Source organism: Salmo salar, chromosome ssa05 (genome assembly GCF_905237065.1).
Source record: "Salmo salar chromosome ssa05, Ssal_v3.1, whole genome shotgun sequence".
NCBI lineage: Eukaryota > Metazoa > Chordata > Actinopteri > Salmoniformes > Salmonidae > Salmo > Salmo salar.
The window spans coordinates 77,865,981-77,937,196 of NC_059446.1; the positions used below are offsets into that span (position 1 = coordinate 77,865,981).

Here is a 71,216-nt window from a genome sequence, read left to right on the forward strand (position 1 = left end):
GGAAGTAAGTAGGCCAGTGTCAGCTGTTGCAAACTGTCCGGACCCCTTGCAGCAGCCCACAACTGGCTCATCCGAGGCATTGGATCGGGTGATTGGCATGCTTGAACGGGTCTTGGCGCAGAGGCCACAGCATCCTGTAGGCGGCTATGATAACCGTTTCCAGGGGAGGCCCAGGAGAAGGGTGAACCCGTCTTTGCAATGCAAAGTGTGTGGTGATGCGAATCACAGCACAATGGATCATTGTTATTCTAACCACCTATGCTTCCTCTGTTATGCAGCTGGGCACACTCGTCTAGAATGCCCTCGCACTTCATCGGTAACTCCCGTCGCTCCATCAAACAACGACACAGCGGCAGGAAAACTAGCTGGCCCGCACGGGATGGGGGGAAGTGCTGGGCCTTGTGAGGTGCCCCAATCAGTTAGTGGTGTAGATCTAGAGTCAGTATATTCAAATGTTTGTGATGAAGTCAAGTCGAACGAAAAAGTCGTTATGCAAAATACACAGAGAGTGCTCCACAATGATGAACTCTTCTATACTAGTGTGTTACTGGGGGATGTTATAGAGGTGAGCGCTATGATTGACAGCGGTTCTATGGCATGCACATTGAGCTCAACAGTGGTGCCACGCTTTGAGAAAGCAGGTGTGCTCAAGAGTGGCTCCCTCAGTCCAACTGAAGTGGTGTTGGTTGGCTGCGGGGGGTTGAAGACCAAGCCCGTAGGTGTGTGTGAATTGAATCTGTCTGTGTATGGCAGCAGTGTCTCTGTCCCTGTTCTAGTAGTGGATGGCCAACGTGATGAGCTTATCCTAGGCAGCAACGTGATTAAACACCTCATCAGGGAGCTGAAGACGACTGGTGACTTCTGGGAGAAGATGTCATCATCTGAACACAATGGAGATGACAAACTGTTCCGTCTGCTGGCTAATGTAGAGAGATGGAAAGGGACTGAAGTGCCAGAAAGAGTGGGCACAGTAAGGCTGAAGCGGGCGGTCACATTGGAGCCTATGCAGGAACATTTAGTCTGGGGCCGGCTGTGTACGCCTCAAAATGTATCCGCGGGCAGTGCTGTCGTTATTGAGCCTACGAGGGCACGCTCAAGACCAAAAAACATTCTAGTGGGGGAGAACAGTAGCGACATTGTGGAGCGATGGCTGGGTCCCTGTCAAAGTTATCAATCCCTCTCCAAAGCCAGTAACGGTGAGACGGAATGCCAAGATAGCGGATGTTTTTCCTTGCATGGCATTAGAGGACTTTGACACTGACTATATGGATGGGCCCACTGTCAAACCGGTCCCCCTGGTGCAGCAGGTACACAAAATGGATGACAATCCAGACTTTGACAATGGTAGTGGAGATAGCTTGACCGTTGACAGTACCGTCAACCCGCACAGAGTGACAAGTGAGGTGTTGCACGAGTTAGGGTTAGGTGACATTGACATTGAGTCCACTCAGTTGTCGCAACAGTGTAAGGCCAGGCTAGTTCAGCTTATAGCCCGCTACGAGTCTATCTTCTCCCGGCACAAACTAGATTGCAGGAAGGCTACGGGATATGTCCATCGCATCAGACTCAGTGACACTAAGCCTTTTAGGCTACCTTACCGTAGGCTCTCCCCTAACCATTATGACAAGCTCAGGCAGGCCTTGGATGAGATGGAAGAGCGAGAGATAATCAGGAAATCCAGCAGTGAGTATGCCTCCCCACTCGTCCTGGTCTGGAAGAAGTCTGGTGATCTGAGACTGTACAGACTTCCGATGGCTCAATGCTCGCACCGTAAAGGATGCTCACCCTCTACCTCACCAAGCTGATGCTCTGGCGGCCCTGGGTGGCAATGCTTTCTTCTCTACAATGGATTTGACCTCCGGCTACTACAATGTGGAGGTGCATGAAGACGACAAGAAGTTTACAGCCTTCACTTCTCCTTTTGGGTTATATGAATATAACCGTCTTCCACAAGGACTGTGTAACAGCCCAGCTACATTCATGAGGATGATGTTGAGCATTTTTGGGGATCAACATTTTTCTAGCCTCTTATGCTACCTGGACGATGTGCTGGTTTTTGCCCCGACTGAAGAACTTGGATTGCAACGCTTGGAGTCAGTTTTTGAGCGTCTCAAAGCCCATAATCTGAAATTGTCTCCAAAGAAATGCCATTTCATGAAGAGGTCAGTGCGGTTCTTGGGGCATGTCATCAGTGAAGGAGGTGTGGCCACAGACCCAGAAAAAGTGACGGCTATTACAGGGATGACAGAGAAGGATCTCATGGAGGATAACACGGACGTGCCTTCCCAGGGGAAGATTCGGTCCTTTCTCGGAATGATAGTCTATTACCAGCAGTTCATTGAGGGGTGCTCCACCATCGCTAAGCCGCTGCATGGGCTGACAACGGGGACGAAGGCACCACGCCACGCGAAAGGCAAGAGGAAAAGAGGAATACATAGGAAACTCACAGCAGCAGACTGGACTGGTGAGTGCAAACAGGCCTTTAGTCAGTTGAAACAAGCTCTCCTCGATCAGGTCATGCTAGCCCACCCTGATTTTAGTAGACCTTTCTTGCTGTCTGTAGACGCATCTAGTAATGGATTAGGTGCTGTCCTTTCCCAGATGCCAGAGGATGGGTCTGCAGCCAGACCGGTAGCATTCGCTAGCAAATCACTTACTTATGCACAGTCAAAGTATCCTGCCCATAGGTTAGAGTTTTTTGCTTTACGGTGGGCTGTCTGTGAGAAATTTAGTCATTGGCTAAGGGGCAAGCCTTTTACTGTATGGACAGACAACAACCCATTAACCTGTTAGGGCTAGGGGGCAGTATTGACACGGCTGGATAAAAAACATACCCGATTTAATCTGGTTACCACTCCTACCCAGTAACTAGAATATGCATATACTTATTACATATGGATAGAAAACACCCTAAATTTTCTAAAACTGTTTGAATGGTGTCTGTGAGTATAACAGAACTCAAATGGCAGGTCAAAACCTGAGAGATTCCTTTACAGGAAGTGGCCTGTCTGACCATTTCTTGAACTTCTTTTCCATCTCTATCATTTACTAAGGATCTCTGCTCTAACGTGACACTTCCCACGTCGTCCATAGGCGCTCAGAGCCCGGGAAAAACAGAATGTCGTCATTCCAGCCCCAGGCTGAAACACATTATCGCCTTTCTCAAGTGGCCGATCAAGGGACACTGGGCTTATGCGCGTGACCCGACCGCCCCGCCTTTGGGATTTTTTTCCTCTGTTTGCCGAAAAGGAGATTCCCTGTCGGAATATTATCGCTTTTCTACGAGAAAAATGGCGTAAAAATTGATTTTAAACAGCGGTTGACATGCTTCGAAGTACGATAATGGAATATTTAGAATTTTATTGTCACGAATTGCGCCATGCGCGCGACACTTCTTTACTATTTCGGATAGTGTCTGGAACGCATCGAACAAAACGCCGCTATTCGGATATAACGATGGATTATTTTGGACCAAACCAACATTTGTTATTGAAGTAGCAGTCCTGGGTGTGCATTCTGACGAAGACAACAAAAGGTAATCAAACTTTTATAATAGTAAATATGATTATGGTGAGTGCTAAACTTGCCGGGTGTCTAAATAGCGAGCCCGTGATGCCTGGGCTATGTACTTAGAATATTGCAAAATGTGCTTTCACCAAAAAGCTATTTTAAAATCGGACATATCGAGTGCATAGAGGAGGTCTGTATCTATAATTCTTAAAATAATTGTTATGCTTTTTGTGAACGTTTATCGTGAGTAATTTAGTAAAATGTTAGCGAATTCCCCGGAAGTTTGCGGGGGTATGCTAGTTCTGAACGTCACATGCTAATGTAAAAAGCTGGTTTTTGATATAAATATGAACTTGATTGAACAAAACATGCATGTATTGTATAACATAATGTCCTAGGGTTGTCATCTGATGAAGATCATCAAAGGTGAGTGCTGCATTTAGCTGTCTTCTGGGTTTTGGTGACATTATATGCTGGCTTGAAAAATGGGTGTCTGATTATTTCTGGCTTGGTACTCTGCTGACATAATCTAATGTTTTGCTTTCGTTGTAAAGCCTTTTTGAAATCGGACAGTGTGGTTAGATTAACGAGAGTCTTGTCTTTAAATAGCTGTAAAATAGTCATATGTTTGAGAAATTGAAGTAATAGGATTTTTAAGGTTTTGAAAATCGCGCCACAGGCTGCCAGTGGCTGTTACGTAGGTGGGACGCAAGCGTCCCACCTAGCCCATAGAGGTTAACGTACATCCTGTCCAAGCCCAAATTGGACGCCTGTGAACAGAGATGGGTTGCTAAACTTGCTCCATTCGAGTTTGACATCAAGTACATTCCCGGTCCCAAAAATGTCATTGCTGATGCACTCAGTAGACAGCCATTTGTGCAGCCGAGCGCTCTCCACCGCATCACAAGGGTTCCATACAAGGCCTTGCTGGAAGAAGCTGCGGGAGTACGTGCTGAGAAGGTGCAAGATGTGTTCCGCTGGTCGACCCACCCATTCGACCTTGAAAGCTGCTCACCGTCAATTGAGGCAGATGCCTGTGAAATTGTCATGGACTGCCAGACTACCTCCTATCCTTCTCCTGGTTCTCTGTCAAAGGAAGCGGTGTCAGCAGTCCTGAGGTCGCAAGGGGAGGCTGGTTTACAGAACTGTGCGCTGCTACTGCCTCAGCTCACTCAGTCACTGGTGCCGTCTGAGATGTCAGATGTGAGAGTGCTAACCCGTGATGACCTGATATCAAAGCAGCGCCAGGATGACGCTCTCGCCAGAGTTGTCTTCTGCGTGCACAGGGGCCGTAGACCTTCTAGGAGGGAACGTGGCCATGAACCACTCGAGGCTCTGCGGATTCTGAAGACCTGGGAGAAGCTCACTCTGAAAATGGGTGTACTGTATCGCGTTACCAAAGGTTTGCTGTCAAAGAAGAAGACGTACCAGTATGTAGTACCCACCTCAATGAGGGCGACAGTTTTGAAGGGTGTCCACGATGAAGCCGGTCATCAGGGGCAACAGCGGACGTTGTACTTGACGAGACAGAGGTTCTTCTGGCATGGTCTGGAGTCGGATGTCAGAGAGTATGTCAAGACCTGCAAGAGGTGTGTGTTCAGTAAGGCCCCCGAGCCAGAGGCCAGAGCTCCACTGGAGAACATCATCACGACTGAGCCCCTCGAGTTGGTGTGCGTGGACTTCTGGTCTGCTGAAGACTCCAACAACAAGTCCTTGGATGTCCTGGTCGTCACTGATCATTTTACTAAGATGGCCCATGCCTTCTTGTGTCCGAACCAATCAGCTAAAGCAGTGGCCCTTCAGCTATGGAACAACATCTTCTGTGTGTATGGTTTTCCTCGTCGTATCCACTCTGACCAAGGGGCCAACTTTGAAAGTAAATTGATTGCTGAGTTGTTGAGTGCTGCAGGAGTCCAGAAGTCACACACAACTCCCTACCATCCGATGGGGAACGGGGGAGTCGAAAGGTTCAATAGAACGCTGGGAAACATGATCAGGGCTTTACCTACAAGAGCGAAGCACAGGTGGCCCCAGAAGCTGAAGTCGTTGACCTTCGCCTACAACTGTACGGTCCATGAAACCACGGGCTACGCCCCTTTCCAGTTGATGTTTGGGAGAACCCCACGTCTGCCTGTCGACATGATGTTTGGTACGGTGCTGCGAGACTCAGAGGTTGTAGACTATGACGAGTACATAAAGTCCCTGACGAGAGACCTGAGGGAGGCCATGGAGACGGTACAGGTGTCGGCAACCAAACAGCTGAAGAGGCATGCGGGCCTCTACAACAGGAAGATCAGAGGGGCTCCAGTGGAGGTCGGTGATCGGGTGCTGCTGGCGAATAAGGGTGAACGTGGAAAGAGGAAGCTGGCGGATCGTTGGGAGAACAACCTCTATATTGTTACGGAAAAGAATAGCGACATCCACATCTTCAATATACAGAACATGTCGACTGGCCAGGAGAAAACTGTCCACCGTAATCTGATAATGCCTGTAAACTTCTTGCCTCTACCTGACACTGCCTTGGAGACACCTAATATGGGAGACCGTGAGGATCCGAGTGAGGAGATGGAGGACTCATCCGTGAACGATATACCAGAAATGGACATTGGTGAGAGGACTAGTGTGTGGGTATCAGAACAGACCTCGGGGGAAGCACAGCCGGAGCACTCTGAAAAAGAAACCCCAGGTGTGCTGGAAGATGGGCCACTGGCGAGGGACCCTCAGAACTCACCACATTCTGAGGGTGCCGCTGGTGGCACAAGCGTGTCAGAGCTAACCTTTGGAGAAGAAATGTCCGAACCCTCTGAAGAAGAAAGGCATTCTGAAGATGCCGCTGGTAGCACAAGCTCCAGCAACAGTCACAGAACCCTTGACCTTGACTATCCACCGACTGTGGAAAGTGACCCACCAGTGGTGGTTGTAGGTGAACAGGTTAAACGTAATATCTCTGTTAGGCCTGTCAGCGGCTGGTCGGGTTAAGAAACGCCCGGTGAGACTCATAGAGACTATGCAGACACAGAGGGTTTTTCATACAGAATTCATTAGAATACCTGTGTGGGTGTAGGATTAGAATCCAAGTCTGTAGACCATTTTTTAATTTTTTCCTTTAAAAAAAAAAAAATTCTCATTCAAGAGACCCCATGGAGGTCATGGGTCAAAGGTCAAGTAGACCAAGGTCTTTCTGTGAGGTTCTTATTGTCACTGAGTGTGCTGAACATGTAACAGGCATGTTTTCCTACGGGGTCTTTGAATTCCCCTAATTCTCTTTGCAGAATAGTCTTTGCACTGAAATATTTGGTGACATATGTATTGCAAGGTATTGCATACCTCATTTTGTTTCTTTATAGTGTGCAAGTGTAATTCAGCAGGGGAGAATGTAACAGGGTTGGTTATGTTTCCACTTGCCTCTAAAGAAATGTGTACTTAATGTTCAAGCATTCGTATTGGTTGGTTCAACTGATGACAATAAGGTGTGTTGTGATTGGCCCCGCTTGCAGATAGGGGGAGATCGCGAACGTCAGGTCTTCCCAGTATGAAAATATGATGCAAGGGGTAGGTCACGTTCTGAATACTGTTTTATATTTTATATTTTACAATGTGTTCAAGTTTGCTGTATGTTACGGATTTATACATGTGTGAGTATATGGTACCTGTTAGGGATTGAGGGGCTTTCTGGAATGTGCTTTGGCATATGATTGCTGTAGATAAGTGTTAGGTAGCATACACCGTTGTAATGGTCACATAAGCCCACTGCTAACACAGTTGTCTTCATGCTACAGCTTTTGCCATCGACAGCCATCAGTATCATTAAGCCCTGCACAACTACCGTGCTGTTTCTCATTTAACAACAGGTATTTACACATGTTATATTTTGTATTGTATTTTTGTATTTTGTGACCCAGTATGAAAATGTGATGCAAGGGCTTTTGCCATCGACAGCCATCAGTATCATTAAGCCCTGCACAACTACCGTGCTGTTTCTCATTTAACAACAGGTATTTACACATGTTATATTTTGTATTGTATTTTTGTATTTTGTGACCCAGTATGAAAATGTGATGCAAGGGCTTTTGCCATCGACAGCCATCAGTATCATTAAGCCCTGCACAACTACCGTGCTGTTTCTCATTTAACAACAGGTATTTACACATGTTATATTTTGTATTGTATTTTTGTATTTTGTGACCCAGTATGAAAATGTGATGCAAGGGCTTTTGCCATCGACAGCCATCAGTATCATTAAGCCCTGCACAACTACCGTGCTGTTTCTCATTTAACAACAGGAATAAATGATGCTCAACTGGGACCACTGGCTGATGTGATTTATTAGGGAAAAAAAACACAACGCAAGGAGAGTACGATATACATCTGTTACACTACAATAGTTTAAAAAAAATTCTAAGTGTTTGTCAGTTGGGCATGCTCTCTACAAGGTTTTGTTACTTATCATATGAACATCATTTTCTGACTCAAATAAAGTTCCCTTAAGGTTTCAAATTTTAAATGATAGAGAATGCATTTTGTTAAAATAAAATACTAACAACCTTGGTGAAAATATTTCTCACCTCTCTTTGCTCTTGAGAAGAATAAAACAATATGTCAACTTATTATTATCACTGCTTCAGCGTCTCCTTGTATGTTTACCACTCAACCGTAAAATGAAGAAATGTTAGTTCAGAGGCCTGGGAGTTCGGTTTAGTCTAGTCGACAACCTTGTTAACAAAAACCCTTTAATCAAAGCAAAGAGACAAAAAAATACAGAAGGGGAAAAAAGTAACAATAGTTATGCTCTGTACATACCTACATGTGTGTGATTGAATTACAAATTAAAAAGGTTTTGAAAAGGCTTGTCAAATATAAAGTATGGAAGTGAATTCATCGTCTTTACTTGACTTAAAAATAGTCATTTATAGAAGAGCTAACAAAGAATGTGTGATAAAGTAAAGATTGTCCTTGCTGAAGATATCATATGATGAGATAAACTAAGCAAATAGTTTACTATACATTACAGTCTATGACTCAGTTGCACTGGCTTCCATTGATGAGGAGGAATGTTCTAGTAGCCACCCCCAGCAGCCCCTGAGTCAGGCCCACTCCAGAGAATACAGCAGGACTAGCACCGGACCCACTCAGTTTAGGTTCTGGAGGATAGGAGTAGGACACATTTCATCCATGTTTAATTTCACATGCTCAAATACTTCAGTATATTATTCATTTATAAATTAATGGAAATCAGATAGCCTGAATATAACATCCATAGATTAATAGAACCTGCTCCCCCGTATCTCTCACCCCAGAACCTGTTGGAAGTGTATAGTCCCACGGTCACTCCCTCAGTCACCTCCAGGTCGTTCCTGATCCATCTGACTCTGACAGGCAGGATTAGAAAACATTCACAAAGCAAATGAGGGAGCTGCTCCTTCCCAGATCCACCTCATCCTCTGGGTACAGAACAACCTCAGGGGGCAGTAAATGAGGCTGAATGAACTGTTTCGCTGCCAGACAAGGCTCCGCTGATAGCAAGGTGTAGCAGTTGTAAGGTGTTGGGACTGCTGTTGGGACTCTGCTGTTGGGACAGCTTTATGTAGGCCCTAACAGTTTGTGGGCACTGTTTGTCACTGTTATAGTGCAATTAAAGTACTGTTTAGTGTTGTGTTGTGTAGTGGCTTTGCTGGCATGCATCCCACATTTTTGTTTTTGTTTGCCCCACCAAGATTTACATGCTAAAATCGACACTGACTCAGTGTGAAATGCAGTTCCCTATCACAACTGGCAGCACTGCCGTAGCTTGCCTAACTCATCCGACGGTGATACCTTGGTTATACAGTCTGAAACAAAGCACTGAAAAAAATGAAAATTGCCTCTCAGGACCTCTACAAGCCAGAATGTTCAATAAAATCACATTTGAACTTACTCTCCTGGTTGTCTATGTGATTGGTCCTTTTCAAATCAAATCAAATCAAATCAATGTTTATTTGTCACGTGCGCCGAATACAACAGTGAAATGCTTACTTACAGGCTTACTTACAGGCTCTAACCAATAGAGCAAAAAATGTATTAGGTGAATAATAGGTAGGTAAAGAAATAAAAACAACAGTAAAAAAGACAGGATATATACAGTAGCGAGGCTATAAAAGTAGCGAGGCTACATACAGACACCGGTTAGTCAGGCTGATTGAAGTAGTATGTACATGTAGATATGGTTAAAGTGACTATGCATATATGATGAACAGAGAGTAGCAGTAGCATCTTTTGTCTCTCTAAATTTGACAAAAATGTACAGCTAGCTAGCACTGCAGTGCATAAAATGTGGTGAGTAGTTTTCTCAAAGAGAAAGACAATAGTTGATCAGTTTTGAACAAATAAAGAAGAAATAGAGAGAGAGAGAGAGAGAGAGAGAGAGAAAGAGATAGAAAGAGAAATTTCATAATTTTTTTCCCACTTTCAGTTTCACAATCGTAGCTAGCAAATGCAGCTAGCTAGTTTAGCCTACTCAAACACCCTGCTCAAATAGAGGGATGCTATGTTAGCTAGCTGGCTATAATATCCAACACAACACTGGAACTCTTCCAAGTCAAGGTAAGCTTTTGGTTTTACAAATGTTTTGCCACCGGGGCCTGCCGGATTAACTGCTAAACTGCTTACTGACTATACACTGTAATGTTGCTGCATGATTGTAGCGGGTTACTAATGCGTTAGTTATATTGGGCTATGTTGACTATGATGTTACTTTAGCTAATATGATGACAACTATATAAGTTGTGTGTAGCGGTAATGATATGGTTTGGTTTGGAAAGGTTTATTCGCCTGGTCACATACAGCTGATGTGTTGTGCAAAGAAGTCCACAAATGAAGGGGAGAGTGCATAGATGCGAGAAGGAATACAACGTGGCTGCTATGAAAGTGAACTGTGTTTATGGGTGATCATGGGTGTATTCATTCCACCGATTCTGTTTAAAAATGTTTCTTAAACAGAAGCAAACAGAATGAAACAAGGCGAAACATTCCTGAATTTGTCCAATAGAAACGCTTGTTTGCAACTGTTGGACTAATAATTACACCCTAGATTCGCTAGATGTAGGCAAGAGTGTTTATGGCAGTATTGAATGTGACACTGTGTGTCAATGTCGACCTGTGTGCACCTGCGTTGTAAACTTTCATTCATAGGCTAGGTTGGAACAACCTCATGATGGGTATAGGGAAAATTAGAGTATCATGTAGGAGCCTAAACCTATCAATGTTAAATTGAACTGGGTGAAAGGAATATGAATGACAGTCATCCAATATGCTATAATAGAAAAAAGGCCACGCTCATGAAGAAAAAAATTGTCCTCCCCAGTTTAAACTGCTCCGACCACCACTGTTTCCCTGAGTGATAACATGTCCTTTATAAATAAAAACACACTGTTAAAAAACATAGCCTACTGTTGAGATCATGATGGAAGTGTGTGAGCTGTAGCAAGCGGTAGGCTATAACTGCTGTGGTAAACGTTTAGCCTACCTATTGAACTACAGACAAGAAAATAATTTCGAAAAATAACCAGCGACTACCTACAGAGGACGCACAGACGTTGACATTCTTTCTACGCTCTCTCTCTCTCTCTCTCTCTCTCTCTCTCTCTCTCTCTCTCTCTCTCTCTCTCTCTATGAGCCGATTCTGGTTCTATTTTCTTTTTCTCTTTTTCTCAATTAAAAGCCCGAGCCTTATCCTCTTCATCTGTTTCGCGGTGTATGTGTTAATCCACTACAGGACGCGATAGAGAAAGAAGCGAAGACAGGGAGGGGGCGATGGAGAAAGAGGAGAGGGGAGTGAGGGAGGGAGCCAGCCAGTAAGGAAGGAATAGGCCTATAGGCTAATATACAGTCGATGTGAGAAAGGCTGTTGACGTTTTAATACGCAATCATGCATGATGCATGCATTAAACTGCATTTATAAAAACATGGTCATGACTGTCCATTACTACGAAGGGCAAGAGAGAGAGAACGTGTGGTAAGCTACTATCTATTTACCTAAACAAATTAGCCTACGTTTATTTATCCAACGACATTTCCTCCAAACAATCACCATCTGATTAACCTGATCTAATGTAAAACATTCTGGGAGAGATTATAGTGATGTCAATTTTGTATGACTGATTTTTTTATTTATTAAAGGAGCTATATGTAAATTTTTGCATTGCAATTTCACAAAATATATCTACAGTAATACTGGAATGATAGTGTTTCACAATATTTCACCCCCCCAAAAAAGTAATTGGGACCACACAAAATTGCATTTAAATGGAGCAGCCTTCATATTGGTCAACAAAAGACAGACATTTTCTTGTTGTCAAATTGATTGGGGCCAGCAAATCTCTTGTTGTCAATGCAACAACGGACCAGTCAATTTAACAAGAGATTTGCTGGCCCCAGTAAATTTGACAAAAAGAGATGGTTCATTGTTGAATTGTTACATGTAGTCTAGTACCTTTAAATTGTATGAATAATATTTTAGGACTTTGGCCAGTCTTGATTCAAAATCTTGCTGTCATGACTCATGTCAAGACAGAAAAGTATTTATTTATAGGCTACCTCAGTACTAGTTCAGGTTATAAATTAGTCCTTTATGTTCTTATCATAGGAACGCCATGATACTGTGTGTAAGGATAAAATAAAGTTTTATTATATCATTTTTTACTCCCTTTTCTCCCCAATTTTGTGATATCCAATTGGTAGTTACAGTCTTGTCCCATCGCTGCAACTCCCGTACGGACTCAGGAGAGGCGAAGGCGAGAGCCATGCGTCCTCCGAAACACGACCCTGCCAAGCAGATTGAGAATAACTCAGACTAACATGATTTCTGTTTTCTCCACAGCCTTGAAAAACCCTAGCTCAGCCAGTGTCTGAGTAGTGAATATTGTGTGTGTGTGTGTGTGTGTAGGCTATAATGGGTCTGTCACTGTCTGGCTGGCTGGGTGGCATCCCAGCCAAGATGAAGAAGGATGCTCCCTCCTCTTCCTCCTTCCTCCCGCTGTCCATCCCTACCTCCTCCCGCCTTTCACTCCTCCTAAATTCCTCTCCCGTTGACCCTGGAGACCCCCGGTGCCGCTGGAGCCCCACACACTGTTCACCTCACTTCCTGCTGTCCCAGTGCGGGGAGGAAGTGACACGCGCACCCACCCAGCAGATCAGCGATGGGGCTCGGGGGGAGAAGGGGGAAAGGGGAGGAATGCACGTCTGGGAGGTGCTCTGGTGCCCCACCCACAGAGGAAGTCATGCTGTGATTGGTGTATCCACGGAGCACTGCCCACTACAAACCTCTGGTTACACTGCACTGATGGGCGGAGACTCACAGTCCTGGGGATGGGAACTCACAAACAATCAGCTGTGGCATGCAGGGCAAGCCCTGGGGAGATACACTGGGGAGAGAGGGGTGCAGGCGGAAGAGCAATCTGTGTCCCCCCCTCACCCTGTCCCGGAGCGCGTGCTGCTGGTTCTGGACGCGGACACAGGAGCTCTGGGATATGTAGTAGATGACTGCTTCCTGGGCATGGCCTTTAAGGACCTCCCCCAAGGGGTGGAGCTTTTCCCGGCCATCAGCAGCGTAAGGGGTGGAGCCTTCATACGACTATGCTACCTCAACGGAGCTACCCGTGAGTATAACTTCATTATTATAATACAATTGAACTTTATTGTCCCTTGGCATGTTGCTTGGCTTTTATAGCATCAACACAGACAGGCAACATTTAGCACAGTATTACAGTGACAGTGCAAATAACACAACTAAAACAGTTCAGAACTATTCATGATGCCCTTAAACCCAAACGTGCCCACACCAAGTACTTATGTTTGCATGTATGTTTATTAAATTTCTCTCTCTCTTTCCTTCCCTTTATTTCTCTCAGGTGAGCCTCCTGCACTGATGGCTCTCTGTGGTCTGTCCATCCATGTGTCCATGGGGAAAGAGAGAGAGACTCAGACAGACAGACTTCCTCTGCCTCCTCCTCTTCAACGCTACATCCTGCCCAGCATGTGACACACACACGCACACACCCACACAAACTATAGAGTAAATAGGAAAGTTCTCACTGACCCAATGTCCATATACTGCTAAATTAAAGAACAGTTTTTAATTGAATTATGCAGGTCATCCAGAAAAGAAATGAGCCTCGCTGTATTGTAGGGGCCAATGAGTGGTTTATGTAACAGCAAACCATCATTGGACAGTGCTGCACACACTGTGATGTTAGCTCATCTCTGGCCTGGGACATCCACGGTTGCTCTCTGTCCAATCACATTTCTTCCCCTGTGGCATGTTTTTGCCAGGTTGAATCCAGCTTCATCCACAAAGATGAATGTATGTGCAGTTTGCCTGGCTTCCATCTCCATTACTCTCTAAAATACAGTAAATCCACAGTTTTACAGTACTTTACATTATGCATAGCTGTGTATGTACCCTGTTTAGTTATTGAACAGACATCTTACCTGTACATATTGATACCAGAGTTCTTTCACACATTCACCGTTTCTCTCAAAGGGTACAGTGTACAACTGCTTCATCCTTATTTTATGTTTCTCTAGGACTCTGGCAATTGTCGTTGTGCTGACTGTATTCACATTCCCAAAAGTGATATTGTCTGCCAGCACTCTGTCCCGAATTTCCTGCAGTTTTATTGCATTGTTGCCAATTATCATGGCAATTTCCTGCGCATCTGATAATATTCTACCTCTCCCTCCTGTGGGAGGCAACCTTTGGATCCTACTGAAAAACACAAAACAATCAATATATTTCAAAATGTAAAAATGTGAACATACTGTATTGTACTGTAATATGTAGTTAAATTATCATTGAAGGATGCACATCTCACCTGTTGTTTTGCCTGAAAATTCGTACTATTGATGCAACTGTTGAACGCTGCAGATTTGGTTGCACCCTTAAACCGGCCTCTCTCAAAGAGAGACCACCCAAGCCGCCCTTATCTCATCCTCCACGCATTCTCCCTTTCCCTGCCACTCTTCTTTCCCTACCAACCTGTCTTCCTTGATCCATGTTTCCAAGCTAAATCATTCCGAAGCCGTCCTCTTTTGTCTGTTTGGTAACGAGACTAAAAACAGGACACTTGGGTAGGCTTTCAGCTGAAATTGCAATCAGCTGTGTTTGGAATGATTACATATTCTGCTGAGATTTTCTATGTTTCTATCTAGTTACTGCAGAAATGCACAACATTTGCCAACATTCTGTTATGAATGTGTTTTTAACAGTTTTGGAAACAGTGTGTTAGTGGGAAGAAAAAGTATGTGAACCGTTTGGAAATACCTGGATTTCTGCATAAATTGGTCATAAAATTTGATCTGATCTTCATCTAGGTCACAACAATAGACAAACACAGTCTGCTTAAACTAATAACACACAAACAATTATATGTTTTCATGTATTTATTGAACACACCATGTAAACATTCACAGTATAGGGTGGGAAAAGTATGTGAACCCTTCGATTTAACAACAGTCAGGAGGAATTTTGGAGCATTCCTCTTTACAAAACTGTTTCAGTTCAGCAATATTCTTAGGATGTCTGGTGTAAACTGCTCTCTTGAGGTCATGCCACAGCATCTCAATCATATCCAAGATGGCGTAGCAGTTCAGACATCTTTGTCTTGTCCCATGTATATATCTTTTTTTTCCCTTTGTATATATTTTGTATATATTTTTAACCTCAATTTCAACATACTCTCCTGCACCTCACCTGGATCTGCTATTTTCTATACTTTAGAACCAGAACCCCCCAACAGATGCTAGCTACTAGCTAGTAGTCAGTTAGCCACTGCTAGCAGTCATCAGCTAACCTTAGCCCAGTCAACTCCTGCCAGTCTGCATAGTGCGATTCAACCCAGAGCATACCAGACTGCTTTTTCTCCACATCTCCAGATTCCTACTGTAAGCTCTGAACATTTTCACCTGGATCATTGCAGCTAGTTAGCTGCTATCTAAGTGGCTACTCCTGGCTAACATCTCTGTCCCAAAGCAGGCACCAGTTAGCCTGGAACTAGCTTCATGCTATGCCCATCTCCCAGCTAGCTGAAGAGATCCATCATTTACATTTTTTGTCATTTAGCAGACACTCTTATCCAGAGAAACTTACAGTAGTGAAGGCATATATTTCATACATTTTCATACATATTTCTTTTTTTCATACTGGTCCCCCATGGGAATCAAACCCACAATCCTGGCGTTGCAAACACCATGCTCTACCAACTGAGCCACACGGGACCTCAGTAGAGGATGCCTGGTTATTATTTAAAAGTGCTTTCCTCACCATCTTAAATAAGCATGACCCATTCAAAAAATGTAGAACCAGCCACTCCTTGGGCTACAATGCCTATTTTGCCAATTGACCTGGACCCCTTTTACTGCCGACACAGAGCCCCGCCGATCCATCACGACTGGTCTACTGACGTAATCCGCCCGAGGGGGTTTCAACAGGCTCCTTCGTCGCAACGTCCCCTGAAGGCCCATCTGCTAGCCGCGGCCCGCTAGCTGTCTAGAGCATATCAGACTGTTAGCTGAAGAGGTCCATCAGCCAATTTCTTGGGCTACAATACCTATTTTGCCAATTGGCCTGGACCCTTTTACTTCCAACACGGAGCCCTGCCGATCCATCACGACTGGTCTGCCGACGTAACCGTCCGAGGGGGCTACAACAGACTCTTCCGTCGCAATGTCCCCCTAAGGCCCTTTTGCTAGCCTGCTAGCCCCGGCCCGCTAGCTGTCTGAATCGCCGTGTCTCCAGCTCGCCTAGCTACTCACTGGTCCCTATGATCACTTGGCTACGCATGCCTCTCCCTAATGTCAATATGCCTTGTCCATTGTTGTTTTGGTTAGTGATTATTGTCTTATGTCACTGTAGAGCCTCCAGCCCTGCTCAATATGCCTTAGCTAGCCCTTTTGTTCCATCTCCCACACATGCGGTGACCTCACCTGGTTTAAATGGTGTCTCTAGAGAACAAACCTCTCTCATCGTCAGTCAATGCCTAGGTTTACCTCCACTGTATTCACATTCTTCCACATCCTTGTCTGTACATTATGCCTTGAATCTATTCTTCCGCGCCCAGAAACCTGCTCCTTTAACTCTCTGTTCCGAACGCATTAGACAACCAGTTCTTATAGCCTTTAGCTGTACACTTATCCTACTCCTCCTCTGTTCCTCTGGTGATGTAGAGGTTAATCCAGGCCCTGCAGTGCCTAGCTCGACTCCCATTCCCCAGGCGCTCTTATTTCTTGACTTCTGTAACCGTAAAAGCCTTGGTTTCATGCATGTTAACATTAGAAGCCTCCTCCCTAAATTTGATTTATTCACTGCTTTAGCACACTCTGCCAACCCGGATGTGCTAGCGGTGTCTTTATCCTGGCTTAGGAAGGCAACCAAAAATCCAGAAATTTCCATCCCTAACTATAAAATTGTCCGACAAAATAGAACTGCCAAAGGGGGCAGAGTTGCAATCTACTGCAGAGATAGCCTGCAGAGTTCTGTTATACTATCCAGGTCTGTGCCCAAACAATTCGAGCTTCTACTTCTAAAAATCCACCTTTCCAGAAACAAGTCTCTCACCGTTGCCGCTTCAGCCCCCAGCTGTTCCCTGGACACCATATGTGAATTGATTGCCCCCCATCTATCTTCAGAGCTCACAATGTTAGGTGACCTAAACTGGGACATGCTTAACACCCCGGCCGTCCTACAATCTAAGCTAGATGCCCTCAATCTCACACAAATTATCAATGAACCTACCAGGTACAACCCCAAATCCGTAAACACGGGCACCCTCATAGATATCATCCTGACCAACCTGCCCTCTAAATACACCTCTGCTGTCTTCAACCAGGATCTCAGCAATCACTGCCTCATTGCCTGCGTCCTTAATGGGTCTGCAGTCAAACAACCACCCCTCATCACTGTCAAACGCTCCCTAAAACACTTTAGCGAGCAGGCCTTTCTAATCGACCTGGCCCAGGTATCCTGGAAGGATATTGACCTCATTCCGTCAGTAGAGGATGCCTGGTTATTCTTTAAAAGTGCTTTCCTCACCATTTTAAATAAGCATGCCCCATTCAAAAAATGTATAACCAGGAACAGATATGGTCCTTGGTTCACTCCAGACCTGTCTGCCCTTGACCAGCACAAAAACATCCTGTGGCGTACTGTATTAGCATCGAATAACCCCTGCGATATGCAACTTTTCAGGGAAGTTAGGAACCAATATACACAGGCAGTTAGGAAAGCAAAATATATTTTTCAAACAGAAATTTGCATCCTGTAGCACAAACTCCCAAAAGTTCTGGGACACTGTAAAGTCCATGGAGAATAAGAGCACCTCCTCCCAGCTGCCCACTGCACTGAGACTAGGAAACACTGTCACCACCAATAAATCCACAATAATTGACAATTTCAATAACCATTTTTCTACAGCTGGCCATGCTTTCTACCTGGCCAACCCTACCCCGGTCAATAGCCCTGCACCCCCCACAGCAACTTGCCCAAGCCTCCCCCATTTCTCCTTCACCCAAATCCAGATAGCTGATGTTCTGAAAGAGTTGCAAAATCTGGACCCCTACAAATCAGTTGGGCTAGACAATCTGGACCCTCGCTTTCTAAAATTATCCGCCGCAATTGTTGCAACCCCTATTACTAGCCTGTTCAACCTCTCTTTCGTATCGTCTGAGATCCCCAAAGATTGGAAATCTGCCGCGGTCATCCCCCTCTTCAAAGGGGGAGACACTCTAGACCCAAACTGTTACAGACCTATATCTATCCTACCCTGCTTTTCTAAGTTCTTCGAAAGCCAACTTAACAAACAGATCACCGACCATTTTGAATCCCACCGTACCTTCTCTGCTATGCAATCTAGTTTCCGAGCTGGTCATGGGTGTACCTCAGCCACGTTCAAGGTCCTAAACGATATCATAACCGCCATCGATAAAAGACAATGCTGTGCAGCCATATTCATCGACCTGGCCAAGGCTTTCGATTCTGTCAATCACCACATTCTTATCGGCAGACTCAACAGCCTTAGTTTCTCAAATGACTGCCTCGCCTGGTTCACAAACTATTTCTCAGACAGAGTTCAGTGGGTCAAATCGGAGGGCATGTTGTCCGGACCTCTGGCAGTCTCTATGGGGGTGCCACAGGGTTCAATTCTCGGGCCGACTCTTTTCTCTGTATACATCAATGATGTCGCTCTTGCTGCTGGTGATTCTCTGATCCACCTCTACGCAGACGACACCATTCTGTATACTTCTGGCCCTTCTTTGGACACTGTGTTAACTAACCTCCAGACGAGCTTCAATGCCATACAACTCTCCTTCCATGGCCTCCAACTGCTCTTAAATGGAAGTAAAACTAAATGCATGCTTTTCAACCGATTGCTGCCCGCACCTGCCCGCACCTGCCCGTCCGTCCAGCATCACTACTCTGGACGGTTCTGACTTAGAATATGTGGACAACTACAAATACCTAGGTGTCTGGTTAGACTGTAAACTCTCCTTCCAGACTCACAATAAGCATCTCCAATCAAAAATTAAATCTAGAATTGGCTTCCTATTTCGCAACAAAGTGTCCTTCACTCATGCTGCCAAACATACCCTTGTAAAACTGACTATCCTACCGATCCTTGACTTCGGCAATGTCATTTGCGAAATAGCCTCCAACACTCTACTCAGCAAAAAGAAAGATAAACCTGCTAGAGCGCGTGCTACGGGTGGGTGCTGCTATGGTGACCAGTGAGCTGAGATAAGGCGGTGCTTTACCTAGCAAAGACTTATAGATGACCTGGAGCCAGTGGGTTTGGCGACGAATATGAAGCGAGGGCCAGCCAACGAGAGCATACAGGTCGCAGTGGTGGGTAGTATATGGGGCTTTGGTGACAAAACAGATGGCACTGTGATAGACTGCATCCAATTTGCTGAGTAGAGTAGAAAGAGGAGGAAGGGAAGCGCTACTAAGATACACAATAGTACATTTTGGTAGACAGAAGGTGCTCTTTGGTAAAAGGGGGGAATTGGTCATCAAAAAGAAAGGAGGACCAAGGCACTCTTCATATAATGAATTAAAATACAAAAGTACAAAGAAATAATACAATGTCCTCTATTGAACAGCTTTTCCAATTATCCCTAATATGAAGAGGGAGAACACTATAACACAGCAAACATAAACAACAACAGTCTAAACATAGCTGAGGGCAATTGAGCAAAATGTCCACTAGATGACAGCAAATGGACCTATCATGAACCTACAGGAAGGGTGAGAAATCCAGGTTTGTGAATGGTCCATTTGCTCTCATCTAGTGGACATTTTGCTCAATTGCCCTCAGCTATGTTTAGACTGTTGTTGTTCATGTTTGCTGTGTTCTAGTGTACTATGGAATATATTGCTTTCTTATTCTTGACACTTCTCCCAGTCATATCTAAGTGTTCTGATACTTCTAGCTTGGAGTTGTATTTTTTTTATAACATAGCTACAGTATTTCACTTTTTAATATGTATAGTATTGTTTACTGGGTGTGTCCAATCAATTTTGTAACCATTCCCTCTTCAATTACTTCGCCACTACGGCCTATTTATTGCCTTACCTCCATAATCTTACCTCATTTGCACACACTGTATATAGATTTTTTCTATTGTCTTATTGACTGTACGTTTGTTAATTCTATGTGTAACTCTGTGTTGTTGTTTGTGTCGCACTGCTTTGCTTTATCTTGGCCAGGTCGCAGTTGTAAATGAGAACTTGTTCTCAACTGGCCTACCTGGTTAAATAAAGGTGAAAAAAAAGGTTATGGATGTGTCACTGCAACCTTAAACATCCTCAATGATGTCACCATTGCCCTTGATTCTAAGCAATATTGTGCTGCTATTTTTATTGACTTGGCAAAAGCCTTTGATACGGTAGACCATTCCATAATAAAAAGTTCAGGACTCTGACTGGGCCACTCCAGAAGGCGTATTTTCTGTTGTTGATTTACTTCTGTGTTTTGGGTCGTTGTCCTGTTGCATCACTCAACTTCTGTTGATCTTCAATTGGTGGACAGATAGCCTAACATTCTCCTGCAAAATGTCATGATAAACTTGAGAATTCATTTTTCTGTTGATAATAGCAAACCGTCCAGTACCTGAGGCAGCAAAGCAACCCCAAACCATGATGCTCCCTCCACAATACTTTACAGTTGAGGTTTTGATGTTGGTGTGCTGTGCCTTTTTTTCTCCACATATAGTGTTGTGTGTTCCTTCCAAACAACTCAACTGTAGTTTCATCTGTCCACAGAATATTTTGCCAGTAGCGCTGTGTAACATCCAGTTTGCAAACTTCAGACATGCAGAAATTGTTTTTTTGGACAGCAGTGGTGTCCTCCCATGAACACCATTCTTGTTTAGTGTTTTACTTATCGGAGACTCATCAACAGAGATGTTAGCATGTTCCAGAGATTTCTGTATGTCTTTAGCTGACATTCTAGGGTTCTTCTTAACCTCATTAAGCATTCTGCGCTGTGCTCTTGCAGTTATCTTTGCAGGACGGCCACTCCTAGGGAGAGTAGCAACAGTGCTGAACTTTCTCCATTTATAGACAGTTTGTCTTACTGTGGACTGATGAACATCAAGGCTTTTAGAGATTCTTTTGTAACCATTTCCAGCTTTATGCAAGTCAACAATTCTTAATCTTAGGTCTTCTGAGATCTCTTTTGTTCGAGGCATGGTTCACATCAGGCAATGCTTCTTGTGAATAGCAAACTCATTAGCCTAGGGGTTCACATACTTTTTCCAACCTACACTGTGAATGTTTAAATGATGTATTCAATATAGACAAGAAAAATACAATAATTTGTATGTTATCAGTTTAAGCACACTATGTTTGCTTATTGTTGTGACTTCAATGAAGATCAGATCAAATTTGATGACCAATTTATGCAGAAATCCAGGTAATTCCAAAGGGTTCACATACTTTTTCTTGCCACTATAGTTTTGCAGATGGTGGAGTATGAATGAGAAAAGAGTTCATGGATTTCAGATAATGTGGTCATTGAATGCATTTTGTGTGAAAGCGATGAAAAATGATTCACAATTTGGTCTACATACACTTCTGTTTTGCTGACTGTGTGAAGACTTTTGACAATGTGACTTCAGTTTTGACCAATGAATGTTAGCAATTGATTTTTTTTTAAAATGTATGTTAAATCTATTGCTGTTTGTTTTAAAATGCAATTTTTTAAATTAAATATCTGATATTACATGCTGCTATAACTCGTGTCCTGGGGCTCATTGTTATTGTTAAAGTCTTCTCTACTACATGTTCTCGCGCGCACACACACACACACACACACACACACACACACACACACACACACACACACACACACACACACACACACACACACACACACACACACACACAGGACGGTTGTCATCACACATGTACACTCACAGCTTTCATTCAGTTCTGAACCCATGCTTTAGCAGAGATGGAATAGGAAGCGAGACATTCCACTCCCCAGTGATGAAGTGTTGCATGGAGAAGTGGGAATACTATAATTTTGCCAAAAATGTTTCAAATGGCCCGCCCAGTGAAGGAAAGATGCCCTGTGTGAAAAATACTAGGAGAAACAGTGACATAAACTCTGAATGACCTAAAATGATCAATCACATATTATTTCACTGTCAGGCCAACCCAAGCTGTACTGTGCAGTAGGCTAATAGTAGTACCTATTATTGAAACAGATCAACTGAATCATAAATTCACAGGTTTCAGATTTTCCTCAATTCTTTCAGGCTTTCGTTCTAAGTCACCTTTTTTTAAACATAAAAACGTATGTTCTAAGTTCATAACAATGCTTAATAAACCACATCTGGAGACCACTTTTGAGGTCTGGGAAAAATCAAATACATTTTTATTTGAGTGTAGTTACCCTTTAATTCAACTGTGCAGGCACCTATCAGTGTTGTTTGGTTAGCAGTGTTTCTGTAGCATATGAGATGGAGTTTGCAAAATAAATGGCCACTGGATTGATGCAAATAATCATGATATCATTCTGACAGGTAGGCATGCGTTCTCATGTTCTATTGGTTTTCTTTCAACTTACTTTCATTGTCTAGCAGCCAAAGGAATTATCCTAATCATATTAGCAACCCATGACAGTTATTGCATCTTTAAATCCCACCACTTTCTAACAGATATTCCCATCTCTGTCCATGAAACAGCTCACATGTGCGGTGCACATTTTAGAAAGGTGTTTTCCCCAAATTGCATTTTGTAATATTCACACAGTCATGTGTACATTGTTGCGCCTAAAATGTGAAGAAATAATATTTTATCAACATTTTAAGCTAAACAGTCCAATCTGTTCCATCAGCCCTATTAATTGATAAGGTGGATACCTCCACTACACTGCTTTGATAGGTATCAGTGGGGATTAAGAAGTGAGTATATGCAATGCCCACTGAAAACTAAGTCAGTATACAGAGTATACCTGTGTGTGCCCTTCACTACACCACTGCCACTTGCAAATGTTTTCTGGTTGTTATACTGTCAATGAACTATATAAGTAGACCAAACCCAGCTGCTAGGCATTGGTGTATATGGGAGAACCACCCCGTAAAGGGGCAGTGCAGTCAAAAATGTAATTTACACTATGAGGTCGAAATAACATTATGATAATGTCATTTTTGTGTCAGCATTTTCAAGTGGGATGATGTTTATGTCCCAGATCACAACATCACAATCTGATCTGATTATTCTGATGCGTATATATCCTACTACTTTGAAGGGGTAAGGGTAGATGTGCTGTAATATCCTATCTGCCAATCAGGGCTGTGTATGTAAATATATTTACATGTATATCAACAGGGGCCAACAAGACCAGACTGAGCATTTCAATGGCAAAAGGAGTCTCAGGGAAATAAATGATTAAACATATAATGACATTATTTCCATGAAATAAACACACACATTGATTTATTAGACATACGGTGATTACTTAAAAATACAATTCAAAATACAGAGAAAAATATACTTAACAAAATAAAGAAAAGACTGGGGGCTTAACTAGCTGGTAAACGAGTGGACGTCTTCATTTATCTATCTTCTTTGGCTTTAATTCTGCACTGCCACGCCAGCGCACGTGGGGATGAATTTAGCGCGCTTGGTGACATGCCTCGCGCCAGGTGCCAGATCACAGTGAGAGACGCGCTTAAAATCAACTACACACACAGCAGCAAAAAGCCGAGTAAACGTTAAAGTCAGTTGAGATAGATAACGGGTAAGTTGCTAACTAACAGACATGCCATAACTGAGGCGCACATTCTATATGTCTGTAAACGGAAAGGGCTAGGCCTACTACATAAGTGAAAATCAAAGTAGCTTACGTTAGCAAATTAACAGTAGCTAAATTATGATATCATGATTGACGTGACAAAGTTCAGGCCAAAGTTGTCTGCGTGTCTTTGTGTAGCCTAGAGAGTATATGGCGGTGCCTGGTGATGTCAGAGGAAGAGGCCTGTCTGGGCTCCCCGATATGAATGGAGAAGAGGAGGAGGAGGAAGAATCACATGAGGTGAGAGCAACAGTGAACACACACACGTCATGTGTGCTAAACCAACTACAAACAATGGGCCATGGCAGAGTAAGATAATGTGTGTGTGTTTCCAGGTGTTGCTGAGCGTGTTTGCCCAGCATGGGCAGTTGGGGTTGTGTTTCTATGACAGCAGAGACTTCACTCTGCACTACATGCCTGACACCTCAGACAACCACGAGCTCCAACTGTTGGCCAGAGGTACATACTAAAGTTAAACACACATACACTTACACACACCTAAACTACTAACTGACCCAAACACATTTCTCCGTCCCCCTGTCCCTCTCCCCTCGGTCCCCTCTCCCTTGTCCCCCTCTCCTCCTCTCCCTCCCCCTGTCCTCTCCCTCCCCCTGGTCCCCTCTCCCTTGTCCCCCTCTCCTCCTCTCCCGTCTCCTTCTCCTCTCCCTCCCCCTGTTCTCCTCTCCTTCCCCCTGTCCCCGGTCCCCTGCCTCTGCCCCCTCCGGTCTTCCCCCTCCCTCTCTCAGTGGTCCAGGAGGTGAGCCCTCATGTGATCATTACCAGTGCTAAGCAGGAACGCTGCATGGTCCAGTTCGTGCAGGGACTGGGTGAGGAGGAGCACCGCACAGGGAGGACTGGGGAAGGCAAAACTTTAGGCTGGCCGGGGAGGGGTGATGGTTAAGGTTTATACATTTGTACTTTCTTCCCCTTTCTCACTTTATCTGCTTGCCCTTCTATCACTCTCTCTCAAGCTTTCTCCTATCTCTCACTCTCTTCTTTTTCTCTCTCTTCTATCCCCCTCTCTTTCTGACTCCCTCTCCTCCCTGCTTCCAGGAGGCAACCCAGACTACAGGCCTGAGGTGGTGACCTATCCCTATGTGGACTTTGGTAAGAACAGCTGCCTTGCCTGTGGTAATACACTAGGTATTGTTCTCAGTGTAACTTTTGAACATCAATAGTCAAGTTTTCAGTTACAGATTCTCTCTCTCCCCTCTCTTTACCACAGGTCTGGAGGTCAGTAAGCAGAGGCTGTTGTCTGCCCATTTTCCCTTCCTTCCTCCCGCCGTCTCAGAGAGAGAGAGAATCTCCTACCTCTCCTCCTGCATCTCCTTCGACTCCCCCCTCATGGTGAGTTCTCCTCCCCCCTCATGGTGAGTTCTCCTCCCCCCTCATGGTGAGTTCTCCTCCCCCCTCATGGTGAGTTCTCCTCCCCCCTCATGGTGAGTTCTCCTCCCCCCTCATGGTGAGTTCTCCTCCCCCTTGTTCCAGGAAAATAACCTCACACTGACATTTGAGATTAAATTGAAAATTGTGTGTGTGTGTGTGTGTGTGTGTGTGTGTGTGTGTGTGTGTGTGTGTGTGTGTGTGTGTGTGTGTGTGTGTGTGTGTGTGTGTCCTAGCTGCGGTCAGTAGGTGCGTTGCTGAAGTGTCTGGACAGGAGGAGAGTGGGAGTGGAGCTAGAGGACAGCAGTGTGGGAGTCCCCATCTTACAGTTCCACACCTACACACTGTAAGACACACACACAACACACACATACAGAGAGATGGGTCAGTTGTGTATAGGTATTGTGGTTGAATGTTTTTTTTCACATCTGAATTTCATTCCTCTTACAGGAAAGACATAGTGTACGTGGACCAGGATACTTACAGGTCAGTCCCCCTGGAGACGAACACAGACACAAACACACACACACACTCTCTCTGCCATGTTTGTTGTGTGTTCCAGCGTGCTGCAGATCTTCAAGTCGGAGCTGCACCCCTCTGTGTACAAGCTGCAGTCTGGGGAGAAGGAAGGGCTCAGTCTCTATGGTAACACACATTATGGGAAGTTAATGCGCTGATGTGATGTCAGTACATTCTCACACTCGCATTATGAGAAGCGGTGATCTCTCAGGCGTGTTTCCTGTAGTGATGATGTCATGGGTGTTGGTGTCTCTGTTTCAGGGATACTGAATCACTGCAGGTGCAAGTTTGGCTCCAAACTGCTTCGGTGAGGAAAACCTGTTCTCATGGTTGAAGTGTCAGAAACCAACCACACACAGATTATATCTGAGAAACATAATCAATACCTCAGTACCTGTTTGTGGTGCGTAGTCATAATCTATCCATCCTTGTTCAGCTAGTTGGTTATTCGATCTCTCTCTCTCTCTCTCTCTCTCTCTCTCTCTCTCTCTCTCTCTCTCTCTCTCTCTCTCTCTCTCTCTCTCTCAGCCAGTGGTTTCTGAGGCCTACTCGTGACCTGGCGGTGTTGAACAGGAGACAGGAAGTTGTGAGATTCTTCTCCTGTCCACGCAACTCTGACTCCCTAAACACTTTGCAGTCCTCCCTACGCAACATCAGGAACATCCCGGTAACCATGACCTGTGAACTTTACCCTTCAGCGCCATGCAGGCCTCAGTCTGCATCATCAGTGATGAGTATGAATATTCTGTAATAAAGAGTTATTTCTCCTGCTGTAGACTCTCCTGCGTTCGATGTCTCTGTCTCACACCAAAGTCTCTGACTGGCAGGGTCTCTACAAGGTAGGAGTTCTATGGCCATTTATCTATATGAATAGCGTGTCTGAATGTGTATTAGACAATCTACGGTGCAGTGTGAATAGTGTGTGTGTGTCTGTGTTGTAGACAGTGTATAGTGCAGTGTGTATCAGGGACACAGTGCGCTCCCTGCCTCAGTCCATCCAACTCTTCCAGGAGATCAGTGAGGGATTCTCAGATGACCTTTACTACATCGCCTCGCTCATCAGCAGAGTGGTGGGACACACAGTACACACGTCAGGTGCAGCTCCCATGTTCTGTATGTCAATGTGTTTCATTCTCATTTTATTCTGTGATTTGTGTATTGTATAGGTGGACTTTGAGGGCAGTTTAGCAGAAAACCGTTTCACTGTCAAACCCAATGTGGACCCTGCTATAGACGAGAGTGAGTATTCATAACATTAGGCAATGCTGAAGGTTAGAGTTATGTTAGGATTATGTTTGTTGAAGGTTGGGATTGTTGAAGGTTGGGATTATGTTTGTTGAAGGTTGGGATTATGTTGGTTGAAGATTGGGGTTATGTTTGTTGAAGTTTGGGGTTATGTTTGTTGAAGGTTGGGGTTATGTTTGTTGAAGGTTGGGGTTATGTTTGTTGAAGGTTGGGGTTATGTTTGTTGAAGGTTGGGATAAGGTTAGTTGAAGATTGGGATAAGGTTAGTTGAAGGTTGGGATAAGGTTAGTTGAAGGTTGGGATAAGGTTAGTTGAAGGTTGGGATAAGGTTAGTTGAAGGTTGGGATAAGGTTAGTTGAAGGTTGGGATAAGGTTAGTTGAAGGTTGGGATAAGGTTAGCTAAAGGTTGGGATAAGGTTAGCTGAAGGTTAGGGTTTTGTTAGCTGAAGGTTAGGGTTAGCTGATGGTTAAGGTAAGGTGAAGGTTAGGGTCATCTTAGTCACCTCCGTCTGCTCCCTCTGCCAGAGAAGAGGAGGATGATGGGACTGTCTGACTTCCTGACGGACGTGGCTCGCAGAGAGCTGGAGCACCTGGACACCCGCATCCCCTCCTGCTGCGTCATCTACATCCCCCTGGTCTGAGACATCTACTATTACTGTCTGTCTACATCCCCCTGGTCTGACATCTACTACTACTGTCTGTCTACATCCCCCTGGTCTGACATCTACTACTACTGTCTGTCTACATACCCCTGGTCTGACATCTACTACTACTGTCTGTCTACATCCCCCTGGTCTGACATCTACTACTACTGTCTGTCTACATCCCCCTGGTCTGACATCTACTACTACTGTCTGTCTACATCCCCCTGGTCTGAGACATCTACTACTACTGTCTGTCTACATCCCCCTGGTCTGAGACATCTACTACTACTGTCTGTCTACATCCCCCTGGTCTGAGACATCTACTACTACTGTCTGTCTACATCCCCCTGGTCTGACATCTACTACTACTGTCTGTCTACATCCCCCCTGGTCTGACATCTACTACTACTGTCTGTCTACATCCCCCTGGTCTGACATCTACTACTACTGTCTGTCTACATCCCCCTGGTCTGACAACTACTACTACTGTCTGTCTACATCCCCCTGGTCTGACATCTACTACTTCTGTCTGTCTACATCCCCCTGGTCTGACATCTACTACTACTGTCTGTCTACATCCCCCTGGTCTGACATCTACTACTACTGTCTGTCTACATCCCCCTGGTCTGACATCTACTACTACTGTCTGTCTACATACCCCTGGTCTGACATCTACTATTACTGTCTGTCTACATCCCCCTGGTCTGACATCTACTACTACTGTCTGTCTACATCCCTCTGGTCTGACATCTACTACTACTGTCTGTCTACATCCCCCTGGTCTGACATCTACTATTACTGTCTGTCTACATCCCCCTGGTCTGAGACATCTACTACTACTGTCTGTCTACATCCCCCTGGTCTGAGACATCTACTACTACTGTCTGTCTACATCCCCCTGGTCTGACATCTACTACTACTGTCTGTCTACATCCCCCTGGTCTGAGACATCTACTACTACTGTCTGTCTACATCCCCCTGGTCTGACATCTACTATAACTGTCTGTCTACATCCCCCTGGTCTGAGACATCTACTACTACTGTCTGTCTACGTCCCCCTGGTCTGAGACATCTACTACTACTGTCTGTCTACATCCCCCTGGTCTGAGACATCTACTACTACTGTCTGTCTACATCCCCCTGGTCTGAGACATCTACTACTACTGTCTGTCTACATCCCCCTGGTCTGAGACATCTACTACTACTGTCTGTCTACGTCCCCCTGGTCTGAGACATCTACTACTACTGTCTGTCTACATCCCCCTGGTCTGAGACATCTACTACTACTGTCTGTCTACGTCCCCCTGGTCTGAGACATCTACTACTACTGTCTGTCTATGTCCCCCTGGTCTGAGACATCTACTACTACTGTCTGTCTACATCCCCCTGATCTGAGACATCTACTACTACTGTCTGTCTACATCCCCCTGATCTGAGACATCTACTACTACTGTCTGTCTACATCCCCCTGGTCCGAGACATCTACTACTACTGTCTGTCTATGTCCCCCTGGTCTGAGACATCTACTACTACTGTCTGTCTACATCCCCCTGGTCTGAGACATCTACTACTACTGTCTGTCTACATCCCCCTGGTCTGAGACATCTACTACTACTGTCTGTCTACATCCCCCTGATCTGAGACATCTACTACTACTGTCTGTCTACATCCCCCTGGTCCGAGACATCTACTACTACTGTCTGTCTACATCCCCCTGGTCTGAGACATCTACTACTACTGTCTGTCTACATCCCCCTGGTCTGAGACATCTACTACTACTGTCTGTCTACATCCCCCTGGTCTGACATCTACTACTACTGTCTGTCTACATCCCCCTTGTCTGACATCTACTACTACTGTCTGTCTACATCCCCTTGATCTGACATCCATCATGGGGTTACCCATCCCTGGTTTACATGCTAACAAGGATGCTAAATGCTAAACAAATACATCTAAAGTGTACCTTGCTGACTGTCAGGATCAATAGGATGCTGATGCTTTCTAAACATCCATAAAATGAGGTGAAATTGTAATCTGGATGTCCTATCCTATCAACATAATTTATTTATCTCTTTCTTTCTCTCTCAGATAGGGTTCCTGCTCTCGGTCCCTCGGTTGCCCAGCATGGTGGAGAAAGAGGACTTTGAGATAGAGGGCCTTGACTTCATGGTGCGTGTATGATACATGTGTATGTTTGCACCCACTGTGAGTATGAGTTTATGATGTGTGTATGTTTTCACTGTGTGTGTGTGTGTGTGTGTGTGTGTGTGTGTGTGTGTGTGTGTTTAGTTTCTGTCTGAGGAGCGTCTGCACTACCGCAGTCAGAGAACCAAGGAGCTAGATGACCTGCTGGGAGACTTACACTGTGACACCAAAGGTCAGGCTGTCAGCCCTCCCCTCTTTCTCTCGCTCCTCTTCTCTCGTCTCTCTCTCTCTCTCTGTGCCCTCTCTAAAATGGGGACACACATAATCCAGAAAAAGAAATATCAGAACGAGCAATGTCAGAAACCGGAATATAAACCACGGGTTGGAGGCACTTTAATTGGGGAGAACGGGCTCATGTTAATGAAGTGGAATGGTATTAAATACAGCAAACAAATTAAACATGCGCAGAATACAACAGGTGTAGACCTTACCTTGAAATGCTTACTTACAAGCCCTTAATAACCTCTTTGGGCTAGGTGGGACACTAGCGCCCCATCTCGACAACATCCGGTGAAATTGCAGAGCGCGAAATTCAAAATACAAAAATCGTAATATTAAACATTCATGAAAATACAAGTGTCATACATCATTTAAAATCTTAAATTCTTGTTGTATCACATTGTATGCTTTACGGCGAAAGCATACAATGTGATTATCTGAGGACAGTGCCCGCATACAAAAGCATTAAAAACATTTTCCAAACCAGCAGAGGCATCACAAAAGTCAGAAATAGCGATAAAATAAATCACTTACCTTTGAAGATCTTCCTCTGTTTGCAATCCCAAGGGTCCCAGCTACAAAAGTCCTTCTTTATATCCCAAAAAAGTCAGTTTAGTTGGCGTGTTTGATTCAGTAATCAAGTCAAATCAAAGGTTATTTGTCACGTGCGCCGAATACAACAGGTGTAGACCTTACAGAGAAATGCTTACTTACAGGCTCTAACCAATAGTGCGAAAAAAAGGTGTGTGTGTGTGTGTGTGTGTGTGTGTGTGTGTGTGTGTGTGTGTGTGTGTGTGTGTGTGTGTGTGTGTGTGTGTGTGTAGGTAAGTAAAGAAATAAAAAAAACTGTAAAAAGACATTGGAAAATAAGAGTAGCAAGGCTATATACAGACACCGGTTAGTCAGGCTTATTGAGGTAGTATGTACATGTGGGTATGGTTAAAGTGACTATGCATATATGATGAACAGAGAGTAGCAGTAGCGTAAAAAGAGGGGTTGGCGGGTGGTGGGACACAGTGCAGATAGCCCGGTTAGCCAATGTGCGGGAGCACTTGTTGGTCGGGCCAATTGAGGTAGTATGTACATGAATGTATAGTTAAAGTGACTATGCATATAAGATAAACAGAGAGTAGCAGGGGGAGGGCACACAATGAAAATTGTCCGGGTAACCATTTGGTTACCTGTTCAGGAGTCTTATGGCTTGGGGGTAAAAGCTGTTGTGAAGCCTTTTTGTCCTAGACTTGGCTCTTCGGTACCGCTTGCCATGCGGTAGTAGAGAGAACAGTCTATGACTGGGGTGGCTGGGGTCTTTGACAATTTTCAGGGCCTTCCTCTGACACTGCCTGGTGTAGAGGTCCTGGATGGCAGGCAGCTTTGCCCCAGTGATGTACTGGGCCGTACACGCTACCCTCTGAAGTGCCTTGCGGTCGGAGGCCGAGCAATTGCCGTGCCAGGCAGTGATGCAACCGGTCAGGATGCTCTCGATGTTGCAGTTGTAGAACCTTTTGAGGATCTCAGGACCCATGCCAAATCTTTTTAGTTTCCTGAGGGGGAATAGGCTTTGTCCTGCCCTCTTCACGACTGTCTTGGTGTGTTTGGACCATTCTAATTTGTTGTTGATGTGGACACCAAGGAATTTGAAGCTCTCAACCTGCTCCACTACAGCCCCGTCGATGAGAATGGGGACATGCTCGGTGCTCCTTTTACTGTAGTCCACAATCATCTTCTTAGTCTTGGTTACGTTGAGGGATAGGTTGTTATTCGGGCACCATCCGGCCAGGTCTCTGACCTCCTCCATATAGGCTGTCTCGTCGTTGTCGGTGATTAGGCCTACCACTGTTGTGTCGTCAGCAAACTTAATGATGGTGTTGGAGTCGTGCCTGGCCATGCAGTCGTGGGTGAACAGGGAGTACAGGAGGGGACTGAGCACGCACCCCTGGGGAGCTCCAGTGTTGAGGATCAGCGTGGCAGATGTGTTGCTACCTACCCTCACCACCTGGGGGCGGCCCGTCAGGAAGTCCAGGATCCAGTTGCAGAGGGAGGTGTTTAGTCCCAGGTTCCTTAGCTTAGTGATGAGCTTTGAGGGTACTATGGTGTTGAACGCTGAGCTGTAGTCAATGAATAGCATTCTCGCATAGGTGTTCCTTTTGTCCAGGTGGGAAAGGGCAGTGTGGAGTGCAATAGAGATGGCATCATCTGTGGATCTATTTTGGCGGTATGCAAATTGGAGTGGGTCTAGGGTTTCTGGGATAATGGTGTTGTTGTGAGCCATTACCAGCCTTTTAAAGCACTTCATGGCTACGGACGTGAGTGCTACGGGTCTGTAGTCATTTAGGCAGGTTGCCTTTGTGTTCTTGGGCACAGGGACTATGGTGGTCTGCTTGAAGCATGTTGGTATTACAGACTCAATCAGGGACATGTTGAAAATGTCAGTGAAGACACCTGCCAGTTGGTCAGCACATGCCCGGAGCACATGTCCATCTGGCTCCGCAGCCTTGTGAATGTTGACCTGTTTAAAGGTCTTACTCACGTCGGCTACAGAGAGCGTGATCACACAGTCATCCGGAACAGCTGATGCTCTCATGCATGCCTCAGTGTTTCTTGCCTCGAAGCGAGCATAGAAGTGATTTAGCTCGTCTGGTAGGCTCGTGTCACTGGGCAGCTCGCGGCTGTGCTTCCCTTTGTAGTCTGTAATAGTTTGCAAGCCCTGCCACATAAGACGAGCGTCGGAGCCGGTGTGGTATGATTCAATCTTAGCCCTGTATTGACGCTTTGCCTGTTTGATGGTTCGTCGCAGGGCATTGCGGGATTTCTTGTAAGCTTCCGGGTTAGAGTCCCGCACCTTGAAAGCGGCAGCTCTACCCTTTAGCTCACCCGTTCCACTTGTTCAACATGCATACAAAGGAATCCCAAAAGTTACCAATAAACTTCGTACAAACAAGTCAAACAACGTTTCTAATCAATCCTCAGGTACCCTAATATGTAAATAAACGCAACATTTTGAGACGGAATGTAGTATGTTCAATACCGGAGATAAATAACAAGGTACGTGCGTCCACACAGTCAAAATGAGAGCCACCTTGAAAAACTACAACTACTAATTCATTTTTCAAACCCTTTCTAAAGACTGTTGACATCTAGTGGAAGCCATAGGAACTGCAATCTGGGAGGATTTCTTTTGAATATCCCATAGACAAGCATTTCAATGGGTGGTGACCTCAAAAAAACAAAAGAATCCGGATGGATTCTCCTCGGGTTTTTGCCTGCCATATCAGTTCTGTTATACTCACAGACATTATTTTAACCGTTTTTTTTAGAAACTTCAGACTGTTTTCTATCCAATACTACCAATTATATGCATATCCTAGCTTCTGGACCTGAGTAACAGGCAGTTTACTTTGGGCATGTCAGTCACTTCCGAACAACTTCCGAATACTGTCCCCTAGCCTTAACCAACAATACAGTGAAAGAAATTAGAGTTAAGAAAATATTTACTAAATAAACTAAAGTAAAAAATGTATAAAAAGTAACACAATAAAATTACATAACAATAACGAGGCTATATACAGGGGGTACCGGTACCAAGTCAATGTGCGTTGGTACCAGTGGCGATTTTAGCATGTAAATCTTGGTGGGGCAAAAAAAACAATTGTGGGATGCATGCCAGCAAAGCCACTACACAACACGACACTAAACAATACATTAATTGCACTATAACGGTGCCCAATAACTGTTAGGGCTTACATAAAACTTTCCCAACAGCAGAGTCCCAACAGCAGTCCCAACACCTTACCACCTACACCTGGCTGTCAGCGGAGACTTGTCTGTCAGCGAAACAGTTCATTCAGCCTCATTTACTGCCTTTAAAAAAAACATAGCTGATATGTAACCTTTATTTAACTAGGCAAGTCAGTTAAGAACAAATTCTTATTTACAATGACAGCCTACCCCGGCCAGACTTGGACGACTCTGGGCCAATTGTGCACCGCCCTATGGGACTCCCAATCATGGCCGGATGGGATACTGCCTGGAAATGGCTGACGTGTTTAAACAAATGTGGTTTCTACTGACAATTGAGATGTACAAACTATGGCATAAGGGGACGACAAGCGAATAACAGGCAATCCGTAATTTTGATTAAGACATTCATGAGCAAGCTAGGACGGGCGTAGTCAATATAACTATTTGTTCAGCACTTTTGAGATGTACAGCAACAGAATTCAGAACATGGGCCGTTCTTAGTGTTCTCCCTGTACACCAAGTCAAAATTGAAGGATAAATAAAGGGGGCATATAAGCAGACAATGAAAGGTCTTACAATATTCGATGATTACATTTCTAAAAAAACTGGTTATAGGCTACATGTGCACTACCAGGTCAGAACAAAATTAAGAAGTGAAAATAGACCAAATTATTTGGGTGAGGCACATGGGCTACTAACAGCTTACTACACAACATACACTTAGTATTACTTTCTTAGCTACAGTATACATATCTCCCTGCCATATTACATCATTTATGCAGCAGCATACAAGACATTTTTGGACTCACCTTGTTGTCCTGTGTTCACTTGAACAGGAAGGTGGCGCGGCGCTCCTTTGTGGGCACATTTTGTCATCAGTCTGGCATTCTCTGGATTTATGATGCTTTCAAGACAACTGGGACTATATGAAAAGGAGGGCCAAAGAGGCCCCCATTAACATCGCAGGGCTGAAGTGGAGCGGGTCGAGAGTTTCAAGTTCCTTGGTGTCCACATCACCAACAAACTATCATGGTCCAAACTCACCAAGAATTGTGAAGAGGGCACGACAACACCTTTTCCCCCTCAGGAGAATGAAAAGATTTGGCATAGGTCCCCAGATCCGCAAAAAGTTCTACAGCTGCATCCTGACTGGTTGCATCACCGCCTGGTATGGCAACTGCTCGGCATCTGACCATAAGGCTCTACAGAGGGTAGTGCGTACGGCCCAGTACATCACTGGGGCCAATCTTCCTGACATTTAGGACCTATATACCAAGCGGTGTCAGAGGAAGGCCCAAACAATTGTAGGACCAAAAGGCTCCTTAACAGCTTCTACCCCCAAGCCATAAGACTGCTATTATTAACAATTAATCAAATGGCCACCTGGACTATTTACATTGACCCCCCTTTGTTATTACACAGCTGCTACTCGCTGTTTATTATCTATGCATGGTCACTTTACAAATTACCTCGATTAACCTGTGTCCCCGCACGTTGACTCGGTATCGGTACCCCCTGTACATAGCTTCGTTATTGTTATGTAATTTTCTTATTATCTTTTTGATATTTTTTTTTTACTTTAGTTTATTTAGTAAATATTTTCTTAACTATATTTCTTGAACTGCATTGTTGGTTAGGGGCTTGTTGTTTTTGGCGCATGGGACAAATACAATTTCATTTGATCACGTAGTACCAGTCTTGGACGACATCAAACCAGGACGAGAAGCTAGTAACGCTAGCTAGCTATGCTAACTTATGCATTTACATTTTACATTTTTACATTTTAGTCATTTAGCAGACATTCTTATCCAGAGCGACTTACAGTAGTGAATGCATACATTTCATACATTTTTTTCTCCGTACTGGTCCCCCGTGGGAATCGAACCCACAACCCTGGCGTTGCAAACACCATGCTCTACCAACTGAGCCACACAGGACCGTGCGTGCGCCTTCTCATCCTACAGTTACAAATAACATCAACTCTTTTCAGAATATTAAGTAGCAGTCTGCCTACCTGTTGGTTCTTAACTCCGTAATTTTAATTCCATCTTCCGTTGATTAGATATCTCCTAACCTTTGCCACACATGGAGACTATGATTGTAGCCTATTGGCACTTTGATGACTTATGATTGGCCAACAACATGCTACATGCACCAATCTCCACTCTTCTGAAAAGCAAGACCAGCAGCATAAATTATACATTTCTGTCTTGTCTCTCTGCTGCAGCAGTCACGTTTGGATATTTACAGGCCCTTCCGGACAAGTCAGTTAAAATTACACATACTCAAGACCTGTGACAATCATATGAGATCTGACCCAGACCCGTGGCGTTATTTAGAATTCTCTAGGGTACAACCGAAGAAACCCTTTGGGGAAGAAAAAAAAAAGTAGACCATACTCTCTGCATGTCTGAATCTCTCTCTCTCTCTCTCTCTCTCTCTCTCTCTCTCTCTCTCTCTCTCTCTCTCTCTCTCTCTCTCTCTCTCTCTCTCTCTCTCTCTCTCTCTCTCTCTCTCACAGACATGGAGACAGCGGTTATGACACAGCTGCAGACCACAGTGCTGGAGAGAAGCGCCTGTCTATACAAGGTGTGCGTCTTTATGTGGTATCTCTGTGTGCACACTTACCTTTTCGTGGGATTATGCTACGTGTGTGTGTGTGTGTGTGTGTGTAGGTTCTGGATCTGAGTGCTGAGCTGGACTGTCTGATGGCACTGAGCCACGCCTCCCAGGAGTACGGATACACTACCCCCACTCTGGCCAACCACCACAGGATAACACTCAGACAGGCCAGGTACGCACACTCAGACCCCATTCCAGCTGGCTAAATGCCTGTATGAACCCCTAAGGTATCCAGGGAGGAGGTTAGAGAGGCAGATAAGGGTTGTTGTTGCTCAGATATCTCTTTCTCTCACTCTCTCAGACACCCTCTGTTGGAGTTGTGTTCTCCTATGTTTGTGTCTAACTCCTTCCTGAGTTCTGAGACTCTGGGACGGGTCAAGATCATCACCGGACCCAACTCATCTGGCAAGAGCATCTACCTCAAACAGGCAAAGACAGACACACACTTACTCACACACACAGAAAGTGTCAAAGACAGTTTCAGGATAGATTGTTGTCTCTTCCTTCTGATTGGCTGGGTCAGGTGGGTCTGATTGTGTTCATGGCTCTGATTGGTTCTGACGTGCCAGCGAAGGAGGCAGAGATTGGTCTGGTGGACGGAATCTTCACACGCATGCAGAGCAGAGAATCTGTGTCTGTAGGACTCAGCACCTTCATGATAGACCTCAACCAGGTACACACACACACTACACACACACACACACACACTACACCAGTGGTGGAAAAAGTACCAAATTGTCATACTTGAGTAAAAGTAAAGATACCTTAATAGAAATTGACTCCAGTAAAAGTGAAAGTCAGAGAGAGAGAGAGAATTAGAGGGAGCATACTTAAATTCACACAGGCCACAAGATAAGACAGGAGAATTACACCAGATATAACAGACTGACCCTAGCCCCCTGACTCATAGACTATTGCAGTATAGATACTGGAGGTTGAGACGGGGGGGGTCGGGGGACACTGGCCCCGTCCAACGATAGACATTTTACATTTACATTTTAGTCATTTAGCAGACGCTCTTATCCAGAGCGACTTACAGTAGTGAATGCATACATTTCATACATTTTTTTTTTTTCTGTGCTGGCCCCCCGTGGGAATCGAACCCACAACCCTGGCGTTGCAAACACCATGCTCTACCAACTGAGCTACAGGGAAGGCTAATAGCCCTGGTCAGGGCCAACCAGGCAGGATATAAATACTACTTGAGTAAAATTCTAAAAGTATTGGATTTTAAATGTACTTAAGTATTAAAATGACATGTAATTGCTAAAATATACTTTAAGATCAAGATGCACTATTCATAAATCGCTCCGCCATTTCCTGGTTCCAAAAATCCTAATAGTTTGCCAAATGTCAGTTTATGTGACAAAACAAGCAGTCATTCTGTAGAGAATCATTGTACCATCTAAACCGCTGTGAAATATATTTTCTGTAACCAAAACTATTGTATATTCAGCTTTTTGAAGCTGGTGTACAAAACCAAAAGTAAAAGACGCAAAAACAAACTTCAGAACGCGAAGCATAGAAACACATCTATCGCTTCTTAGACTTGCTTTCAGTGGGAATGAAATATCTATAACTCACAATTCTATGTGAATTTGGTCAGGTCAAGCAAAAATTTACATTATTTATCAAAATTAAAAGTATAAATCATTTAAAATTTTAAGCAAACCAGATGGCACAATATTTTTATTTTTTTAATATTGATAGCCAGAGGCACAGTCCAACACTCATTTACAAACAAAGCATGTGTGTTTAGTGAGTCCGCCAGATCAGAGGCAGTATGTAGGCAGGGAAGTTCTCTTTAAGTGCGTGAATTTGACTATTTTCCTGTCTTGCTAAGAATTTAAAATGTAACAAGTAATTTTGGGTATCCGGGAAAATGTATGGGAGTAAAAAGTACATTATTTTCATTAGGAATGTAGTGGAGTAAAAGTAAAAGTTTTCACAAATATAAATAGTAAAATACAGATACCGCCCAAAAAAACTACTTAAGTAGTACTTTAAAGTATTTTCACTTAAATACTTTACACCACTGCACTACAGACACACATGCATTTACCTATTCTCAGTGTGTCATACACGTATGTGTGTGTATGTCTGTGCTACAGATGGCTCATGCTCTGAACCACAGCAGCGGTCACTCACTGGTCCTGATTGATGAGTTTGGGAAAGGAACTAACACGGTGAGAGAGAGGGAAAGAGGGATGAAACACGTGAGAGACATGAAAGTAGGGATGGAGGAGAAAGGTCTCCCTTACACTGCCCAGTTATTTGCCTTTCTTTGGGTCTTTCTATGCTTCAGTGTTTCAATGTGGTTCCAAGTAAACTGTTGAACTGTTTCTCACCAGGTGGATGGGCTTTCCCTTCTGGCGGCATCTATCTCTCATTGGCTGAAAAGAGTTCCAGCTGAGGTTCCTCACATTCTATTGGCCACTAACTTCCACAGTCTGCTACAGCTGGGTCTCCTACCTTCCTCAGGCCTGCTGTCACTACTGGTACTGCCTGTGTATGTGTGTAATCTGTCCCTTTCTGTATGTAAGGCCGGGATTTGTTGGGGAAAAACCCTTTTAAAAGGTGTATTGTCTGCCCTAAGCATGTCTTGGACTGAAGCCCTAAGCATGCCTTGGACTGAATCCCAGCCTTGATATGTTTGTGTTGTGTGTGTGTGTGTGTGTGTGTGTGTGTGTGTGTGTGTGTAGACTCTGGAGACAGCGGTGGATGGGGATGAATTGGTGTTTCTGTACCAGCTGAAGGATGGGATCTGTCGCTCCAGCTACGCAGCCAACATCGCTACACTGGCAGGCCTTCCCCCCAGCCTCGTACAGAGAGGAGTGGAGGTACACTACACCACACACACACTAGCATAGCTGCGGGAAGTAGGGGTGCTGCAGCACTCCCTGAAAAATCGGAAGATTTTATTTTATATGTAGAGTGCATTCGGAAAGTATTCAGACCTCTTGACTTTTTATACGTTTTGTTACATTACAGCCTCAAATACACACAATACCCCACAATGACAAAGCGAAAACAGCTTTCTTTTAAACATTTTTGCACATTTATTACAAATAAAAAAACATACCTTATTTACGTAAGTATTCAGACCCTATGAGACTCAAATTTGAGCTCAGGTGCATCCTGTTTCCATTTTTTTTTAAGAAAAATGCAATTGCAACCTCTTTGCAATAAGGAATTGAGACCAAAAGCTCAAGAGAAGTTAAGTGTTTAATACCAAGGATACAGTCAGCTGAGTGCACACATTTAGAAGTTCACAAAACATCTTATACTCTTCCCTCCTTTTGGTCACCACCCTCTTGTAGGTGTCACCTCCCCAGCTATACATTTTATAACCCCAATGAGTTTCCCTCCTTTCCCCTGTGGAATGTCCATGGTCCTATCTTTGTTTTGCTAGATGTCAGAATCACAACCCGTCCATCTTCATTGTCCTGGGCCTGACCCTGCTCTTTGATCCTAGGCAATTTCCTCTTATCTGATTAGGTCAACCTTTCTAAATTAGCATACACACAGTTTCATGGCCTAAACTCCATTAATAATCACAATACTCATTCACTAAACAGGATACAAACAAACTACAGTTTAACTTGAAACATGTTACATTTTAATAGAATCCATCACATTCATCATCCTTGAGATGTTTCTACAACTTGGAGTCCACCCCAATCAGGCTAGTATGGTAGAGTGACCAGACAGCAGCCACTCCTCAGTAAAAGGCACATGACAGCCTGCTTGGAGTTTGCCAAAAGGCACCTAAAGGACTCTCAGACCATGAGAATCAAGATTCTCTGGTCTGATGAAACCAAGGTTGAACTCTTTGGCCTGAATGCCAAGTGTCACGTCTGGGGGAAACCTGGCACCATCCCCCATGGGGAATCGTGGTGGCAGCATCATGCTGAGGGGTTGTTTTTCAGCGGCAGGGACTGGGAGACTAGTCAGGATCGAGGGAATGCTGAACATAACAAAGTACAGAGATCTTTGATGAAAACCTGCTCCAGAGCGCTCAGGACCTCAGACTGGGGGCGATGGTTCACCTTCCAACAGGACAACAACACAAAGACAACACAGGAGTGGCTTCGGGACAAGTCTCTGAATGTCCTTGAGTGGCCCAGCCAGAGCCTGGACTTGAACCCGATCAAACATCTCTGGAGAGACCTGAAAATAGCTGTGCAGTAACGCTCACCATCCAACCTGAGAGCTTGACAAGATCTACATAGAAGAATGGGAGAAACTCCCCAAATACAGGTGTGCCAAGCTTGTAGCGTCATACCCAAAATGACTCGAGGCTGTAGTTGCTGCCAAATATGCTTCAACAAAGTACTGAGTAAAGGGTCCTGAATACTAATGTAAATGTGATATTTCAGTTTTAAATTTTTTGTAAATTTGCTAAAAAAAAAAGGGTTTGTCATTATGGGTATTGTGTGTAGATTGATGAGGTGGGGGGGAAAAAACAATTTAATCCATTTAGAATAAAGCTAACATAACAAAATGTGGGAAAAGTCAAGGGGTCTGAATACTTTCAGAATGCGCTGTGTGTGTTTATACAGTTGAAGTCGGAAGTTTACATACACTTAGGTTGGAATCATTAAAACACATTTTTCAACCACTCCACAAATGTCTTGTTAACAAACTATAGTTTTGTTCGGTTAGGACATCTACTTTGTGCATGACACAGGTAATTTTTCCAACAATTGTTTACAGACAGATTATTTAACTTATAATTCACTGTATCACAATTCCAGTGGGTCAGAAGTTTACATACACTAAGTTGACTGTGCCTTTAAACAGCTTGGAAAATTCCAGAAAATGATGTCATGGCTTTAGAAGCTTCTTGACATCATTTTAATCAATTGGAGGTGTACCTGTGTACTCAGTGCCTCTTCGCTTGACATCATGGGAAAATCTAAAGAAATCAGCCAAGACCTCAGAAAAAGATTGTAGACCTCCAAGTCTGGTTCATCCTTGGGAGCAATTTCCAAATGCCTGAAGGTACAATGTTCATCTGTACAAGCAATAGTACGTAAGTATAAACACCATAGGACCACGCAGCTGTCATACCGCTCAGGAAGGAGACACGTTCTGTCTCCTAGACATTAACGTACTTTGGTGCGTTTAAAAAAAAATAGAACTGTTTGGCCATAATGACCATTGTTATGTTTGGAGGAAAAGGGGGAAGCTTGCAAGCCGAAGAACACCATCCCAACCGTGAAGCACAGAGGTGGCAGCATCATGTTGTGAGGGTGCTTTGCTGCAGGAGGGACTGGTGCACTTCACAAAATAGATGGCATCATGGGAAGGAAAATTATGTGGATATGTTGAAGCAACATCTCAAGACATCAGTCAGGAAGTTAAAGCTTGGTCGCAAATGGGTCTTCCAAATGGACAATGACCCCAAGCATACTTCCAAAGTTGTGGCAAAATGATTTAAGGACAACAAAGTCAAGGTATTGGAGTGGCCATCACAAAGCCTTGACCTCAACCCTATAGAAAATCTGTGGGCAGAACTGAAAAAGCGTGTGTGAGCAAGGAGGCCTACAAACCTGACTCAGTTACACCAGCTCTGTCAGGAGGAATGGGCCAAAATTCACTCAATTTATTGTGGCAAGCTTTTGGAAGGCTACCCAAAACGTTTGACCCAAGTTAAACAATTTAAAGGCAATGCTACCAAATACTAATTGAGTGTATGTAAACTTCTGACCCACTGGGAATGTGATGAAAGAAATAAAAGCTGAAATAAATCATTCTCTCTACTATTCTGACATTTCACATTCTTACAATAAAGTGGTGATCCTAACTGACCTAAGACAGGGAGTTTTTACTTGGATTAAAAGTCAGGAATTGTGAAAAACTGAGTTTAAATGTATTTGGCTAAGGTGTATGCAAACTTCCGACTTCAACTGTATATTTATTTATTTCTCCACAAAAGTAGTGCACACCATCTTTAATAGTGCTGTATTAGCGGACTGATATAGCATCTGTAACGCGCCAAAAAAATTTCTCCAGCACCCACCCTCAAATATATTCTTTAACAATTTTATTTCTACCATGAATGAAAATATAAAGCAGCCTCCACTCTCCCAAACTACTTCCTATGTCTATGCACACAAGTACAATAAGGCATCACATTTATTTCAACAGAAATGCAAACTAAGAGTGTAAGTTATGTATGTGCGTTTGTGTAGGTATCTGAACTGTACAGAACAGGAAAGACCATTAAACGCATCGACCGACCATCTACAGAGGAGCAGGCAAACAAGTAAGTCACACACTCACAGTGAACACACACAAAGTCAAATCAAATGTTATTGGCCGAATACAACAGGTGTAGACAGTGTAATGCTTACTGACGAGCCCATTCCCTACAGTGCAGAGTTAGAATAAGACAAATATTTACTCAATAAAAAGGAAATAGTAACACAATAACAACAATAACGAGGCTAAATACGAGGAGTACCTGTACCGAGTCAATGTGCAGGTGAGACTCTAAAGACAGATTTTACATTTAAATAAGTTGAGATAAAAGAATGCATGTAAATGTGAACATGAATGAATGCCTCCACTTCAGTTTACTCTGACGTTTTTTCTTGCACTGATTTATGAAATGATTTATGAAAACTGACTTGATAGGTTGATGTCCTCATTGTGGTTTTACAGGCGTTTTTTGAGTTATGTACACACGTTATTAGAATAGTTATGAAATAAATGCACAATGTTATATTTGGTAACACTTGCTTATTTTCCAACGACTCCAACCCCATTCGATGCATTGAACGGATGTGGGTGGATCAATATCTACATACGGTTGCTAATTATAAACACTTACAAACGCTCTGAGGAAGGCCTTGAGGTCGATACGTAAAGTTATTAAAGAGCAGTGATACTATCAAGATCAGTGTGTGGGTTTCCTCTTTTTCTCATCTTATTCAGCTGTTACCATTCACCTGCAACACAGATGGCTCAGATGAACATTTTAAATAAGTTATTCTGTCTGCAATACATACACACACAGGTGTTTTCTTTGTGTGTGTGTCCCTGTCAGGTGTGTTTGTGTGGTGAAGAAGTTCCTGTGTGTGAACCTTGAGGACCAGAGTGTGGATCTGCAGCGCTACATGAAGGAGGAGCTGCTTCCCTCTGGAGGAGACCTGCTCTAACAGCAACACTACTGTATACCAGTACTACTGTTGTCTATCTAACAGCAACACTACTGTATACCAGTACTACTGTTGTCTATCTAACAGCAACACTACTGTATACCAGTACTACTGTTGTCTATCTAACAGCAACACTACTGTATACCAGTACTACTGTTGTCTATCTAACAGCAACACTACTGTATACCAGTACTACTGTTGTCTATCTAACAGCAACACTACTGTATACCAGTACTACTGTTGTCTATGTAACAGCAACACTACTGTATACCAGTACTACTGTTGTCTATGGAACAGCAACACTACTGTATACCAGTACTACTGTTGTCTATGTAACAGCAACACTACTGTATACAAGTACTACTGTTGTCTATCTAACAGCAACACTACTGTATACCAGTACTACTGTTGTCTATCTAACAGCAACACTATTGTATACTAGTTTTTCTGTTGTCTATGTAACAGCAACACTACTGTATACCAGTACTACTGTTGTCTATGTAACAGCAACACTACTGTATACCAGTACTACTGTTGTCAATGGGAGATACACTAAAACACTGTCCAGTATGACCTCAGCTTCACTGACTGTAAGAGGAAGTTGCCCCAAGATGCTGATGGATTTAGAGAGGTTAAGATGATCCTAGATCTGTGCCTATGGGTCTGAGAGATTGATGCATACTACTTTAGGATTTACCATAACACTAAAGTCAATGGGAGATACTGTAGTATTCTCTATGGAATATTTCAGTTTGGAGGAGAACATAAAAGTAATTTTAACGTGTTTAAAATATCCCAACCAAGATTGAGGACAATGTAAATTCGTATTACGTTATTCACAGTTACAATTCAGAATGTTCAATAAATATGATAGAAAATAAAATCCAGTCTCCTTTTCTAGTTTATGCCAACAACAGAATGAGAAAATTACATTTATTCAAAATTGAATTCCATAAAACCATCTAACCAATTTTGCCCAAGCCCAGAGTCAGCTTCTAAGGTTTGAACATGAGACTTTTGCCTCAGTCTGGCACATCCACATATGTTAATTACTGTCCATATTCCTCGACAAATAAACACAGAATATTAACAGAATTAAGAAAATTGAATAAAGGTGAGCTGCTGGGGACTTTATGATGCATGGTGGTTATTGTAGTCTGTTGAAGGTGAGGATCATGGTTATTATAGTCACTGTCGGGGAGAGGAGTGTGTTGAGGGGTAGTGTGTGTCCGGTGTTGCAGAAGTGTGTGTCACAGCAGTGCCTGGTCATCACGTAGATGGTTGTGTTGGAGAAGATCTCCACATTGGTCACCAGCTCACACTCCTTCGCCTTGACACAGCCCAGCAACTTAACATCCAACACATCACCTACAGAAACACACACACACACTGTTAACACACATAGACACTGTCAACACACTAATACGCCCCTCTTCACATTTCTCTGCCAAAAATCCACAAAACCCAGCACCGTAATGTCCCACACACACACAGAAACACTCACACACAGCCCCCACACACAGAGAAACACTCACACACAGCCCCCACACACACACACACACACAGAAACACCCACACACAGCCCCCACACACAGAGAAACACTCACACACAGCCCCCACACACACACACACAAAGAAACACTCACACACAGCCCCCACACACAGAGAAACACTCACACACAGCCCCCACACACAGAGAAACACTCACACACAGCCCCCACACACACAGAAACACTCACACACAGCCCCCCCACACACAGAAACACTCACACACAGCCCCCCACACACAGAAACACTCACACACAGCCCCCACACACACAGAAACACTCACACACAGCCCCCACACACAGAGAATCACTCACACAGCCCCCACACACAGAGAAACACTCACACACAGCCCCCACACACAGAAACACCCACACACAGCCCCCACACACACAGAAACACCCACACACAGCCCCCCACACACACAGAAACACCCACACACAGCCCCCACACACACAGAAACACCCACACACAGCCCCCACACACACAGAAACACCCACACACAGCCCCCACACACACAGAAACACCCACACACAGCCCCCACACACACAGAAACACTCACACACAGCCCCCACACACACACACACACACACACACACAGCCCCCACACACACACACACACACACACACACACAGCCCCACACACACACACACACAGCAACACACACACACACAGCCCCACACACACACAGAAACACCCACACACAGCCCCCACACATACACACACAGCCCCCCCACACACACAGAAACACCCACACACAGCCCCCACACACACACAGCCCCCCACACACACAGACACACACACACAGCCCCCACACACACACACACACACACCACACACAGCCCCCCACACACACAGAAACACACACACAGCCCCACACACACACACACACACACACAGCCCCCCACACACACAGAACACACACACAGCCCCCACACACACAGAAACACCCACACACACACACACACACAGCCCCACACACACACACACACACAGCACACACACACACACACACACACACAGCCCCACACACACACACACACACAGACACACACAGCCCCCACACAACACACACACAGCCCCCCACACACAGAAACACCCACACAGCCCCCACACACACAAACACACACACACAGCCCCCCACACACACACACACACACCCACACACACAGAAACACCCACACACAGCCCCCACACACACACACACAGCCCCCACACACACACACACAGCCCCACACACACACACACACAGCCCCCCACACACACAGAAACACCCACACACAGCCGCCCCACACACACAGAAACACCCACACACACATTAACATTCACACATAGCCCCACACACACACACACACACAGCCCCCCACACACACAGAAACACACACACAAACACACAGAACACACACACACAGCCCCCCACACACAGAAACACACACACACACACACAGAAACACCCACACAGCCCCCACACACACAGAAACACCCACACAGCCCCCCACACACACACAGAAACACTGACACACAGCCCCCCCACACACACACATAAAACACACACACACACAGAAACACCCACACACAGCCCCCACACACACACAAACACCCACACACAGCCGCCACACACACACACAGCCCCCACACACACACACAGAAACACCCCACACACAGCCCCCACACACACACACAAACACAGCCCCCACACACACACACACACACCCACACACAGCCCCACACACACACAGACAAACACCCACACACAGCCCCCACACACACACACAAACACCCACACACAGCCCCCACACACACACAGAAACACCCACACACAGCCCCACACACACCACACACACACACACACACACACACAGCCCCCACACACACACACACACCACACACAGCCCCCCACACACAGCCCCACACACACACACACAAACACACACACACACAGCCCCCACACACACAGACAGAAACACCCACACACAGCCCCCACACACACACACAGAAACACTCACACACAACCCCCACACACACACAGAAACACTCACACACAGAAACACCCACACACAGAAACACCCAGCACCCGCCGGCCATGTCTATCCATGTGACCCACCTGCCTTCCCTCGGCCAGTGTAGCACTTCTCCCCGATGTTGCAGTTGGTTTTGGTGGTGTAGCAGGCATCCCAGAAGCCCAGGTCACAGCGGAAACACTGCAGAGGCCCCTCCTCCCATTGCTCCTCCTGATCATCCTCATCTGGGACCACAGGGTAATATCATATACAGTACACTCTCACACAGGGACATAATCGCTACAAGTCATGAGTGCTATATTGATTTATTGATAGAATTGATCATTTAAAGTCAAAGGCTGCTCCTGACGGAGACAACATTACATACATAAAAAAAACTACTTTTACTTCACTACATTCCTAAAGAAAATGATGTACTTTTTCCTCCATACATTTTCCCTGACACCCAAAAGTAGGACAGGAAAATGGTCTAATTCACAAACTTATCAAGAGAACATCCCTAGTCATCCCTACTGCCTCTGATCTGGTAGACTCACTAAACACATGTTTCCTTTGTAAATGATGTCTGCATGTTGGAGTGTGCCCCTGGCTATCCGTAAATTAAAAAAATAAGAAAAGGCTGCCGTCTTGTTCGCTTAACATAAGGAATTTGAAATTATTTATAATTTTTAATCAAGTAGTATTTTACTGGGTGACTTTCACTTGAGTCATTTTATTTTAAGTTATCTTTACTTTTACTCAAGTATGACAATTGGGTACTTTTTCCACCACTGCTTATTCTGAGTTTTCTGAAGCTTATTCTTGAGGCACACACAAAATCTATTATCCAATCAAAATGACACTGCACAAGGAGCCCTGCCAGTGTCTGCAGTATTTTCCTATCATGAAAACATTATTTCCTAGCCAGAAACTTTACTTTTTGGTTAACCTTGGGGAGAGATTTTAAGGCCATACTCTCACCTGATGGGTCACTATCTTACTCACATCCAAGGTAGCTCACGGTAACCACTGTGTCTATAGCAGACCACAGAAGACTGTGTCTATAGCAGACCACAGAAGACTGTGTCTATAGCAGACCACAGAAGACTGTGTCTATAGCAGACCACAGAAGACTGTGTCTATAGCAGACCACAGAAGACTGTGTCTATAGCAGACCACAGAAGACTGTGTCTATAGCAGACTACAGAAGACTGTGTCTATAGCAGACTACAGAAGACTGTGTCTATAGCAGACTACAGAAGACTGTGTCTATAGCAGACTACAGAAGACTGTGTCTATAGCAGACTACAGAAGACTGTGTCTATAGCAGACTACAGAAGACTGTGTCTATAGTAGACTACAGAACACTGTGTCTATAGTAGACTACAGAACACTGTGTCTATAGTAGACTACAGAAGAATGTGTATAGTGCACCAAGATGTTACAGTAAGAGGGGAAACTAAAGTAGTTTAGTCAGGTAATTTTCTTAGGTAGCTTGTGTTCATCTGCCAGCAGTATACCACAATGCATCCCTCTACTGAAAAGCATTAATGGTGGATGAGGTAAGTTTGTAAAGCACTTTGAGCACCTACGGTAGGTGGAAATTAGGTTTAGGTGGTAAGTCTAACCCTATGTACACATTAGGGTTAGACTTACTGCTTATAGCTAGTCCAGCTATACTGTTGTTCCATTACCACCTAACATGGCCATCCACCTCTGGTGGGAGCAGCTCCTAGTGCTAATCCAAACCCTGAGTTTCAGTGATGTTCCTAATCTCTGGTCATCAGCCCCTCTCATCCTGTTAGCTTGTTAGCCCCTGCCAGCTCAGGTGAACACTAATTGGCTAGAGGGTTGGGGTTGCACAAACTCACCAACTAGAACTAGGAAGTATTTCATCCAGTGTTTGCTATATCACTGGGTTGGAACAAAGACCTGCATGCACACACCAGGACTACGGTGGACCTAATGATTACTAAATGGATTATAATAGCTACCTAAAACTAATTCCAGTAATCATCCCAAACCAGAGAAGGCTGGTGGGAGGAGCTATAGGAGGACAGGCTCATTGTGATGTCTGGAATGGAATCAATGGATTGGTATCAAACACATCAAACATATGACAACCATGTTTGACTCTGTTCCATTCATTCCATTCCTCCTATAGCTCATCCCACCAGCCTCCTCTGTCCCAAACATAGAGTCACCCAATTCAACCTCAACTTAACTCTCTTCCAGTAATTATCTTCTCTTCCAGTAATCATCCCAAACGTAGTCACCCAACCCAACATTTTTTCAGGAAAAAAAGCACAACTACCTTCAGGATAGTGACTGCAGGACTGGTGGAGGTGGTTAAATACATGAAAAGCCCATCCTCTTCAATCAGAACAATCCCAGTATTTGTATAAAACTGATACATTTGTGTAATATCATATAATTATTTTCGTAGTGAATATGTTCATGGAGGCTCTGTGTAGCTACAATGTCATGTTTATGTTCCTATTGACGTGTTATGTATGCTTTATGAACACACATTTAAAAATATATATATCTTAAATGTGCTGTAGCAGTTTGGAGTTTTTTATTTTATGTATTTAACCTTTATTTAACTAGGCAAGTCAGTTAAGAACAAATTCTTATTTACAATGACCTGGGTCTGTAGTTGGTGTTAAACAACATCATGATTATAACATTTCAATTTTATGTCCCCCACCTTCTGTGTGAAAAACTTCACATCCCATACCTAAAGTATAGCCTACCTAAATACTATGACCCAGATCAGAGAAAGACCAATTCATCTCGATTTACCTGCAGAAGCTGTTAACATCGCCAGGGCAAAAACACAGAGCATCAATCCCCTCATTTCAGAAATAAATCCTTCAAACTATCCAGAGAAGGGCCAGTTGAGACCACAAAACGAGGAGTGTCCCTGAGGAAGTCAATGAGCTCCATTGTGACAGTAGGAGCAGGCACCCCTGTAGCTAGAATTGGATTAAGACGCATTATACCTGTCTATTCTCACAGACCAATCACTGTTGTTGTCAGAGGCAACACTGCGCAAGGCATCCGGAGCAGAGAGGTAAAGACAGAGGCTCTCTATAAGCTGTCTATATATAGACAGCTTATAGAGAGCCTCTGTCTTTACCTCTCTGCTCCGGATGGCTTGCCCACTGATCCGGAGCATGTTATTGCAGTAGTGGAAAAAGTACCCAATTGTCATACTTGAGTAAAAGTAAAGATACCTTAATACAAAATGACGTGCGTAAAAGTCACCCAGTAAAATACTTGAGTATCAAAAGTAAATGTAATTGCTCAAATATACTTAAGTATCAAAAGTAAATGTATAAATAATTTCATATTCCTTATATTAAGCAAACCAGACGGCATAATTTTCTTGGTTTTTTAATAGTCAGGTCACACTGGTAAATAGTAAAGTACAGATACCCCCAAAAACGACTTCATTAGTACTTTAAAGTATTTTTACACAACTGTGTTATTGTAAAGCTAAGACATTTAGTTAACCAATCGGCTCAGACAAAGATCTGTCTGTAACTAGTCTGGGCTATTTCACTAGCTCATGAAAATATCTGTACTTCCCCCCATATTAAACTAACACATTAGCATCATCAGAGAGAATGTTTTTTTGAGAAACAGCTGTTGGATTCTTAGAAATACTCCTTATGTGGGATCTAAATACTTATTTGATTGAACCTTTATTTTGACAGGGAGTCATGCTGAGACCACGGTTTGTTTTACAGATGAGCCCTGTATTTACAAAAATACACTACGAAAAGCAAAAAATATGGATTTAAAGTTACAAAGGAAAGAACAGATGGAGAGGATTAGGGTATCTCGCAGGGCCGCTGGAAAAAGCCTGTTACACTTCATTATTTCATGAACATGTTTAAACACCTCAAAGGGAATACTGGGATGGCCTAAATCAACAATGAGGGTTAGATGACTAATGGACATCTGTACTTGACTGAATGGTCTACCACATGAAGAGGGGCGCTATTGAAATCCTACTTTATGTTAAGGTGTTAACTGTGGGTCCCAGGTGTCCCAGGTGTTGTTGCTGTGGGTCCCAGGTGTCCCAGGTGTTGTTGCTGTGGGTCCCAGGTGTCCCAAGTGTTGTTGCTGTGGGTCCCAGCTGTCCCAGTTGTTGTTGCTGTAGGTCCCAGGTGTCCCAGGTGTTATTGCTGTGGGTCCCAGGTGTCCCAGGTGTTATTGCTGTGGGTCCCAGGTGTCCCAGGTGTTGTTGCTGTGGGTCCCAGGTGTTGTTGCTGTGGGTCCCAGGTGTTGTTGCTGTGGGTCCCAGGTGTCCCAGGTGTTGTTGCTGTGGGTCCCAGGTGTCCCAGGTGTTGTTGCTGTGGGTTACAGGTGTCCCAGGTGTTGTTGCTGTGGGTTACAGGTGTCACAGGTGTTGTTGCTGTGGGTTACAGGTGTCACAGGTGTTGTTGCTGTGTGTCACAGGTGTCCCAGGTGCTGTTGCTGTGGGTTACAGGTGTCCCAGGTGTTGTTGCTGTGGGTTACAGGTGTCACAGGTGTTGTTGCTGTGTGTCACAGGTGTCCCAGGTGTTGTTGCTGTGTGTCACAGGTGTCCCAGGTGTTGTTGCTGTGGGTTACAGGTGTCCCAGGTGTTGTTGCTGTGTGTTACAGGTGTCCCAGGTGTTGTTGCTGTGGGTCACAGGTGTTGTTGCTGTGGGTCCCAGGTGTTGTTGCTGTGGGTCCCAGGTGTCCCAGGTGTTGTTGCTGTGGGTTACCGGTGTCCCAGGTGTTGTTGCTGTGGGTCACAGGTGTTGTTGCTGTGGGTCACAGGTGTCCCGGGTGTTGTTGCTGTGGGTCCCAGGTGTCCCGGGTGTTGTTGCTGTGGTCCCAGGTGTTGTTGCTGTGGGTCCCAGGTGTTGTTGCTGTGGGTCCCAGGTGTTGTTGCTGTGGGTCCCAGGTGTTGTTGCTGTGGGTCCCAGGTGTTGTTGCTGTGGGTCACAGGTGTCCCAGGTGTTGTTGCTGTGGGTTACAGGTGTCCCAGGTGTTGTTGCTGTGTGTTACAGGTGTCCCAGGTGTTGTTGCTGTGGGTCCCAGGTGTCCCAGGTGTTGTTGCTGTGGGTCCCAGGTGTCCCAGGTGTTGTTGCTGTGGGTCCCAGGTGTTGTTGCTGTGGGTCCCAGGTGTTTTCTGGGGTCCCAGGTGTTGTTGCTGTGGGTCACAGGTGTCCCAGGTGTTGTTGCTGTGGGTTACAGGTGTCCCAGGTGTTGTTGCTGTGGGTTACAGGTGTCCCAGCTGTTGTTGCTGTGGGTTACAGGTGTCCCAGCTGTTGTTGCTGTGGGTTACAGGTGTCACAGGTGTTGTTGCTGTGGGTTACAGGTGTCACAGGTGTTGTTGCTGTGTGTCACAGGTGTCCCAGGTGTTGTTGCTGTGGGTTACAGGTGTCCCAGGTTGAAACACTAACTTGAGATCCTGACTATCTACTGATCAATGGGATATTTGCACAAAGTTGTGATTTGCATGTTAGGATTGATGTTATGATTCAGCCCTCTGTCTCTGGTCCTGTAACCCCAGTAGGGTCTCCCTCCTCGGTAAACACGTCTGACTCAGCGAGGAGTTAAGCAGCTTAGAGACAGTGCTCCCAGTCCCACCGGGGGGGGCTACAGTACTGATCCTGCATAAACTCTAATAAAATGTATGACTGACATTAGAGGGAGACTAAAACAACTGTCCTGTTTGTGGGATTGCGTAACACAGAGCCAGACAGACAGTTAAACAAACCTAGGCAACAGCAAGAGCAGAAATACAATGCACAGGTTATCTCCATGTGGGACAGAGAGGGTGTGTGTGTGTGTGTGTGTGTGTGTGTGTGTGTGTGTGTGTGTGTGTGTGTGTGTGTGTGTGTGTGTGTGTGTGTGTGTGTGTTATGGGAGGCCATAGGTGGAGCATTGTGAGAGTAAGTGTTAGGGTCAGGCAGGGATTATACATGTGAATTTAATCTGATGTTCAGGATTACAGACTAGCAATCAAACACTGACTGACCACATAATTCAGCTGCTGCATTAAACTCACAAAAACACACACTTCCCAGTATTAGCATAGTCAGAAGCGAGAAACCAAGTACTGGTTTATCCCTGGTAGTGTCACTGGTGGTGAACCGGGGTAAATGGGTTCAAAAGCAGTACGAGGTGTGTGAGGTTTAGCATGTGTGAAAGCATGCATGCGGTTGTGTGTGTGTGTGTGTGTGTGTGTGTGTGTGTGTGTGTGTGTGTGTGTGTGTGTGTGTGTGTGTGTGTGTGTGTGTGTGTGTGTGTGTGTGTGTGTGTGTGTTGTGCCTGTGTTGTGTAGATGTGTCTGGTCGTGCAGGGCAAGGCAGTCTTGGCGTTCCTCACTAATCTCAACGGCATTATCCCAGCATGTGTCTAAACAACAGAGGAAATACTCTGCAGTCCTGAAATACCAATAAAAAACCCTTGGTCGGTTCCACAGCGTAATTGGAGGCTGGAGGAGAACACTCAGGACAATTAAAATCCCCCCTCCCTCTTCATCTCTGCCTCCTCCTCCTCCCCCCTTTTACTGCATCTGTGTCTGTGGGCTCTATTCAATTAAAGCCACAGTCTAACATCCTAATGGTTTCGTGTACCTTAAAGACCAAAGGTTTGCTGCATACATGCTGCAAAGATATACTTCATATATGCACTGCAAACAGACTACCCACTGGGCACATTTGGTTGAGTTGTCAGCTAACGTGAAATCAACAAAACAAATTCACAATGACATTGGATTTAGGTTAAAAGCTGGGTGGGAAAAGGACGCAATTGCCTTACGTTGATGACGTTTTGCAAATGTTTTGTTGAAATGAAGTGGAACAACGTGGATTCTACCAGTTATTGGCCAGTGGGTAGTAACATCTAACTCAAGTAAAGAGTAAGCATGTGGACAGCCAACAGCCAACTATGAGAAGGCATTCACTTTCTTTTCATTGCTATGATTTCTGTCCATCTCTTGAGCCAAGTTTGAGTGCGTGTAAACAGAAACCCTGAAGGAGAACAGCCATGACAAAGAGTCACTAATATTACCGTAATTTCCGGACTATTAAGCACACCTGAATATAAGCCGCACCCACTGAATTTAAAAATATATATTATTTTGAACATAAATAAGCCGCACATGTCTATAAGCCGCAGGTGCCTACCGGTACATTGAAACAAATGAACTTTACACAGGCTTTAACGAAACACGGCTTGTAACAAAAATAAATAGGCTTTACGAAACACGGCTTGTAACAAAAAAAATCATAATTTGCAGTAAACTTTAGTTGTCTTTTTGCACTGAGTCAATTCCTCACGCTGCTGTTTCCAACGTCTTATCATCGACTCATTAAGACCAAGCTCCCGTGCAGCAGCTCTATTTCCTTTTCCAACAGCCAGATCAATCGCCTTCAACTTGAAAGCTGCATCATATGCATTTCTCCGTGTCTTTGCCATGATGAGGGTGACAAAATGACTACTGTAATCAGAATGATGGGAAGTTTGAGAGCGCTCGATTTAATCTAAACAGTAAACAAAAAAGTTGTTTGACCTTAACCCGTTCGGCAATTTCATTGGTCTAATGAAAGCTTCATGCCGGCAAAAAACTGAGCACGTCACAGAATGTGGTTTTTTTTGGAAAAAAAAAATTGAAAGCGGGAAAAATCCATATATTAGCCGCGTCATTGTTTAAGCCTCGATGTTCAAAGCCTGGGAAAAAAGTTGCGGCTTATAGTCCGGAATTTACGGTAGATAAAACTTTGAGTTACAGTTAAAACGACATCATGAATCAAAGTTCTCCAAAGCAGCCTGTTCCATAGCGGAATGTCTGGCCGTATTTAGTGTGTACGTGCATCATTCAGAATGGCACCACAGTCACTGTCTGCAGCGGAATCCTCCCCCAAGCCCAAATACAGTCAAACACCCCTGAGAGAGACTTTACTACCCAACAACAAGCTGACGTCACCTAGCCCTGTCTCCCCCTGGCCCTGTCCGTCCTAGAGGGGTAGAGAGAGATGCCCAACACACTCCACTGCATCTACAGCCTATAGAAACCACAGAGAGAGATGGAGAAATATGTGGTGCATTTATTTAGAAAAGCGTGTACAGATGTGAGTACAGTAGTATCTCAGAGTTGGTGAATAGAGTGGATAGGGGAGCCTGTCTGGACGTTATAGTTGATCTCACTGGAGTTACAGGAGTCAGAGTACACAGAGGAGGGAGCTGGGGAGGGACAGGAGGAGGGGGGGTCCTGGTGGTGCAGGACTCTGGTCAGCAGGGTTGACCCCCCCTTACCCCCCACCTCTCTGACTCTCTCTTCATGCCCCTGTCCCTCCCCTGGCAGCAGTGAGCCCAGCGCCCCCACAGAGAGAACATTCAACTCTGACCCCTCCTGTCTAGGCACTCTGGGAGGCAGGGGGGGCGGGCACTCAGGGAGAGGGGAGTGTCTGTCTGAGGGCTCTCTCTGGTTCCCCTGTTCCACATCCTCATAATCACGGTTCTCCCGGCGCCGTTCCCTTGTTTTCTTCTGTTTGCGTTTCCCCAACTCCTCAGGGTTCTCAAGGTTCTCACGCTCTCGGTTCTCGCGGTCCCGGTTCTCGTACAGCAGGGTTCCAGCACAGATGAAGATGAACAGGCCGAAGCCCATCACGACAGGGCCGAGCAGTTTCATTCGCTCGCTGTGGGAGCTGCCTCGCCCACCCACAGGGTTAGGGGTGGAGCTAGCGTACCCGGCCACGGCCACAAACATTCCCACCATCACCACGACAACGCCCGCTATTAGCCACGCCCCAGGAGGGGAGCGGAGGCGGAGTCTGACTTCGAGCTCATCCTTCTGTTGCTGTGGGAAGCAGAGTGGGCAGGGCCATGTGGTTTGTGGGCAGGTTGTTTTAGGTGAGTGGGAGGAGTCTTGGGTGCAGACGGTGTTGACCGCTCCAGTGGACCCCGCTGCTGTCATCCTCTACCACAGACTGGATAGACAGAGGACAAGTACAGGAGAGACAGAGAGAGAGGACGAGGACAGGAGAGAGAGGATGAGGACAGGAGAGAAAGCGGGGACAAAGACAGGAGACAGAAAGAGGGAGGACGAGGACAGGAGAAAGAGGCAGGACATGAGAGAGAGAGAGAGAGAGAGAGAGAGAGAGAAGAGCAGGAGAGAGAGGAGGGAGGACGAGAACAGGAGAAAGAGAGAGAAGATGAGGACAGGAGAGAGGACAAGGACAGGAGAGAGAGGGAGGGCGAGGACAGGAGAGAGGATGAGGACAGGAGAAAGAGGGTGGACGAGGACAGGACAGAGAGGACGAGGACAGGAGAGAGAAAGAGGACGAGAACAGGAGAGAGAGAGGACAGGAGAGAGAGAGCGGACGAGGACAGGAGAGAGAGAGGGGACGAGGACATGAGAGAGAGAGGGAGAGGGGACGAGGACAGGAGAGAGAGGGAGGGCGAGGACAGGAGAGAGAGGGAGGGCGAGGACAGTAGAGAGGACGAGGACAGGGGAGAGAGAGGACGAGGGCAGGAGAGGGAGAGAGAGAGAGGACAAGGACAGGAGAGAGGTAATGGGGAAGAGAAAGGGGTTAAATCAGAGGAAGAGAAAAAAGACAGGGGGAAAAGGGTGGGGTGGAGTGAGAGAGGGATTGTTGAGAGTTGACTTTGTAAACAACAGGAAATGACAGAGGTGATAAGAACCCCAGGAGTTAATGAGATGCAGTATGAGTCTCTCGCGCCTCCTTCTAAACTCCACGCTAGGTTACCCTATACACAAGCCCGTTCACTGTAGCCGTCACATTTAAACTCGAACTAAATATTCCACAATAGCCTATGTAAATAATACAATAAAGCGCTGTCAAGACAGACATATCAATGGCGTCCAATTCTGAACTAAATTTATAATATATGGTCCCAGTGGTAACTCTCAATTGACCAAGTCCCAGATGTAGCTTCTATTAGATTTCACATAAAGTAATTTCGTCTGATTTGGGGCTTTCCTTGAACATAACATTCAATCATTCCGTCACTTAAACAAGGAACATGAATGCAAAAAAACGAGACATTTAGTAAAGATTACAAAAAGTTCAGAAATTGTAGATTTTACATAACATTATAAAAAATGATGGCAATAACATCAGTCAAAAACGTTAACCGAAGTGTTGAACTTGTGCAACATTGTAGCAGACCCTCGACAACTTTTCTCTAGAGAGCGGAGTTGCGTTGTCCGATTCCGGATACAATGTAACGGTAATCTTTTAATTTGTGGTTATCTGACACTAAAGCCTTTTTGACATTGGGGATGTCTGAATAATGTTTTAAAAAGTAGTTCAACACTATTGACCAAATACAAACTAAAATGAACAAGTAACACTTGCTTTTCATGTGCTGCGCTGTGATTTTTGAGAACGTTCCGATAATGGTTACTTGCCTGGATTTGGCTGTTGCTCCGTTGTGGACATTTCCGCGTCGCTCCTGCTGCTGACATATCTGGAACTACTTTCTCAACATGATGCCCTTTATTTATTTTGTCCCTACATTAATGTGGTCAACGTTGACTCTTCAGTTCCCTCTTAAAATGTTTTCCCGGAGTTTCACCCCTCAACCAGGCTGCATATTAACATCTGTCCAGCCTCGGTTTAAAGCGGCGAGTAGGCTAATACGGCGCATGCGAGATCTTGGTCCTCATAAATTCCCGATGAGTAAATAGGCCTAAATGTTTCGGTTGCTTATTTGATTTGACTCAATACTGTGCGCACACTTTTCTTTTTGGAATAGTTTGATGTTTCAGAAGCAGTAAGCCAGAGCATTACGCTCTGTGTGTGTTTTTGGGGTTTTAATATCCCAACTAGGGTCATTTTGCTGGACCCCACAAGGAAAAATGCTACTTTAGGTTTAGGGTTTACAGTTAGAATTAGGGATTAGGTCTAGGGGGTTAAGGTTAGGGAAAATAGATTTTTGAATGGGAATCAATTGTTTGGTCCCCACAATAATAGTTAAACAAGACTGTGTGTGTGTGTGTGTTAGCAAGATAAACTGTGTCTGGTTGTGAGGGGTCGTGGGAATCGCTGGCTGGTTTGGGCCAGTCCCACAGGGATCCTTTTAGTTATTATTAGTTAGAACAGCAGTATACTGGGGGGATGAAGGGAGGAGAAGAGGGATTGATAAATAGATTGGTGTGGGCCGGGATGGAGAAAGGCTTATGACATAACCAGGTGTGTCCGTGGACAGGACAGGTGTGTGCTTTAGGTGTGGTGTCAGTTCCTGTGAATCTGAGACATGATACAGACACATCACTGACACTAGGTAATGATGACCACAGATCAGTGTGGTTAACAGATCAGAAGAGTGGATAACCAAGCCCTCAGGCAGTATGCACATTAAAACAATATACAACCCCAAAGACTGCATTTCATTTATTCCATTCCACTCACACACTCCAGCAAACACAAGCCAACATGCACCTTCACGACTCACACCATCTCACAAGCCAACATGCACCTTCACGACTCACACCATCTCACAAGTCAACAGCACTTAACAATGCCCCTTAAATTAAAATACAGAAATCCTGGTTTTGAATATAAACTATATTGTTGATAAACACATTTAAGCTCATTGCAACACACTTCCAAGGTATCGCACGGAGGACATTGACAAAAAACATAGTTTACAAAATTTCACTAAAGCTTTAAAAGATTAATTCCTCAGTTCAATAAAAAAAAAATACATTTTTAATTTCTTGGAAAAGATTGGTATTGATTTGCATAAGCTTCCAAATAACCACTTCCTATAGGGATGCAGGGTGTCACAACCCCAGAGCTATAATACACTATTTACACTGTGTACACAAAGATCAATCAGACCAAATGAAACAGGAAACAATATTCATTCAGAGCAAATTGATGAATTTTCTCTTTCTTTCTTTACATTCCAATTTCATTAGCGTTTTACCATTAGTTCTAAAGCAGGTACATAGAAAAACATCTCTCTTCAGTTGAATTAGTCCTGAAGTCCAGCTTTCCTTAAAGTTACAATGCTATAACATTCACCCTTTTAAATAAACATCTGACTGGCGCGCGCGCGCACGCGCACACACACACACACACACACACACACACACACACACACACACACACACACACACACACACACACACACACACACACACACACAAATCAATCCTCTCCCTCCACCCAAGCCTTGAGACGTGCCAACCTCTTCCTGCCCTGGACATGTAGAGGAATGTATCCATCTGATAGAGGTAAATTACATGGTGATTTTCTTTCACAACAACAAATAAATCAACAAGTATTCAAGTAAAAACATGTATGGACTAATCTGGTTCCATTTGCTCAGGGCTGAGCACCATTTCCTCAACAATTTATTTTTAAAATGATAATATTAAAGGTTGACGCAGCGATTTGACGTAGATGCTGAAAGTAAACAGCATAGTGGATCAATTCCCACAACAACTACGAGCGTTAAAGCGAGAGGCTTAACTTCTCCGCTGTTTTGATTCCTGGTAGCCAGGCCAGGGAACAGTGTGAAGCGAACCCATCCACATCTGAGGGGAGGACGGCTCATAGTAATGTCTGGAATGGAGTGAATGGAACGCTATCAAACACATGGAAACCAATACCATTCCACTGATTCCGTTCCAGCCGTTACTATCAGCCCGTTTCCCCCAATTAAAGAGCCACCAACCACCTGTTCTGCAGATACTGTGTGTGACTGTGAGCGAAGTCTTGCATCTCGCTCATCTCAATATCTGTGGTGCTGCTCATGGCAACGTCATTTCACTGAGTCTACCTTAAAATTGAATTGAATATCACTACTTTAAAGATGCCTGAACTTTAAAGGTGCCCACTGCTCATTTCTTACTCACTCAGAAAAACATTTAGTTAATGGGGTAATCTGCAGTGGCTACATACATTTTTTGATTTATACCCATTGATTCTCAAAGAATATCTTATAAATGCCTCATGAGCTTAGTTCAACTGTCGTACCCCATCAGAACCCCAAAACACCAAATTAAAGCTTGTTCAACTGTCGTACCCCATCAGAACCCCAAAACACTAAATATAAGCTTGTTCAACTGTCATACCCCATCAGAACCCCAAAACACTAAATATAAGCTTGTTCAACTGTCGTACCCCATCAGAACCCCAAAACACTAAATATAAGCTTGTTCAACTGTCATACCCCATCAGAACCCCAAAACACTAAATATAAGCTTGTTCAACTGTCATACCCCATCAGAACCCCAAAACACTAAATATAAGCTTGTTCAACTGTCATACCCCATCAGAACCCCAAAACACTAAATATAAGCTTGTTCAACTGTCATACCCCATCAGAACCCCAAAACACTAAATATAAGCTTGTTCAACTGTCATACCCCATCAGAACCCCAAAACACTAAATATAAGCTTGTTCAACTGTCGTACCCCATCAGAACCCCAAAACACTAAATATAAGCTTGTTCAACTGTCATACCCCATCAGAACCCCAAAACACTAAATATAAGCTTGTTCAACTGTCGTACCCCATCAGAACCCCAAAACACTAAATATAAGCTTGTTCAACTGTCATACCCCATCAGAACCCCAAAACACTAAATATAAGCTTGTTCATCTTCAATGTTGGTAAACAAAGTAAATGTAAACAAACACTGTATAGCCTCAAAACAAGGTTCAAACTATCATTTTGATGATGGTCAGTCCTTGTATACATAGTTGTGTCTATGAATTTGAGAGCGGTAACATTTCTCCAGCCCCATCCATCCCTCAGCTTTTGGCCAAAACAATGGTGGGGATACTGCTTTGTTATTGTTTCAACTCCGGATTGCCCCTTTAAATAATAGTTGTTGCTATGTTATAGTATAAAACACTTTCTTGGGTTGTCTGTGATGTCTGTCTGACAGGTTAGTTTTCAATTGCATACTCCTCGCGTCCTCTCTCATCCAATGGGTTTTGAGAAGGAGACGAGGAGAGGACGCGAGGAGTATGTAATTAAGATCTTCCAACAGACACACCAGGTACATCCTCTCTGTATCGTCTCTACTCCTCTACACCGACACCAGGTACATCCTCTCTGTATCCTCTCTACTCCTCTACACTGACACCAGGTACATCCTCTCTGTATCCTCTCTACTCCTCTACACTGACACCAGGTACATCCTCTCTGTATCCTCTCTACTCCTCTTACACTGACACCAGGTACATCCTCTCTGTATCCTCTCTACTCCTCTACACTGACACCAGGTACATCCTCTCTGTATCCTCTCTACTCCTCTACACTGACACCAGGTACATCCTCTCTGTATCCTCTCTACTCCTCTACACTGACACCAGGTACATCCTCTCTGTATCCTCTCTACTCCTCTACACCGACACCAGGTACATCCTCTCTGTATCATCTCTACTCCTCTACACCGACACCAGGTACATCCTCTCTGTATCCTCTCTACTCCTCTACACTGACACCAGGTACATCCTCTCTGTATCCTCTCTACTCCTCTACACTGACACCAGGTACATCCTCTCTGTATCCTCTCTACTCCTCTACACTGACACCAGGTACATCCTCTCTGTATCCTCTCTACTCCTCTACACTGACACCAGGTACATCCTCTCTGTATCCTCTCTACTCCTCTACACTGACACCAGGTACATCCTCTCTGTATCCTCTCTACTCCTCTACACCGACACCAGGTACATCCTCTCTGTATCATCTCTACTCCTCTACACCGACACCAGGTACATCCTCTCTGTATCCTCTCTACTCCTCTACACTGACACCAGGTACATCCTCTCTGTATCCCCTCTACTCCTCTCTACCGATGTGGAAGAACAGGATAGCTGAAAGCAGATTCCTGGTGGCCATCCATTACGTTGCCCTGACCTATCCTACAGGCTCAGATCAGTGCAGATGAAGACCAAAGAGGATAAGGTGAGGAGGAAAAGAAAGGAGATGAAACTTCTCTAGACTATTCTGATACAGCGGTCGGGTGTGGGAGGAAATGAAGCGTGAGGGGGCGTCTCACTCCTCATCAGCGTTCTTCAGCATGAGTATGGCGTTGTATATCTTGAGGGCGGGGCCTAGTTTGATTGACAGGATCTTGACTATGTCTGCTTGGGTGAGAAGCAGGAAGGCCTCTCCATCCATTTGCTGGAGCGATACACAGAGACACAAAATAAGCTCCAACACAGAACGTGTGTGTGAGTGTTTGAATGTCAATGGCAGAATTGAATTTGACTTTGAATTTGCATTGTCATAGGACACACCAACCAGGAGCAGCAAATGAGAGGAGTGTGTTTGACTATCGTGATTCACAAAGTTGGGGTTTGAAATGGTAGCTCTTACCTCTGTCCTGAAGGTGGCAGCATGCTCTTTGCAGCCTGGGAGCCCTTTGACAAAACTGGCCACCTGACCCACAGGGAAACAAACATTGACACACACACACACACACACACACACACACACACACACACACACACACACACACACACACACACACACACACACACACACACACACACACACACGTGTGATTCAAATGCAATAGGATACACAAAGCTATTGTATTGGGTGTATGTGTAATGTATGTGTTTTGCACAATATGTGAGTTTTTACAGTATGTGTACAGCGCCTGTACATGTTTTTATTGCTTATGTGTTTATGTGTACATGTCTGACCTCGTCGGCAGTCCAGGTTGCAACTCTCTTAGCTGTGAGGCCCAGGACCTCAGGGAGCAGCTGGCAGTGTTTGTCCCAGCACAGAGCCACCCTGTGAGGGGGAGAGGAGGAGCCACCCGGGGAGAACACTGACTCATGGAGCGCCTGCTGGAGAGACAGGGAGTCTGGGGGAGAGGGAGGAGAAATTAGCTGTAAATATCTTCAGTAGACATGCACAGACAATATATAATCCACACAGCATTACATCCATTCTCTATTTCTGAGAGCAGAACCTCTACCTTTCCCATCTCCACTCTCCTGCTTGACGACGTGCAGCTTCAGATACTTTGGGACTGGAGCAGACCTGTTGAAAGACAACATACAGCGCCTTCAGAAAGTATTCACACCCCACAAATCTTCCCACATTGTGTTGTGTTACAGGCTGAATTTAAAATGAATGAATTAGAGCTGTGTTTTGTCACTGGCCGACACACTGGCACCATAATGTCAAAATGGAATTATGTTTATTTTTTTATTTTTTATTACTAATTAAAAATGAAAAGCTGAAATGTCTTGAGTCAATAAGTTCAGGAGTAAAAAGGTGCTTAACAAGTCACATAATAAGTTGTATGGACTCACTCTGAGTGCAATAATAGTGTTTAACATCTCTGTACCCCACAAATACAATTATCTGTAAGGTCCCTCAGTCGAGCAGTGAATTTCAAACACAGATTCAACCACAAATCCCTGGAGGTTTTCCAATGCCTCGCAAAGGTCACCTATGGGTAGATGGGTAAAAATAAATAAAAAAACATTGAATATCCCTTTGAGCATGGTGAAGTTATTAATTACACTTTGGATGGTATATCAATACACCCAGTCACTACAAAGATACAGCCATTCTTCCTAACTCAGTTGCTGGAGAGGAAGGAAACTGCTCAAGGATTTCACCATGAAGCCAATGGTGACTTTAAAACAGTTACAGAGTTTGATGGCTGTGGTAGAAGGATGGATCAACAACATTGTAGTTACTCCACAATACTAACCATACTGAGAGTAAAGGAAGGAAGCCTTCACAGAATATAAAATATTCCAAAACATGCATTCTGTTTGCAACAAGGCACTAAAGTAGTACTGCAAAAAATGTGACAAAGCAATTAACTTTGTCCTGAATACAAAGTGTTATGTTTGGGGCAAATCCAATACAACACATTACGGAGTACCACTCTCCATATTTCAAGCATAGTGGTGGCTGCATCATGTTAAGGGTATGCTTTTAATCATTAAGGACTGGGGAGTTTTTCAGGTTAAAAATTAAACCTAATGGAGTTAAGCACAGGCAAAATCCCAGAGGAAAACCTGGTTCAGTCTGCTTTCCACCAGACACTGGGAGATGAATTCACCTTTCAGCAGGACAATGACCTAAAACAACAAAGCCAAATCTACACTGAAGTTGCTTACCAAGAAGAGTGACATTTCCTGAGGCCGAGCTACAGATTTGACTTAAATCTACTTGAAAATCTATGGCAAGACCTGAAAATGGTTGTCTAGCAATGATCAACATCCAATTTGACAGAGCTTGAAGAATTTTGCAAAGAATAATGGGCAAGTGTGGAAAGCTCTTAGAGACTTACCCAGAAAGACTCACAGCTGTAATCGCTGCCAAAGGTGCTTCTACAAAGTATTGACTCGGGTGTGAATACTTATGTAAATGAGACATTTCTGTAATAATTGCCAAAAAAAATTGCTAACTTTGTCATTAGATGTGCAGATTTGTGGGAAAAAAATCTATTTAATTAATTTTGAATTCAGGCTGTAACACAATAAAATGTGGAATAAGTCAAGGGGTGTGAATACTTTGTGAAGGCACTGTACTCTCTTAGTAAACCAACAACAAACACTCTGCTCCATCATGCATTCTAGAGTTTGGTAGGAGAGAGTGGAGTCTGAGTGCTACCTCTTGGCCTTGGCTCCTTCGTTGATGGGCTCAGTGGAGCCCCCTGGTGGCTCACTCTGACTGCTGCACCTGAATCGTTCGCCCTCGTCAACCGTCGGCCCCCTAGTTACACTACCATAGAAACAACTGTTACCATGGAAACAACTCCACAACTCCTGACTTTATTTGCAGTCAGATAACAAACAAAGTCATGGAAGCTCTTCCGAACCCCTTCCGTTACATGTTCCACACATACCTGGTCTGAGGGGAGTCGTCTGCAGGCTCGGGCTGCTCTGGTGTGGTGGGGCTGTTTGTCTGGGTATGTGAAGGAGGGTCTGGGCGTCGCCCACGGTGATGAGGCCCACTCAGGGTAATAGGTCGTTCTCCACTCAGACGGTCTGGTACCTGGCCCTCCCTGTTCAGGTTCATCTCCGAGTACGGACAGCTCACCCCCCTACACAAGTTCAGAACAGGAACACACATCGCCTTGCTCACAGATTACAGCACACAGATCACAAGTCATTCTATGACGTGTTTTGATTACAAAACTTTTTTGACAGTTAGTGTGTGTGTTTGTTACTGACGTGTAGTGGGTTCCGTAGCGGGGTCCTCGGATGTGACCAACCCCATTGCATCCTGGGGTAGGACAGCCCTGCCCTGGGAGGACCAGCATATCAGTGGAGCCTGAAACACACCAGAGTTAATACTACTAGTTAATACTACACACAGAGACACACATAAACAGAGACAAACACACCAGAGTTAATACTACTAGTTAATACTACACACATAAACAGAGACAAAAACACCAGAGTTAATACTATACACATAAACAGAGACAAAAACACCAGAGTTAATACTACTAGTTAATACTACACACATAAACAGAGACAAAAACACCAGAGTTAATACTACTAGTTAATACTACACACAGAGACAAAAACACCAGAGTTAATACTACACACAGAGACACACATAAACAGAGACAAACACACCAGAGTTAATACTACTAGTTAATACTACACACATAAACAGAGACAAAAACACCAGAGATAATACTACACACATAAACAGAGACAAAAACACCAGAGTTAATACTACTAGTTAATACTACACACAGAGACAAAAACACCAGAGTTAATACTACTAGTTAATACTACACACAGAGACACACATAAACAGAGACAAACACACCAGAGTTAATACTACTAGTTAATACTACACAGAGACACACATAAACAGAGACAAAAACACCAGAGTTAATACTACTAGTTAATACTACACACATAAACAGAGACAAAAACACCAGAGATAATACTACACACATAAACAGAGACAAAAACACCAGAGTTAATACTACTAGTTAATACTACACACATAAACAGAGACAAAAACACCAGAGATAATACTACACACATAAACAGAGACAAAAACACCAGAGTTAATACTACTAGTTAATAGTACACACAGAGACACACATAAACAGAGACAAAAACACCAGAGTTAATACTACACACAGAGACACACATAAACAGAGACAAAAACACCAGAGTTAATACTACTAGTTAATACTACACACAGAGACACACATAAACAGAGACAAACACACCAGAGTTAATACTACTAGTTAATACTACACACATACACAGAGACAAAAACACCAGAGTTAATACTACTAGTTAATAGTACACACAGAGACAAAAACACCAGAGAGTGACCTGACCACACACATAAACAAAGCGACAGAAACACATAGACTTGCAGACACACTTACACCAGAGAATGACCTGACCACAGACACTATATGGTGTGTCTGTGTGTATGTCCCCACAAACCAACAGCTCCAGCAGCTGTGAAGAACCAGCATCATTTGAGCTACATGTCTTTTCTCTGCATGCACCTTTTTGCCAATCTTACACTTTGGGACTGATTGGGAAATATTTGTGGGTTATAACCATGTCAATTTTTTGGAAGTGTGTGCATGTGTGTCTCACCATTGGAGGGGTGTTGTAGGGGATGACTAGTCTTCTGACACCAGCCCACAGGGTGCAGGTCTGGGCAGTCAGCATCCACCCAGTAGTCATACTCCTCACTCCAGCCATCAAAATGGATCTGAGAAAGACAGAGAGTTACACACAAACACACACACACACACTACTCCACAATAATCATACTGCACTCTCACACACAGCGTACCCTCAGTCGGTGGTCCTCCACCTCGGCGATGGTTGCTACGCGGATGAGCATGGGGTTCCTCTTATCGACGGCTTCCAGCTTCATTCCAGCCTGGAACCCATGGCACGGACGCTACAGGACACATTCAAGAGTTTACATCAGGTGATACAGATGGATTAATATGCATGTTTTGTAACGGTGTAGGTGACATAAATAAAGAGTCAGTGGACCCAGAACAGAGCCCTGAGGAACTCCATGTGAAATTCCCCCAGGCCTCCCAATCAACACCAACAATGTAATTTGCATGTGTCACATGTTTTGAGTGTCAACTGTATGTGTGTGTGAGAATGTGAGTGTCTTACCAGTTTGAAGGCACGTGCAGGGGCTGCCTGTGTCCCAGTCTCCTCCATGTATTTATCCCAGGAAAAACTCCTCGGGTGCTTATACTCTGAGAGGAGAAACCACAACACACACCCTTATACAATGTTTGATGGTGTATCCAAATAAAGCGTTAAATATGTTAAATAAATATGTTTGTGTGTCTCACCAGCAGGGGTGGTGAGGGTCAGCTCAGCCTCCTCACAGTAACCTACAGGGTGGATGTAGGGACTGCTGGCATCACACCAGTAGTCATAGGTGTCGTCCCAGTTGTCAAAGTGTATGAGGAGTCTGTTGTCAACAGCAGCCGCGATGGACGCTACGCAGATCAGATATGGGTTCTTCTTATCCACCGCCTCCAGCTTCATACCCGCACGGAACCCCGACGGAGTCACCGACTACACACACATGGTTCATAAACAAACTTACTTGAATGGACCTAATGTCACCAACTAATTCACAACTCAAACACACTATTAATGGATCCACACAGGCTGTCAGGTAGGCTCACCGTGTTGAGGCTCTTGAAGAGGTGTTTGGGGGCCAGCTGACCTCTGCAGTTCTTCACATACATGTTCCAGTTGAACTCCCCATCCTTACAACCTAGACACAAAAGATTGAAGGTTATAGTTTTGTCTAACTACACACACAACATTGTACAGTCGGTAGAATATGCATGTGTGTCAGGTGTGTGTGTATGTGTGTTTGGGGTGTGTGTGTGGGGTGTGTGTGTGTGTGGGGGGTGTGTGTATGCATATCGGGTGTGTTTGTATGCGTATCGGGTGTGTTTGTATCTGTGTGTGTGTGTAGTGTGTGTGTGTGTGTGTGTGTAGTGTCTGTATGTGGACCTTTAGGCAGTAGCAGCTTGTGCCCCATCTTCTCACACCAGCCCGCCGGCTTCACATCCCAGGTGTCAGCATTTACCCAGAAGTCATAGCACTCTGGATACCCGTCGAAATGAAGCCTTACCCTATAACCCTGGACCTGAGACAGACAGAGAGAGAGATAGACAGAGAGACAGACAGAGAGACAGACAGAGAGAGAGAGACAGAGAGGAAGGAACGCAAAGAAATGAGGGAAAGCAAAGGGTTAGTTGTTAGAAAACAGAAGTTCCTCCTATATCTTATTGGTCTGACCTGTTAGACACGTACCTCAGCAACACTGAGCACACAGAACAGAGAGGGGTGACAGGGGTCCAGTCCTTCTAACTTCATCCCCACTTTGAAGGCATTCCTGCTCTGAGGGAACGACTGGTGCTGCGAGGCACACACACATAACACTCTTTCACATGTCTGTACAGCTGTGTGTGTGTGTGTCAGAGAGAGTATGATAAAGTGTGCGTGCCTCACCTCCTTGAACAGTTTAAGGGGGGCAGCTATAGCCTTCTCCTCCTCCATGTAGGAGGGCCAGCTCCAGGGTCGCTTCTTATTGGGTGGGGCTGTCACTGGGGGTGGGACAACAAAACAGTCACATCAACCAATCAGTGACATGAAAACCAGCAGGGTTGCAGCACTCATGACCCCTGGTCTACCTGATTGGACAAACTTTCCAGCCCTTGTCATTCCCAAAAAATCCATCCCTCCAGCCTCTCATCTATCCATCCTCTCCCTCCCCTCAGTGTAATAATAGGACATACCTAGCTTGGCCAGCTTAGCAGCTCTCCTCCCTTTGACAGCCTTGGCCTTGTCCTGTAGAGAGAGACAGTCACTCATCGGCAGGTGAGCTGCCACACACACAACATTACAATGCTTTTCAGGACCAGCATTGGCCACATCTTATATCGTCACCTCTTCCTCCTCCTGGTTATCTTCCTCTTCATCACCAGAGTCCATGTAGATCTTCCTCTTCTTCCTCACTCGTTTCCCCAGTCCCCCCTCCCACCCCTCTCTCTCCCTCTGCTCTCTGGGAGATGACCTAAACACACATGGAACAGAGGTCATTCTAGGAACTATGCTGATGTGATGACTGTTTTGGGTCTTAACTGTTACTACTATCAATATGCTTTCTAAAATACAGTACAGTAAGAACAGCTAACATCTTTACCTGCCACTGGAGGGCTGGACACAAATGGAGCTGCAGTATTTGCCCTGGAGGAAACTCTCCAGTGGACCGGAGCCCCCACACGACCTACAGCTAGCCATCGCAGCCCTGGGGCCCGCCGCCTCCGCCCTGGGGCCCGCCGCCTCCGCCCTGGGGCCCGCCGCCTCCGCCCTGGGCTCCTCCACAGTGGGACCCTCCTCTAAAGACAGAAGCACAGGGCCTTGAGCTGGGGGAAAGAGCAGAGTAATATTGAAGCTTTGTAGAATTCAACGTTGAATGGGGAAAATGTAATGGATTCTATGCCCCCATCTGCAGAGCACCCAGTATGTAGTATGCTAATATACAAAGTGCTGACATATATCAGAGCTATGAGTCTAAATACTACACACCTGTATTATAAACAGTCAAAACTATGTTATAACTCCTTCATAACCGTATGTTTACTTTACCCTTAGGTGCAAGTGGCTGGACTTCCTTGGCTGCAGAAGAGGCTGCGCTGCTCTCCGATTGGGCTTCTGGTGGAGGGGTGGGGCTTTTCGACTGGGCGGGGTTCTGGGGGGTTGGCCCTGCGTCTTTGACCTCTGGCTCTGTCACGATCTCCAAAGTTCCAAACTCTGTCATACGGAACTGAGAGATACCAGTCAGTCACACACCTGTCTGTAGTATCCACACACACACACACACACACACACACACACACACACACGCACGCACGCACGCACGCACGCACACACACACACACACAGTACCTTGATGTCGCTGCCGGGCAGTGTGGCGATGCCGTCCTGCCAGTCCAGAGCGCCCATCATGTCAAACTCTGCCCCCTGGGAGGGGCCATCGCTGGGCGGGGTGTCAGTCATCTCTCCCTGCTCCCCTCCTCCTGCACTGACATCAATCAATCCATCAGTCAAAACCAAATCAAAATAAAATGGTATTTGTCACATGCGCCGAATACAACAGGTGTAGACCTTACAGTGAAACGCTTACTTACAAGCCCTTAACAATGCAGTTTAAAAAAATAATAATATACCAAAAAAAAATAAGAATAAGAAATAAAAGTAACAAATAATTCAAGAGCAGCAGTAAAATAACAACAGTGAGGGTATATACAGGGGTTAGTCGAGGTAATTGAGGTACTATGTACATGTAGGTAGAGTTATTAAAGTGACTATGCATAGATAATAACAGAGAGTAGCAGCAGTGTAAAGGGGGGGGGGGCAATGCAAATAGTCTGAGTAGCCATTTGATTAAATGTTCAGGAGTCTTATGGCTTGGGGGTAGAGGCTGTTGAGAAGCCTCTTGGACCTAGATTTGGCGCTCCGGTACCGCTTGCCGTGCGGTAGCAGGGAGAACAGTCTATGACTAGGGTGGCTGGAGTCTTTAGGGCCTTCATCTAGAGGTCCTGGATGACAGGAAGCTTGGCCCCAGTGATGCACTTGATCGTACGCACTACCCTCTGTAGTGCCTTGCGGTCAGAGGCCGAGCAGTTGCCATACCAGACAGTGATGCAACCAGTCAGGATGCTCTCGATTGTGCTGCTGTAGAACCTTTTGAGGATCTGAGGACCCATGCCAAATATTTTCAGTCTCCTGAGGGGGAATCGGTTTTGTCGTGCCCTCTTCATGACTGTCTTGGTGTGATTGGACCATGTTTGTTTGTTGGTGATGTGGACACCAAGGACCTTGAAGCTCTCAACCTGCTCCACTACAGCCCGTCGATGAGAGTGGGGGCGTGCTCGGTCCTCCTTTTCCTGTAGTCCACAATCATCTCCTTTGTCTTGATCACGTTGAGGGAGAGGTTGTTGTCCAGTCAGCCAGTCAATGGGCGTGTTCGAGCTGATGCATTTTGTCTAGTCGACGGTCACCGCCTTTCAAAGTGTGTTGCAA

General features: G+C 44.7%; 4 protein-coding genes across 13 annotated transcripts in view; 2 read left to right on the plus strand and 2 right to left on the minus strand.

Moving 5' to 3' along the window:
- The first annotated feature begins 12,319 nt into the window (after positions 1-12,319).
- On the plus strand, positions 12,320-14,691 carry LOC106592398 (SPRY domain-containing SOCS box protein 2). Its single transcript, XM_014183735.1, has 2 exons — positions 12,320-13,142; positions 13,395-14,691. The coding sequence occupies exons 1-2, from the start codon at positions 12,437-12,439 to the stop codon at positions 13,523-13,525; spliced, it is 837 nt and encodes a 278-aa protein (XP_014039210.1). The 5' UTR covers positions 12,320-12,436; the 3' UTR covers positions 13,526-14,691.
- Positions 14,692-23,661: 8,970 nt separating this feature from the next.
- msh5 (mutS homolog 5) lies at positions 23,662-43,584 on the plus strand. 5 transcript variants are annotated; one of them, XM_045718997.1, is made up of 26 exons: positions 23,664-23,786; positions 23,979-24,080; positions 24,176-24,299; positions 24,587-24,667; positions 24,894-24,947; positions 25,066-25,187; positions 25,460-25,569; positions 25,674-25,709; positions 25,786-25,868; positions 26,004-26,049; positions 26,271-26,409; positions 26,519-26,581; positions 26,684-26,812; positions 26,909-26,981; positions 27,513-27,622; positions 29,720-29,800; positions 29,921-30,008; positions 36,318-36,385; positions 36,472-36,590; positions 36,720-36,846; positions 36,942-37,091; positions 38,530-38,604; positions 38,770-38,916; positions 39,121-39,258; positions 42,616-42,689; positions 43,473-43,584. In XM_045718997.1, exons 2-26 carry the CDS (start codon positions 23,991-23,993, stop codon positions 43,582-43,584), a joined length of 2,439 nt encoding a protein of 812 aa, XP_045574953.1. In that variant the 5' UTR covers positions 23,664-23,786; positions 23,979-23,990. The 5 variants fall into 5 exon arrangements, with proteins under 5 accessions (XP_045574957.1, XP_045574956.1, XP_045574953.1 ...); XM_045719000.1 differs by lacking the exon at positions 38,770-38,916 and having other exon boundaries at positions 23,663-23,786; XM_045718998.1 differs by lacking the exon at positions 24,587-24,667.
- LOC106605954 (sperm acrosome membrane-associated protein 4) lies at positions 42,451-58,071 on the minus strand. Of its 3 annotated transcripts, none has more exons than XM_045719003.1 (3): positions 57,554-58,071; positions 47,235-47,375; positions 42,451-44,952 (listed from the first exon to the last, which is right to left on the minus strand). In XM_045719003.1, the coding sequence occupies exons 1-3, from the start codon at positions 57,582-57,584 to the stop codon at positions 44,732-44,734; spliced, it is 393 nt and encodes a 130-aa protein (XP_045574959.1). In that variant the 5' UTR covers positions 57,585-58,071; the 3' UTR covers positions 42,451-44,731. The 3 variants fall into 3 exon arrangements, with proteins under 3 accessions (XP_045574959.1, XP_045574958.1, XP_014057449.1); XM_045719002.1 differs by lacking the exon at positions 57,554-58,071 and adding an exon at positions 49,936-50,187; XM_014201974.2 differs by lacking the exons at positions 42,451-44,952; positions 47,235-47,375 and adding an exon at positions 55,212-56,108 and having other exon boundaries at positions 57,554-58,061.
- Positions 58,072-62,108: 4,037 nt separating this feature from the next.
- LOC106605953 (lethal(3)malignant brain tumor-like protein 4) overlaps positions 62,109-71,216 on the minus strand; it is a 12,059-nt gene continuing 2,951 nt past the window's right edge. The window contains exons 2-21 of one of the 4 annotated variants that reach the window (XM_045719005.1): positions 70,080-70,210; positions 69,780-69,957; positions 69,334-69,556; positions 69,078-69,204; positions 68,927-68,978; positions 68,640-68,734; positions 68,442-68,546; positions 68,139-68,274; positions 67,802-67,893; positions 67,460-67,688; positions 67,275-67,360; positions 66,934-67,044; positions 66,732-66,849; positions 65,322-65,421; positions 64,994-65,191; positions 64,759-64,869; positions 63,101-63,165; positions 62,823-62,986; positions 62,491-62,553; positions 62,109-62,295 (exon numbers count right to left, since the gene is read on the minus strand). In XM_045719005.1, the coding sequence (XP_045574961.1) occupies positions 62,167-62,295; positions 62,491-62,553; positions 62,823-62,986; positions 63,101-63,165; positions 64,759-64,869; positions 64,994-65,191; positions 65,322-65,421; positions 66,732-66,849; positions 66,934-67,044; positions 67,275-67,360; positions 67,460-67,688; positions 67,802-67,893; positions 68,139-68,274; positions 68,442-68,546; positions 68,640-68,734; positions 68,927-68,978; positions 69,078-69,204; positions 69,334-69,556; positions 69,780-69,957; positions 70,080-70,190 (2,493 nt within the window). In that variant the 5' untranslated portion in view covers positions 70,191-70,210 and the 3' untranslated portion in view covers positions 62,109-62,166. Of the gene's footprint in view, positions 62,296-62,490; positions 62,554-62,822; positions 62,987-63,100; positions 63,166-64,758; positions 64,870-64,993; positions 65,192-65,321; positions 65,422-66,731; positions 66,850-66,933; positions 67,045-67,274; positions 67,361-67,459; positions 67,689-67,801; positions 67,894-68,138; positions 68,275-68,441; positions 68,547-68,639; positions 68,735-68,926; positions 68,979-69,077; positions 69,205-69,333; positions 69,557-69,779; positions 69,958-70,079; positions 70,216-71,216 lie in introns of all 4 variants that reach the window. The other 3 variants (XM_014201973.2, XM_045719004.1, XM_014201971.2) reach the window with 3 other exon arrangements.

Excerpts from the sequence above, each read along its gene's own strand:
- LOC106592398 (XM_014183735.1), top strand. The coding sequence starts at position 12,437 with ATGGGTCTGTCACTGTCTGGCTGGCTGGGTGGCATCCCAGCCAAGATG. Across the intron at positions 13,143-13,394 it reads CTACCTCAACGGAGCTACCC|GTGAGCCTCCTGCACTGATG; the intron begins GTGAGTATAACT and ends TATTTCTCTCAG.
- msh5 (XM_045718997.1), top strand. The coding sequence starts at position 23,991 with ATGGCGGTGCCTGGTGATGTCAGAGGAAGAGGCCTGTCTGGGCTCCCC. Across the intron at positions 27,623-29,719 it reads GCGTCATCTACATCCCCCTG|ATAGGGTTCCTGCTCTCGGT; the intron begins GTCTGAGACATC and ends TTTCTCTCTCAG. Across the intron at positions 38,605-38,769 it reads TTGGGAAAGGAACTAACACG|GTGGATGGGCTTTCCCTTCT; the intron begins GTGAGAGAGAGG and ends GTTTCTCACCAG.
- LOC106605954 (XM_014201974.2), bottom strand. The coding sequence starts at position 56,095 with ATGACAGCAGCGGGGTCCACTGGAGCGGTCAACACCGTCTGCACCCAA.